Raw genomic sequence first — 72,089 nt, forward strand, 5'->3', positions numbered from 1 at the left:
CCAAAACATCATATCAACACAGATTCAACCCGGGAGTAGCTAGCTGCCTTCCCTTAGGCCACACGTTAGATTTTCAAAAACGTAAAGTAACACCAACTCTTGTCAGTAAAAATTGTTTGGCTTGAAAATTATATTTATTTTTTTATTAAATGTTATTTATGCTAACATTTGATCAGTTTATTATTGTATATTTTTTAATTTTTTATTGAGGTAACGTTGGTTTATAACATTATATAAATTTCAGATGTACATCATATTTTGGTTTCTGCATAGAGTATATCATGTTCTCCACCCAAAGCCTAGTTACCATCCATCACCATACACATGTACCCTGTCACCCGTTTCATGCTCCTCCCTCTCCTCTTCCCCGTTTTTACTGAATTAATAAAAATATTTTAAAATCTCTTCAGTTTTAATTTCTAATAGGGTTAATATCAATAGATGTAACCGACTTTATCAACTCATTTCATTTTCCTGCGACAGAGTAATTTATTCATATCTTCTTTTTCCCTCAACTTTTAAAAAGTACACCTTGAAAAGACCACAAAAATAAAAAATAAAAAGAAATATAGGCCTAGCCCTGGAGTTAATATTTTCAACCCCAGGATAAATTTTATTTTGTATTTAAATTAAACATACAAACTTAATATCAAATGATGTATCTTGAACCAAATTTCTGTATAAGTGAATTTCCCTGGGCTCCTGATATGGTGATCCGCTATTTTGCAACTTGACCACCACACGTGAGCAGGACGGTCCCAGGCCTGTCAAGGCCGGGTCAAAGCAGATGTCACTGCTGTATACTTTCACACCCAGGACGGGCATGGCTAATCAATGATGATTTTCCCCAAAATGAATTTCCATTCCCTGGAAGATTTGTTTTGTTTTTCTTTAGTTGAAATATTTTGTCACAACAACTGTTCTCATCCTGAAGAAATTATTCAAATTCTGTGTTCCATTTCAATTTTTAATAAAGTAAACTGAACAAAAGTTGACCACTGAAGAAACAAAACACATAGTTGTAAGATTAATAGATTCTTCTCATTCCTACTTCCCTCTCCTGGGACCCAAAATCAATCCCCGAACCCCAAAAGACAGACAAACCAACAAATAGCGTCTTTTTCTCTTAAGCTTCTCTCTCGCTCTTTCCCTCTGTCCCTCTCTCTCTCTCTCTCTCTCTCCACCCTCCTCGGTCTCTCTCTCTCTATTTCTCTCTCTCTGTCTATGACTCTGTCTCTCTCTTTCCCTAAACCCCCACCCATCTCCTCTCATTGTAAGAGAGTGTATTTATCTTCAACCAAAATTCCCAGACAACTTTACTCAGTTCTAAGAAACCCAGATATGGAAAACTTTCTCTTTCTTTCAGATGTAGAAAAGCAACTTTTATGAGATTTTCGGCTCCTTGGTACACCATTTCAAATTCTTGGCTTTTGTTCGTGGAAATTATAGGAAATATTTTCCCACATGTTGTAAATTATCATCAAAGATCTCAGTCAAATTTTATTTTTATCTTCATAATCAAACTAGAAAAAAAAAAAAGAAATCCACAACCCCCTGTCAATCATAAAGCATTGCAGGTAAAATATTCCTTGGGGGCCTGGCCCATGCACCATCTAACCATGTTGGAAAAACCAGATCTGTCTTCTAGCCTACGTTTTACTCTCCATAATTTCCTGTCATGAAATTAACACAGCCCTTTCAATCCCCTTGGTGAAAAAATGTGTTTTTCCTGGCTAAGGGTCTGATTTAGAATGGCCGTAGGAAAGCCACCTTTGTCGTAGCCTTTCCTGGTAGGTAAGATTCTCAGTTAGTTCTCTAGCTGCCCTCAATTTTACATATGACAGAAACGTCAGCTCTTGACAGCATTTGCAATGGCCATTTTGTAAACCTTTACCGATAGTCAATTAAACAGCACAATTACTCTTTGCAGGCAGGCGTTTACGTCCTGAGGATGTTTTCTGTATGTTGCTTTGTTCTTTGATAGATTGCTGATTAGGTTTTAGTACATATGTTGTGATTAGTAAGAATGTAACAATATCGTAAACAAAGAAATTGGCATTTATTACAAATTCAGATCCCCAATGTGGGGTCCCTTCAGAGTAGAGAAATCCCTATGTCGGCAGTATGGACCCAGCCTTCCTTTTAAAACGAGGGGCTCTTCTTCTGAAGAGCGTTCCCTGCTGTTTACCCACCCACAGATCTGCCTAGAATATTGACAACCTAGTGCTTCCCGACCAGTGCCAGAAGTGGTCCTTTCATGAACCAGGTTCCCCCAAATGAAGGCCAGATGCTTTACAGGTGACTTGAGAGAATGCCACAATTCCCCGATTCCCATAAATAATAGGAGAGCTGTCAAGAAGAATAAGCAAAGATAGATCATTTTAAAGTCCCTCAAAATTTTTGCTTTTTTAACTCTTCGTCATCTAAAAAGCCTTATTTTCTTTGTACTGAAATAAAAGAAATGGTGGTAATGGATGACAATTTTTGGTAACTTTTTTTGTAGTGGAATAAATATGGCTTTAATCTTGGCATTAAGAATATACTAAGACCCCTTGTGGAGCACTGCTGTGGGGCAGACAGAATGTATTGGGAGGAACATGGGGATCTCTTGGTGCAGTGACCACCCAACTGGGTAAGGCCGCAATCTCTGTTTCCTGGTCTCCCCGACTGGGTCTGTTTCTCTGCAGAACCCTGACCAATACACAACCCTAGCCCCAGAAGCCATTGATCTGCTCTCTCTACACACTTGATTTTTCTCTAAATTTCCTGTAAATGATATCCTATGATCTGTAGTCTTTTGTGTCTGCCTTCTTGTTTCTGAATAGTGTTTTTGTGATTCATCCAGGTTGTTGAATACATCAGTAGTTTGTTCTTTCTTAATTGGTGAATAAAATCCCACAGCATGGCTACACCACCACAATTTGTTTATTCATTTATCTCTTGATGGACATTTAGGTTGTTTCTATTTTGGGCTATTATAAATAACGGAGCTGTGAACATTCAGGCGCAAGTCTTTGTGTGGACATATGCTTTTATTTATCTGGGGATATCTTCATAAGATTGAGTTGCTGGATCATATAGTAAATAGATGCTTATCTTTTTAAGAAACTGCCAAACTCTTTTCCAAAATGGCTGTACCATTTTACATCCCCACCAACAATGTATGACGGTCCTAGTTTCTTCGCCAACACTTGGTAATGTTACACTTTTGGGTTACAGCCGTTCCACGAGTGTGTGGTGGTATCTCATGTGGTTGGTGTTTGTTTTCAATGGATAGATTTGCTAGGTATAGAATTCTTGGCTGACAGATTTTTTTCTTTCAGCATTTATGCTGTCATTTCATTATCTTCTGGCTTCACAGTATTGGTCAAAAAGTCTGCTGCCGTTCTTTCATTTGTGTGCCCATATGTGATGGGCTACTTTTAAGATACTCTCTTTATCACCGGATTTCAGCAATTTGTTTGTTAATATGCCTTAGTAGACATTCTTTGTGTGTCTGTGTATTTGTGTATGTATTGTTTCTTCTGCTTAGGATTTATTGAGTTTCCTGGATCTGCTGATTTAGAGTTTTCGTCAAATTTAGAAATGTATTTGACCACTATTTTCTCAAATATTCTTGTCTCACTCTTTCGGAAATTCCAACTATAAGTGTCTTATACCCCTTGATATTATTCTACAGGTTGCTGAGACTATGAGTTTTTTCCCAGCTATTTTTCTCTGTTGCATCATTTGAGATATATTCTACTGCTATTTCTGTAAATTCACTAATCTGTTTTAGGAAAACATATGGTCAAACTCATTTGTATAGGGTTGGAGAATAGACAAAATTTTGCAGCTAAGTTCAGGACACCATAATAGTATTTAACTACAAAAGGTGTAGCAAAACATGCTCTTGGGCTAGCTGCCTGTTTTTTTTTTTTTTTAATAAAAATTTATTGGAACACAGCCACACTCACTCATTTATGTGTTGTCTATGAATTCTTGTGAGCTACAGTGACAGAGCTGAGGAGCTGCAACAGAGGCCACATGTCCTGCAAAGCCTAAAATAATTGTCAACTGACTCTTTACAGAAAAAGTTGTAAGAACCATGATCCGGGGAATTCTGTAGGGGACATGCTGCAGTAGACAAGGATATGATACTTAGGGCGTTGTCTGCTTTTTCTCACACATAACACCATTCTTTCCCATTTTAATGTAAAATTTACCTTAAAACAGCTTGATGATATTTAATATGATATTTATTGGAATACATAAACTCGCATGTGATTTGTTTCCTTCACTGAATTGCAGTCATGAACAGTCATTGCCTAGTTTGACTCTGGTTCTCTGCTCCTCTATGAAAGAGACAGGCTTAAGTGTCCTTGTGAATTGCAGCTTTTAAGTGTTAAAAAGCCTCAAAATATACACACAATGCCCCACGTGCTTGAAGTTCAAGTGGCAATTTAGCCTCTTGGCTAAGACTGTCACCTTTGCAGGTTTACAGCTGCTGCAGAGTTCACATGCCTGGTAGGAGCTCTCCCTGAGCTGTGGTTGCCTCTACATGTGGCAGCCAGAGGCACAGCCCTCTCGAAGGGAAAGAGTGGAGCCTGGATTCTAGGACTGGCATTTGCCTCGCTTGAGCTGTTCTTAGAATGGGAAGCATTTAAACGCCTGCGTGAAACTTATTAGAAAGAGGTTATTACGTTGGGGACTGCCATTGAGCTCTCTGAAAGTTCCCTGGCAAACTCTTTGCGTAACAGGAAATCTGTTTTCTGCTATGATTTCAAATTGGAGGTGTGAGAGAGGAGTAGGAGACAAAGGAATTCCATAGCACAGAAGCTTATTAAAAGAACTGTTATTTCTCAACTAGAAGAAACACTTCCTTCATGCACATGCATGCATGCAAATGAATAACTAAAACTGACATGCTGCCCATTGTCTTTAGTATATTCTCTGGGAATTCAATCTGTTTTCTGTCGCTTTTCTAACACATAAAATGTCAGAACAGTGTTAAGCTTTATTAATGATGATGATAATAGCTAGCAACTTTTTCTATCTCTTGAAGTAATTTACATGTGTCATAGGAGGTAATCTTCACTGCTTTCCTGGGAGGTACGTGCTATCATTATTCCTATTTACAGACATGGAAATCAAAGCTTGGAGATGTTAAATGGATCCAGTCTATGATAGCATGTGCAGTATACCATTCTGTTGAATGAATATACAACTGTTTTCCTATGTCTGTGCACATATATTGAGAGCGGTAGGAGAGAATGTGTAGAAAAGATGATTTCTATGGAATTCCATAAATTATATCAAATAGATGACTTTATTTATAATGCTGTTTCTCAAATATTTCATTTTTTCTTCTACAGCTTAATTTTTCAAAAAAATCTATCCTAAAAGGCAAAAATGTCATAATCACACTGTACATCCTTGGATTATGTCCATTGTGCCCTTACTCACAACACATGCATTTGTTTATTTAAACTTCCTGGGCTTCCCGTTCAGGGAATAGAGGTATGACAGGTGCTGCGGGAAATCCACCTGATTTCCTTTGCAGAGATAGTGAGCATCGCTTCTCTCTCTTTACATGAGAAGAGTAGCTGTTCCGTTGCCTTGACTGCCACTTTGTGTAGTCTTGACCCAGACCATGTCCGGCCAGTGATGGTTGTCAGTACTCACACACTGAGAAACGGCCTCCCTGGCCTAGTGTGTTGACAGCCACATCAGCCTGCCATCAGCCTGGAACCCAATTTCCGCAGGCTGGGCAAGGCTTTCAGGCTGTATATGATGGGGTGCTGAGACGTGGGCTTCTCTATCCCCTGAAAAGACCACTGGAATCTTACCAACTTCTGGGAAAATGATCCCATTTTTTTCAGATATGTAAGGATGCAATTTCATGCATGACAGTTCAATAAAGCATATTTAATATATTCATTTCTTCAAATTTAAACCAGATACCTGGCTTGAGTGAAATTTCCAATTAATTTCTATCCCTCCAAGCCTCTGACATTTGTAACTGTTCACGTTAACCCAAACCACTCACTCACTCACCTTAGTAAAAGCATATTTTGGGATTTTATGTGCTGGGATTGGACATCAAAGAATTGCTTTTATTATAGAGCTTTTACTAGCCAAGTCTGAATTCAGAACAGACCTTGCTCAGCAGCAAATGGATCTAGTGAGTAGTTATGCTTAGTAATAAAACAGGTGAGCTGTGATCCATAAGATTCTAAATTGAAATCTTCCCCCCACTTGGATCTTCTAGGAAGAATCCCTGAACATTTTGTAAATGAAATTTATCTTTCCTTCCCTCAGATTACTTTCACTTTCATTTTCTCTCTCAGAAGTGACCTTTCTGTAATCACACCAGCGTCAGAACTGCCCAATGAGAGTACCTAGAAGGTCTCAGATTTACAGTCTGTGAGCTGCACTGGAGGACTGTAGCTTTGGATCAGACAGAAATATATCAAATTCAAAGAACATTAAATGGAAAAATAGAACAAAGTCCCTCTTGAACTGTGAAGAAGAAAGTATCCTTTCTCTGCCCCATCCCACGGCCAGACCCTGCCCACTCTAAGGTGACGACCAGCTTTGTCCTGGCGGCATCATCTTAAGAAGTGAGCAACTGTCATTGCTCACATCCACCTGGGATGGAGCATCACTGAGACCCAAGGAGTGAGGTGGAAGACTACCCACAGAAATACAACCTTCAGCTTCATCCTTATTTTTCCAGTACAGATCCCTAAAAACACCTCTGGAAATTAAAAAACCTGATTCCTCTGCTTAGATGGAGAAGGACTGCATATTCTTTCTCCTTCATCTCTTGGGACAGTCTCACAGCTGATGTCATTCTACAGTTGATAACACTCCCCACACCTCACCCTAGAAACAGTAACATTGGGGACATTGATTCTGATTCATCTCCTGTCTATAGGAAGGTAAATTCTAAGAGGAACAGCTACAGTCTTCCTCTAGGACAAAATGAAATATCTGTAAATCAAAGCCAAAGCTTTGAGGTTGTTTTTCCTGAAAATTCCAATAGGGCACTCAGTTGTAAATATTCCTCATGACTGAATAAGAAAGATTGTCCACATGTTCACACAGTTCTACAAATGTCTGTTATTAATCATCATCCTTCAACCGCCATCCCTTGCTAAGCAGCACTGTATGAACGGAAAGTGTGCTCCTGGCTCTCCAAAGGCAACAATGCTTCCAAAGATCTACTTGGGACAATCACTTTTTGTTCTTTTTTTCATACTGCTGTTTATAGTTAACTACGAAACAGACTCAGTAAAATGAGTTTAAATCTGTGCATAAAGGTGAAGGGATTGAGGTGGGGAGAAGAGAAGATTAGAGTCGGAATTAGCCTGTTGTTGTTTTTGACGATGGGAATGTTTTTGATAAAGACATGTTAAGAAGTAATTTTTCTATCCTCAAAGATTTAAAAAAAGAGGAAATTGACTTAAATCAAAACAAAAAGTAAAAGATCTCAGTTTCATGTAAGGGAAAACAACTGGAAAACAGAAACAAAAGTTGGCCCTTGAGGGTGCATGCACACCACGATGTGAGGGGCCTGTGGCCTCAGAGCCTGCTCTGTGGGGCCTTGGAGGCATCTCAAGAGAACAGAGGATGGGCAGCACATGCTGGTGGCCCAGGAAGCCTCAGATGCTCAGTGTTAACATATACAATTTGTCTGAAGTGATGTCAACGTGTTGAAGCAACAGGCTCCTTGGGTGAATCTTGGTAAGGGGCAAAGCAAGATCATGTCACCTCGAGAATGGGAGGAACCTGGGGCCCCTCATCCACTGCACTACCTCCTACATCTGGCAGGTGGAGGGGGAGGCAAGGGAAGCCTTTACTCCAAAGACTTTCCAAAAAGTGAAATGTAGCATTGCATGTGTGCTGTTCAGTCACTCGCCCAATTCCATAGAGGAGACCCAATTCTTGTATCTAATAAGATTTTTCAGGAAATGAACATTACATTTGCCACACTTGAACATGTTGGCTCAGGATAACAGATGAATCTGGGCACATTTACATGGCGGAGGCTCACTCCTATGTGGGAGCAGAAGCCCAAAGAATTGTGGAAACTTTATCTTATATCTGGCTTGTCTCAAGTTCTGTGTCAAAAAATGGAAACCTCGAAAGATCTTAGTGAAATTTCATTCTTATAAGCATTAATTTGAGAGATCCGCTCAAAACCCAGAACTTTCTTAGGATACATTATTTATCCCATTTTATGTACTTTGAAGAGGCAAACTGTACAGCGTCTGAGATGAATGAATGCTTGAAAGTCACATAGTTTAATGTTTCCAAATGTTGCCCAGCTATCTAAATACCTGAGAGCATTTGTTATAAATTAAGAATCCCTGGGCCTATTCGGAAGTCCTGAATCAGGTAGGTTTAACAATTATCCAAGGTAATTGGTAATTATACCAAGATCACTCATGTTTAGGCAGAACTGATGTGGTTCCACTGAGATCTCTGATGTAATCTCCTCCCTGTCCTCGCACCCAAATTGGCCAGCTCCCTGTCCAGTCAGTCGTCACGCTCTCTGTATCAGTGAAAGTACGCATATTTCTGGGCTCTATTCCCTCCAGAATTTCCAGTTCTGCCCTTGAAACAAAGGATATTTTCATTGAACCACTATGTTAATCAAGAGACAGGTACCTCTCACAAAAGATGTTTTCCTAAGCAAGCAGTTCTTCAATCCAGTGTTGGGTTAATGGGTAACGGCCATGGAGACCCCAGTCCTTTTACCCTTAAAAAGATATTTCTACATGAGAATCAAAGGTAACCTGTTGCATGAATTCCTTTGAACAATATGAAACCTAAATTTTTATTTTGAAAATTAAAAACCAGCCGTTGAAACATTCAAATAAAAAAGTAAATTCCGTGCTGTAAAAGACAGCTGTTTCTGAATAGGTCTGAAGACTGACAGCTGCAGGCAACTGCACCAGGTGTCGGTACATGGGGAATCCTGGGGAATCGATGAGGTTAGGAGCTCCCTGTCCACAGAAACAGCCTGTCCCGACCGGGCACCTGGAACAGACCAAGGGCGCTTTATTCTTGAATCTTCTTCCAGGGAAAATGTGCTGAGTTCACTCCATTGATCTACAAAGGCACGTGAGGTCGTTTGTCAAATGTGAAATCTCATATTTACAGAAGTCTAGAGAAATCGTTTCTTACCCAGTGTTTACTTCTGTTTGTCAGATTAAATAAAGTATAAGAAACAATAATCATCGTCACCGCCCCTCATTTCCATCTTTTGTTTCCAGACGTTTGTTCTTTGTCTTCTGAAAAAGTCTGTCTTTAAGAGTTTAGAGTTGGAAGGACACTTGAGGTAGTGATCTCTGAAACGTTCTTGATTAAGGCACCAGAAACAATGTTCCCACACTCTTTACGGGACACCACTGGCTTTCAAGCTCTCTGCTGCACCCTGAGTAACCGAACAGAGTCTGGGACCTTCCAGGGAGAAAAGAGGAAGCTGAGAGCATGGTTTCTTCTACCACACCCCCACATGTCAGATTTACATATTAAATTTCCTGCAAAAGTGCATTTTAAAAATTAATTCCACTGGAGGGAGCCCACCATCCTGCACAACCCACCTTCTCAAATCCAAACTCTTGACATCCTAAATTTTAATCTCCTATGTAAATGCTAGGTCCCCATGGTTAGGACCCCCAATCACAGTGCAGTGTAAAGGGATCTTACCGTAGCGATTATTTATCAGTGCACCCATCTGTACTGAATCATCATGGACTCCTCGGTGTGAATTGAGATACTCTATGGTATGCAATGGCAGGTGTGCTTTTCACAATTGGGACTCTCCCTAAGGTGATCTCTCGTCTCCTGAAAGAACGAATCTAAAAGGTCTGCAGGTATCGTATCCGAGGAAGGAGGGGGAATGGGCCACCAGGCGTGATGTCTGCAGTAACATCTGTGTCGGATGCTCTGACCGGTCAGTCAACAGCGTTCCCTGCAAGGCCGTGCTGGCGGCATCATGCAGCACACTACAGCTGCAGATGCATTTTCTCTCCAGATCGACTATCAACTGGCAGACGCTGAATAGACCAGTTTTATCATTTCCCAGAGAAAGGCTCCTAAGTGGCTTCAATGATTCAGTCTGCCCTTTGTACCTCCTGCATGTGAAGGCAGACAATGTCCTGCTGGCTCAGATATAAATTTGTCCTCAGCTCTAAGGTGACATAAGTTTCTGAAAACTGAAACTGCAAAGATGTCCTTTGTCATCTGAGACCCTGTCTTCTTTCCGCCTGGAGTGCTAGCTGTGAGAGACGTGGGTCTGCCTCGGGTCTGCTTCCTGAGACTAAGCGTGTCTCACCCTCACATGCTTCTTTCCTGGCTCCACGTGGCCTGTGCTTTCTGCTGCTGGACTCATAAGATCATCAAGCTCTGCTTGATTTCACCTTTGTCTTTTAAAAGCATTTAAAAACAAAAAGGTAACAAGGTTCTTGTTTCTAGACTTGGTCTGGGCTGAGTTGAACGTTCTCTGAGGCAATGCTGACCACTTGAACAGCAGGCAGGGGACTCTCCCCTGGAGAAAACAGGGCAGCGCGTCACTGCTCTGCTGAAGGATGAGGGTCCGTGAGTTTCTTAAATACATCCGCCTTGTCCATGGGCCACCTCATTTAGACCTCACTCATCAAACCCCGAAAGCCCTTCAAACCCTGAGTTCTCACCTCTTGCATAGCTCTCTTGACAACATAAACAGATGCTGAGGTGTCCGAGGCCTCAACAATCATGACCTAGATTCTGCACATGCATGTCAGAAAAGAAAGATGGTGTCCTGGCAGACGAGATCCTAAAGGGGAGAGTTATCAGGGCTATGCTCCCTGCAATCTGTAGGATATCAAAAGCAATTGGAATAATGTTTCCTTTTCTAGTTCCACGCCTTATAAAATATCATCTTTAAGAAGTCCTGGATGCCATAGGCCATCAGTCCCACGATGCTCAGTCTCCCATAGTTTACCATCTCAGATGTTAGGATGATTTGGCAAACCCGGCATCCTATGGTGCTTGTCCAGGGACAGTTGTGAGAGGTGTCACCTCCACTGCATGGAGAAAATTGGGGGTCATCTCTGCAGGTGTGGCTGACCAAGGGCGACCTCTGGGTGTTTCAAGCAACAAACATGGAAAGGCCCATCTGAGAAAGGCATGTGGTCCCCCACCATTGCTTAAATGTACTCCATTCATGTCTGGGAGCTCAAGGAAGCCACAGCATCAAAACTTGCCGAGCGGTGTCAGCGGCTGGGAAAACACCGTGGCCGTGATTAGAGTCTCTTCTACGAAATGCTTTCACAGGCACTGTAGCCACAGTGGGCAGCCATGGTTAAGTGGAAAACATGGGCATTTGTGGCTCAGTCAAGCATGGTTGGAACAACTGTGCTCTGAATGTGAATATGTTTTATGATGCCTTCACCAGCTCACTTACACTGTCCTCTTCATGCTTTCCAAATAACGATGTATCATACTAGTCTTTGTCTAAATATATGGATTTACGTGGGTATAAGTAGAGATATTTCAATAAACACATTGAGGAACACTTTCAATATGTATAAAACATCTAAGTCATAAAAGGGTATTTTTTTAGTTTAATCGGCAGTGCATTTTCATAAATAATGGCGAGTCTTTGAACTGACGGCAAGTCAGTGAAACAGAGAGTCATTGAAATCCAGCACTGAAATGGGACCATCTAGTGCGATGGACACCCAGTCTCAGTCACTGGATGTCAGGCTTCGAGGCCCCACGTGGTGCGTCAGGTCCTGCGTCCCAGTTAGCATCTCTCACGGCAGCCTGGAACGACCCACAATCCAAATGAAACTCCCCGTTTGCTGGCACACCTTTGAGCCGGGTGTCATAAGCACCTCCTTCAATGAGATTGCCTCCTTCAACCCTCTTCTGTATAAAATCTCATGATCTCAGGAAGGTTTAAGCACGCCGAGCCTCATTTTCCCACCTATAAATTCACATAGCCATGCTGTCTTCACACTGTGCTTCTGTGGTGGTGTTGACACAAACTCAGGCCGACGTGCAGCAGGGACGCACGGGCTCCCATCTTGCCATCTACACACCAGGCTTCCCCAAGTCTCCTTGGATGGTTCCAGGCTCCCAGAGGCACCGACACGGCACATGGATTTGTGTATTGTTGTTGTTATTTTAATCAAAGTCCAGTCCACCAGAAAGCTGTAGATATTTCTACAGGAATGTCTGGAGTCTGGTTAATTCAGAGGTTCAAGGATTCTGTTTAGCGTTGTTTAATGCTGGTAAAATAAGTAAATATGCACCCAGCACTGACACGCTTTTCTGCAGATGAGTGTCAGCAGCTCAGGGGTCGGATGTGGTCACCTGCGGAGCAGCCGCCCAGCGTGTCCAGCCTTCATCCAACCTTCTCCCTTGATTGGGAGGAAACCCATCCCGTGCTTTCTCAATCCTTCAGACCTTCTCTACAATATGCATCTACGTCCTCTGTCCCAGCACCTCGCGGGTGGAAAGCACATGCTTCTTACAACAGCCGCCTAACTGAGCTCCCTGCTCTCAGCACTGGCTCCATCAATCTCTCCTTGATCCTTCTGACAAACTGGTTTTCTGACCGCCCAGCTAAGGGCTTTCCTGGGGCTCCCCCGACCCTTGAGGGGCTCGCTTTCCTCACCAGCTTCACGCCCTGCTGTCCTGCTGTCTCCCCTCCCCCAGGACGCCCCCACTTCTTCACATTCCCCTATCTCCACCCTCTTCTGTCTTCTCCTAAATTCTTCTCATCTCCCGGTCCTTGTGTGGGTGAGGCTGGCTCTGTGGGCTCCTCCTGCTACCTCCCGGCCTGCAGTGGAGGCCTGCCCTCCCCCCGCCTGGGCCTGCTGCCCGTGCCTCCCGGCAGGTCTGTCTCCCCTGCCAGCCCCTGTGAGGACCTGCGCCTGCGTCAGTTCAGTGTTTTCATCCAGATGCCACACAGCACCCGGCATGTTGTGCGTGCTCCAGAAACACACATTCACTCCCCAAAACCGATGAGATTGCACACTAACGCCCAGCCCCTGCAAGGACAGGCCTTAGCTTCTCCCTGTGCACGTCCTTCCAGGAGGAGGCCTCCTCTCCTCTTCTCTGGGGCCACCTGTTCGCTGAGCCTTGGAGTTCTGACTGCCATATCAGTGCTCACCCCTCTCTTCCTCCTGCCGCCTCCTGTCACACAGCCGGCACACATCTGGTGGGGCCTGGGCGTGACCTGGAAGCCTTTCTTCCCGTACATCAGGGCAGCAGTCACTAAGGCCTCGCCGTGCATCCCTTATTCCATCCTGCCCTTGACCTCTGCGCTCACCATTCCGTGGAGAGTGAGATCTCCGAGGAAGCCCCTAACGTTCTGACCCTATCAGGCCTCTGGGAAACGTGTGGCCCCACAGGGACCCTCCTTGCTCGGCTTCATGGTTCACCGCCCTTTCCTGACTCTGCTCTCCCCTCTCCAGCTCTCTCTTCTCATCTCTGAAACCGGCCCTCCTCTTGATGAGAATTGAGCACCTTCCAGCACTCTCAGGCCGGCCGACTTCTCCTCAGAACACCTGACAGGCCCAACCCCCTCACCCTGCCTGTGTCAGTGGCGACAGTGTCGTGCCCACTCTGGCTGTGCCATGATCATGGACTCTGTTCTTAGGCTGTGTGTGTGTGAGAGACACGCCTTGGCGCATGTGTGTTGAGCACCATCACTGAACTTGTGTCATGTCTAAAATCAAGCTCCCCGTGCGTCTTCCCAGCCCTCAGAGAAGCCCAGCACGCATCTGTCCTCACCGTCCATGGAACACTCTTCTTCCTGGCCGGAAACCACTGCACATCTTCACCTCTCCTCCTCAGGATCTCTGCCTAATTGGTCCCATAAACCTTCCAGTTTGTTCTTGGAAATGACTCTGGGTCTGCTTCTTTCACCTCCAGTGGCCTTTCCACCACTGTGACACCACGACCTTGGTTCAGACTCAACATTCTCACCACTCGTGCCGCACGCTCTGACAGGTGACTTCCTGTCAGCGGTGTTCTCGTCCTGCGACTTCCCGTGGACGGACGTGGATTTCTATGCACTGCAGTCGGCAGAGTCTTCTGACCGAACAGAGTCTGCCACCTGCCCGGGTCACAAGCTCTCGGTGTCAGTCACCACGCGCTCCTCCATGCCTGCCTCCACGGGGCCTCCCCTCTGAACTGCCCTTCCTTCTGTAATCCTGCAATGACTGACTGTCAGATACTCCACGTGAATACACGGGGACGTCACTGGTGTTTCTTTCAACACCCAGCACGAGAGGCTCAATCCTCGATGAATGAAATGTTCCCCACTCCTGTGTCATGGACCCTTAGAGTCTAACATACTCCAGAGGAAGAGTGTGCTCTCAGTCCTCCCCAACACTCTAGTCCTTGTGACATCATGGGAACAGCAGGGTTAAAATGTTTTCCTGGAAAGAAAAGAGCCATATGTAAATAGTTCTTGCCTAAAAGCAGATCTTTCTCCTTGAATGATCACGTTCAACAAATCGGGCAGTAGGAGGCCCTATCGTGTCTTGCAAAAAACATTAAAACATTGTTTTACGGCAGTGAATAAGAATTCATTTAACTGGTTCTTGAGATTTCAAATAAAGGTCTAATTAACATCGAGAATTTCATTTTACTTTACACTAAAATGAGCAATCATTGGTTTTTAGGGTTTTTTTTTTGAATTTGACACAGATTTACTCTCACCATGTCTGAGTATATTGAAGAGGTGTTGGGGAGAAAGAGTAAGGATAATGGGCACATGCCTGATCTTTATTCCACTGAACAGGCATCCCCAGGCATCAGCTGCTTGTGAGGCAGCAGGGGGTGTGTTAAATCTGAGGCTGCATGTGTCTGTTCACAGGGCCCTCGCTGCACTGGGATGAAGTACATGAAACGGACTCTAGGAGAAGAGGAAACGTCTTGGACTTTTATAAACCTTAGAACACGTCTGTTTTGCTCCAAGGCATCTGAACATCTGGGCAGCCATTTCTCAATGGATTAGTCTGGACAATGTCTTTCAAACACCCTGAGTGGCAGAGTTCTGCCTGAGGGGCAGACGGCAGCTGAAGGGCAGGTGCTCCACACACCCGTCACTCGAGCTAGGGGTATGTGAGAAAATGCATCCCCTTTCATGTGTGGATAAATAGTTCCATTCCTTTGATTTCTTTTGTACTCTCTGGGGCCTACGGCATTGTGATAGCGTGAACATTCAACTCTCGCTGACCAAGTCTCAAGATGATGTGCTCACTCCTGATCGTCATTTCGCCAAGCTCCACTCTGTTGCTAATGATCTCAGAGAGTTTTCTGAAGATGAACTGCATTTTCCTTCAGTGTAAGATTATGCAGTATAAATACAAAGACACAGACCATGCAGCATCAGAGTCTGCAAAAGTGTATGTGAAATGTGCTGGTTGAGATATTGAAAGTGCAGCTGAGAGATGAGAAACAGGAAAAGACACAGCTGTGGAGTGTGGGTGTCCATGTGGGTCAAGTATGTGAGTAAGAGAGTTGAGGTGGAAGACAACAGGGACTGATGTGGAATTAGTCACTATGGAAACTCATGACCTGTCTTAAGAGGCAGCCTCTACTTGCTTCCAGCCAGTTGGTCATTGTCACTATGGGACAAGAGTGTAAAATCTTCTGATTTCTAATAGGAGCATGAAATGTGTATTTTACATAAAAGACCTGATTTCCAAAACCTTATTTAGACAAAACAACCTATGATTCACCAAAGATGGCCCCCAGTGTGCCAGTTTGCAATTTCTTGTCTAGAGCACTTGTTTTTAAACATTTTTCAAAGGCAGAGTCTACTTTTCAAATGGAGTCATGTGTGAAACTCTAAAATAAAAACTGACAGAAATACTTTTCCATTGCTATAAAATTATTTTGTTTGTTTAACTTTCTCATATTTATTTGCTATAATTTAGAAAATGGTGGCTCTGTTTTGATAGACATTTAAAAGTTGAAATTCTGGAGAATAGATTGCTGTGGCTGTTTTACATAGCCTCAGGATCCAAGTTATTGCTATATTTTGTTTTGGTGACACTATAACAAAAAGTTCTGATTTACACAGAATCAGAAATATAGTTGCAAATAGTGATTTTTAAAGCATGCCTTACAATCCTGGGATACGTCCAAATTAAACTAGATCTGGGGCTTTAAAGAGGGGTCATAGGAAATCCTCACTTCCAAGATAAATTGCATAGCAAAACGTAACCACTTCTTCTCTCCTTACCACAAAAATAAAAGTCAGCCAAGTAGAACCCAAAACTCACCATAAGCACCAAAACTATCTATATCCCAACCCTGTCATGACTCATGGTTTACGGCAGAAAGAACATGCATCTAGCTAACACAACTCTCTCTGGAAGTGAATAAGTCACCGTTACTGGGTATTCCCACTGAGCTACCTTCCTGGAGAAGATGTGCACAGACCTGGGTTCTTAGTAAATGAAGCTGCAGAGGTCTGATCTTCATAGTGAATGACATATTCACAGGTATACAGGGATGAAAGGAAATTTTCATTTAGGTTGTGAACAAAACTGAGGTCATTTGCTCAGAAGCAAAATAACGTGCTAGCATATCACGAGGAGCTGGTTTTTTAAAAAAAAGGAAAAGAAAATGAAGATTTGGGCAGAGGGCGTGTCTGGATACTCAACAGTGATTCCACTAAGCCTCACTACTTCTCAGCTGGAGACGACTGTCAGTTACCGACCGCAATGGGAGTGTGAAGAGCGTATTGTTTGAGGGAGTTTGGCTCGTGATAGTCATGAAGAAGTGTCAAAAATCTCTATGCTTTTATGTATTTGGCCCATGACACAGATTTGAAAATAAAAAAAAATAAAATAGGCTAACCATTTTCATTTGTAGTCACATGTCGCTGTTTAAAGAAATGGCTACATGCTCTTCTTTAATCCAACAGAATGAGACCCATCAACAGTCCATTATTCCAGAGGAAAACCAAAGAATAAACTACCATCCATGTCGATATGGATCCAGTCTTGGGATATGACCCTGAAGAAGACAGTCAAGATTGGGCTGGATTTAGCCATACCCTGTGGAAAGTGTGGGGAGTGGTTGAGAGCATTATGAGTGACCCATCCAAAGGGAGGAAAGTAGGTGCTCCACAGGGGCATGGTTTTTTAATTTGCATTTGGGTCCCACAGCCAGCAGGATGGCTTTCCTGCTGGGTGGACTCCTAGCTCTTCTCACCTATTGGGAGGACACTTGGGAAGAGTCAGCGGTAGAGCTGACATTGGCTGGTGATGGTCAATTGCCTCCTTGACGACCAGATGCTAGAATCAGCCAAGCGTTTTTTGAGGCCCCTTTTTCAAATCATGATAGAGACTGCTTTGTTCTGGGCAGGGGCAAATGTTTCCAGTCAGATTGAAGTCGTTTCAGGTTTATTTCAACTGCAAAGAGTATAGTTGGGGAAAGCTGACAAAGACGCCCCTGCACACCGGCCAACGTCAATACTTGATATGATACAATGTTTGAAAGAAAGAGGAAACTCGTCCTCTTAGGGTCTCCTGGTGAGGCTTCCTCGGAGGCAACAGTAAATTGATGGAGATGTTCTAGCCCTGCCCCTTCTGCTGTCTCCACCCAAATTCTCAAGGCTCCTCCTGCACAGCGCAGGCCCCTAACAAGGAAATGAGGTTGGGATTCCTGGGACTCTCGTGGTCAAGGCCGATGGCTATGTGGGACTGCTCACCCGAGACATCCACTCACTCTGTCCCTGTCAGTCTGGGTACCAGGTTTGCCTGTTGGTAAGAGCAGATCCTGGAAGCTGCTGGTCTCGCTTCCTCTCTTGTCCCAACAGCCATACCTGACACATGGTTACAATGGCGAGACAGAGCGAGAGAGAGGTGGTAAACCTAATCGTTATTCTGCGGGCTATGGATCCAGCAAACGTCTGGTGAAACGAGAAGAACTGAGGGACAAATAACAGTTTGTGACATAATGGTATCTTTTATTTGAATTCATATTGTAGTTTTTTATTTCCGTAAATATAGAAGTTTCTTCCTAAACTTTTTTCTTTTCTGTTTTTTCCCTATAACATTATTCGTCATTTAATCAGTAAACAACATAAACTTCTACATTCTTTACAAGGAAGAGATTATCTGGGTCACGACTTTGCGATGAGCCTGGCTTCCACTTTATTCCCTAGTTCTAGTATCTGAAATCTTCCATCTCTGTGACCACATTTTCTATTTTTTCGTCTCCTGCCTCGGTAACCTATTTAATCTCTGGTGCCCTGAGAACGATGATCAGCTGTGCTCTCATCAGCACAGAGGTTCCTTTTGTTAACATGTTGTTAAACTTACTACTTCTGTTTGCCAGCATGTTATAGCCTCATAAGGATGTTTCCACCATAGTCCTTCTGCCTTTCTACTCTTCCTCTTTTCCTTTCTTTCTCTTTCTGTCTCTTCGTTCAACATTTTTCTCCTTTCTTTTCTGCATTTTCTCTCTACTCTTTCTCATACTCTCTTAAAACTCTCTTCTACATTCTCTTCCTCAATTCATTCCATTTTTTTCTCCTTCCCTGTAATTTTAAGACAACATTGTAGTTAAAGTGTGAAGAACTTCATTTAGGGGCCAGTCCCCTGGCTTAGCGGTTAAGTTTCCGTGCTCCGCTACTGGCCGCCTGGGTTCGGATCCTAGGCGTGCACCAACGCACCGCTTGTCCGGCCATGGTGAGGCAGCGTCCCACATACAGCAACTAGAGGGATATGCAACTATGACATATAACTATCTACTGGGGCTTTGGGGAGAAAAGGTGGGGGAAAAAAAGGAGGAGGATTGGCAATAGATGTTATCTCAGGGCCAGTCTTGCTCAGCAAATAGAGGAGGATTGGCGTGGATGTTAGCTCAGGGCTGATCTTCCTCACACACACACACACAAAAGAACTTCATTTATAACAGCCTGCCTGACGTCTCCCAGGAGCTCTCACATCATCTATCAATCAACTGCCTGTGGATACAGATGTTCAGGCAACCAACTTTCCCTCTCCAATCTTCGACCCTTCCTTCCTCATGTTGGGCCCTCGGAGATCACAGCAGCTGGTATTAATGCCTCAGGGAAGAATACTTCCATTATGATCAGTCTAGCAACTCTACTCACAAAGGGACATTTAAGGATATTGTTAGACATAGCATGACCTACCTAGAAAACCTCTGTGTCACTTCATATCACTGTTGAATCAGTGACAAGGTCATGCTTTCAGAGTTTCCAGTTTCCATCTTGAATTCTTTTTCAATTAGAGGAACAAAACTAGCCCATTGCTATTTTCCTAGCCTCCCATATATGCTACATACTTCCTCAAACATTACTGATAATAGTTGTGAAATCATATTTTTAATTTCAATAAGTATTCTCAAACATGATTAGTGGCTCTGCAGATTTAACTCTCTTTAAACAACTATTTATGGCATATCTCTCCATTTATTTAGGTCTGTTTCAATTTCTCTCAACAAAGATTTTTAGTCTTCAGTTTATAAAACTGCATATTTTTTTGCTAGATTTTTACTAGGTACTTGAATTATATAGTGCCATGGTAATGTTTTGTTACAGTATATAGAAATGCAATTAATTTCTGCAAATTGGCCTTGTATTCTGCAACTTTGCTAAGTTCACTTACTAGTTCAATGTTTCTGTAGGATCCCGTGGGTTTAGGATGTATACCACACCATTAAATGTGATATTTTCTGTACAATATTTTCTAAATGCACTTTTTGAGATAGAGGAAATTCACTTCTATTTCTTGTTTGCTGAGGGTTTTTACTATGAATGGACATTAAATTTTGTCAAATGCTTTGTCTTCGTCTATTAAGATGATCATATGATGTTTTTCCTCAATTATGGGAAAATGTGGCAATTAACATTGCTTGCTTTCCAAATTTTAAACCAACTTAGCCATGTTGTTAATATATTGTTGAATTTGATTTGATAACTTGGTCAAGAATTTTTGCATCTATGTTCGTGAAGAATATTGGTCTTTTTTCTTTAGCTATCTTTCTTAGCTTTTGATATCAGGGATATGCTGGCTTCATAAAACAAATTGCATCCTGTTCTCTCCTCCTCTATTTTTCAAAAGAGTTTATGTTAAAATGGTGTTATTTCCCTCGTATATGTTTGACAGATTTCACTTAGTGAAGTCATCCAAACCTGGAGTTATATTCATGGAAAGGTTTTTGATTAAACATACAATATCTTTAGTAGATATGGCCTAATTAAATTGTATGCTTTTATGTCAATCTTGAAAACGCAGGTCTTTCAAGAAATGTATTCCTTTCCCTTAAGTTGTCAAATTTATGCTAACAAGTTCTTCACAATATCCCATTATTAACCTTTTATTTTCTGTAGTAATGCCTCCTCTTCTGTTACTGATATTAGTAGTTTGCAATTTCTCTTTTGTCTTGGCCAGTTTTACTAGGAGTTTATTAATTTTTCATACTTTTTGATTTTCCTATTATTTATACATTTTCTATTCTATTGAGTTATTCTCTTTATTTTATAATTTGCTTTCTTTTAAATATTCTGAATTTAATTTGTTCTTTTTTTTCCTAGCTTCTTAAGTTGAAGCAAAAATCAATGATATTACAACTTTCTTTTTCCCTAATATAATTATTTAAACCTATAAATTTCCCTCTATGTACTGCATTTGGTACATCCCACAAATTTCAATATCCTATGTTTTCATTACATTTTAATTAAAAATATATTCTAATATCTATTTTATTTTCTTCCTTGCCCATTTTTATTCTGAATAATTTTGTTTAATTTCTAAATATTTGAGAAATTTTGAGATATCTTATTTTTATTATTTCCTAATTTAATTCTGTTGTAGACAATTTTTTTTCTTAATTGTTTCAGTCTTTCAAATTTACTGAGATTTATTTTATGGTTAAAAATATAATTTATCCTTGTAAATTTTCATGTGCACCTGGAAGAAATATATTTTCTGCATTCGAGTCTAGTGTTCTAGAAATATAAGTAGTTTAAGTTGGTTCATGCTGTTGTTCCAACCTTTTATATATTTTCTAATATTTGAATTTATTTAAAATAGTGTTCATTTCCTGATATAAATTGGACTTAAGTCTCATACTATGTAATTTTCTTTATTTTTTCAGTAAATTATTGTTATGTATGATAAAAAAATAGAAGCATACTATAAGTTGAACAGATGCCTTCTCTATATTATTTATCATTTATTACCACAATAGTAATATTTAAAGGACTTCACTTCTGCAAATGTCATATTTCTTATCTGCCTCATCATTTTCACATTTTCTACTTGATCAGTGCATAAACACGCTTTACTGTCCCCCATTTTAAAGAAAGCAAACAAACAAACAAAAAAACTTCCCAACCCTTGTCCCCTCCAACAAGAACCCGAATTTTCTTCTCTCCTTCTCAGCACTCTTCCTTCAAGGAAAGGACTAAACTTGCCATGTCCCATTCTCATCTTCCATTCTCCTTTCAATTCATTCCAATTTACTTTCTTTCCAATAACCCACTAAAGAGCCATTATGAAGGCCATGTATTTTTTTTTTCATCTTTTTAATACAACTTTTAATAATCTGATTGATTGTGAAATGCAGTGTTCAATTCTACAAATAGTAGAAGAAATAGCAAGATACATGAGACTGTTATACATAAAAAGTTTTCTTACAAAACATATGCAAACAGCTTTGAAAAAAAGACTGAAGGCATCATCCTTGATAATTTTCTTCTATATTAAAAAAATCTCATAACTAATGTTATTTTTAATTTTTCTTTTAAAAAATTAGATTTAGGTACAATTTGCTGATGTCTTTTCTATATACTTCTTTTACATGAACTTTTACTAGTATTTGATAATTTTGACCACTTGAAACATCTCTTCCTCTATGTTTTCAATATGCCACACTCTCCTAGTTTTTAACCTTCTCTTCTTAACTTCTAAATTTTTAGAATATAAAGTCTTGTCCTAGTTCCTTTTCGTTTTTACTAATTGATCCCAACTATTTCCATGGCTCTATATATCATCTCTATGCTTATAATTTTGGATTTGTATCTCCAGCCTGGCCTTTTCTCCTGAGCTTTAAAATGGAGTATCCAACTGCCTATTCCAAGAGTCCGTGTGTATCATAAGGGACAGCTCAACTTTAGCTAGGCCCAAACCAAAAATGTGATTCAACCTTTCTTAACACCTCATTCTTAAATCTACTCACTGTTCTTTCAAGCTTTCCTCACCTCAGTTACTTGGGACAAAAATTTGGAGCTCAATTTATTCCTTTTTTTCCTCATTTTCCTGCCGTCTGGTAGCCATACTGTCTTTCAAAATTACCAGTCTGATCATGTTACTCTCTGCTGAAAATTTTTTAGTGATTTCCCATTTCATGTGAGGTATAAACCATGTGTACCCTGGTCTCTAATGCTCTATGTGATGTGCTCTCCTTCTGCTCAGATTTCACCCCCTCCTCTCTTCCTCTTTATTCTCCAGGCTCCAGATGCACAGCCGTTCTTTATGTCCCCCAAATACTCTAAATGCAATCTCATCTCAGCACATTTGCAGGAGTTAATCTCTCTTCTTGGGATGATCTGCCTTCAGATCTTCTTAGAGCTGCCTCTTCATTGTTCGATTGTTTACACCAAAGTTACCTTCTCAGAGTCCCAGACTCACCCCATACCCCACCCTGGCTCTCTTCCACATCCCCTTTATTTATTTCCTTCATGGTACCTGAGTACCTGGCTTTACTGTCCATCTTCTTCCACTACAGTAAGTTGTTTCCTACTGATCACTCAGTTTAGATGTGTCTCTGACACTTAGAAAATTCTCAGATGATATTTTATCAATAGAACTTCCGCCTTCACAAAATGGAGAGAAATGAGCATGGCTTTTAGGGTTAGATAGTCTACCCGGAGCTTGACCTTAACTTACTGTGACCTGAGTGAGTGACAGAACCTCTAAGGCTAAGATTCTTCGTCTAATATAAGAATAATAGCATCTACTCAATATGGTCATTCTGAGGTTTAATGAAATAAAATGTGTGTTTCACTAGCAGGTAGTAATTATCCAAAAAAGTTAGCCAGAGAAACTATTTTTGTTGTTCTTAGTAGTATTTACAACACTAGGTTCAATATGGACTTTACTCTTTGTTTTATAAATTCATTTGACTAACACATAAGAGAGTATCTACTAATTTATCAAACATTATTTGGGGACCAAGATGTATGAAGATAAAGGATCTCACAGTCTTCTAAGTAAGACATGGGTAATATGAGTCATATATAAATATTCTACTAATACACACTCTATGATACACATTTGTGCATATATTATATATCTAGCCATATATAGACTATTTAATAGATTACACATACAAAATGTAACTGCAATACTAAATGGCAAGTCCTGTATAAGCACAATAGTAGCACAAGGCGAAAGTGATGTATTTCACTTAATGTCTTCCAGTAGCATAACAAGTGTACTTTTGTCATTGTTTTAGTCATCTCCCTTTTTTTAAGGAATGTATTTAGAATCTGAGCTCGTCAAAAAGATTCTGTAAAAGTGACATCAGCGTCATGGCGGAGCTAGCTTTCCCGTAAACTCTTCCCCTGATAAGATACAACAAAAGGAACAGTCACAGACCAACAACGGAATGCTAGACAGTGAAAAGCAGGATCGGGAAGATCCACACTGCCGCACATCTGAGAGTGGAACGTGCTGGGCCCCTGGAGGAAGTGGGGAGAGGTAAGGAGAACTTTTCTCCCTCCCCATCAGACCAGCGATCCTGGTCTGCTCGGCTCCCAGAGAGGGGGGAGGGGCGGCCCTCTGCAGGGAAACCATAGCTCTTTGGGCTCTCTCAGCCAGTGGCAAACTCCCACACAGAGGACTCAGAATTGCTACAGGGTACCATCAATATCTGAGCACCCCAGAGAGCGGATAACGAGGGGCAAATGAGAAGCCCCCCACGCCAGGGGCCCAGCGGGCAAAAGAGAGAGCACCCCCCTTCCCGCAAACCGGACCCTGCAGCTCAGCCGACCAAACCAGACCAAGTGACCTGTGGATCGAGGATGGCAGTGAACAGCCGGGGCAGAGGACAGGGGCCTCAGATTAAACAGCCCTTTACCCCCACACAGTGGCGGCGGGTGGAAATTACAACCAGAGATTTCCAGGATGAGGAAAAACAAAGCCAACGCAGGAACCGCAATGCAAAGATACATGAAATCCCCAGACCAGAAGGAAAATGACAAGCACCCAGAAACCAATCCTGAAGACAGAGAAATCCATAACCTAAATGACAGAGATTTCAAAATAGCTATCATAAAAACACTCAACAAAATACGAGACAACACAGACAAACAATTCAATGAGATTAGGAGTTTCTTCACAAAAGAGATTGAAATCATAAACAAAAACCAATCAGTGCTGATGGAGATGAAGAACACAATGGAGGAGATAAAGGAGAATCTGGAGTCTTTAAAGAACAGAGCTGACAATATGGAGGAAAGAATTAGCATTTTAGAGGATAGCAATACAGATATGCTCCAGATAGAAGAGGAGAGAGAACTAAGACTAAAAAGAAATGAAGAAAGTCTCCGAGAAATATCTGACTCTATTAGGAAATGTAACATAAGAATTATAGGTATTCCTGAGGGAGAAGAGAGGGAAAGAGGAAGAGAGAGCCTATTCAAGGAAATAATAGCTGAGAATTTCCCAAATCTGGGGAAGGAGCAGGAAATACCAGTAAGCGAAGCCAACAGGTCACCTAAACATGTCAACAGGCAAAGGCCCACACTATAACACCTAGTGGTAAGGCTAGCCAGAGTCAATGACAAAGAAACAATATTAAGGGCAGCTAGAGAAAAACAAAAAATAACGTACAAAGGAACTCCCATCAGGGTCTCAGCGGATTTCTCAACAGAAATTTTACAGGCTAGGAGAGACGGGAATGATATAGTCAAAATACTGAAAGACAAAAACTTTCAGCCAAGAATACTCTATCCAGCAAAAATATCCTTCAAATATGATGAAGAAGTAGTAACTTTCCCAGATAAACATAAACAAAAGCTAAGGTAGTTCATGGCCATGAGACCCCCACTACAAGAAATACTCAAGAAGGCCCTCCGGCCTGAAAAAAAGAAGAGAAAGGGAATACAAAGCTTGGAGCAAGGAGAAAAATAGGTAGATAAACTCAGAAAAATAGTAGATCTTTACCAGAATAGGTTAGCAACCACTTAAATACCAAAATCAATGATCAAAGGAAGTTATTCAACAAAAATAAATTTAACCTCATCACTGAAAATACATAGCCACAACACAAGATAGAATAAGGTATAACAAGAACGACTTAGAAGGGGAAGAGGAAAGTGATTGAATTGACTTAGTATAAGGAAATAGAAGGCCATCAGATAATGGACTATCTCATACACAACATTTTTTACACAAACCTCAAGGTAACCACTAAACAATAATCAAAACAAAATCACATATGATAATCAAAGAGAAAACTAGAAGAGACATGAGACAGAACAACCAAACTGAATTGGCAGTCCAAAACAAATGGGACAAGAAACAAAGGAAATGCAAAAGAACCAGAAAATAAGTGACAAAACAGTAACATTAAGCTCTCATATATCAATAATTACCATAATGTAAAGGATTGAACTCTCCAATCAAAAGATACAGAGTGGCAGGATGGATTAAAAAGCAGGACCCAACAATATGCTGCCTCCAGGAAACACATCTCAGCTCTAAAGACAAGCACAGGCTCAGAGTGAAAGAATGGAAGACAATACTCCAAGCTAATGGCAAACAAAAGAAAGCAGGTGTTGCCATACTCATATCAGACAAAGTAGACTTCAAGATAAAACAGGTGAAGAAAGACAAACAGGGAAATATATAATGATAAAAGGGACACCCCACCAAGAAGACATATCACTTTTAAATATATATGCACCCAACATAGGAGCACCAATGTACATAAAGCAACTATTAACAAACCTAAAAGGAGACATTAATAACAACACAATAATAGTAGGGGATCTTAATACCCCACTTACATCAATGGATAGATCATCCAGACAAAAAGTCAATAAAGAAATAGTAGAATTAAATGAAAAACTGGACAAGATGGACCTAGTAGACATACAGAGCACTCCATCCAAGAACAGCTGACTACACATTCTTCTCAAGCGCACATCGAACATTCTCAAGGATAGACCATATGTTGGGAAACAAAGCAAGCCTCAATTAATTTAAGAAGATTGAAATCATAACAAACATCTTTTCAGACCATAATGCTATGAAACTGGAAATGAACCATGAAAAAAAAAACTGGGAAAGTGACAAAAATGTGGAGATTAAACAACATGCTACTGAACAACTAATGGATCATTGATGAAATTAAAGGAGAAATCAAAAACTATCTGGAAACAAACGAAAATGAAAATATGCCATACCAAACCATATGGGATGCAGCAAAAGCAGTCCTGAGAGGGAAACTCATAGCGATACAAGCCCACCTTAACAAACAAGAAAAAGCCCAAATAAGCAACCTTAAATTACACCTAACAGAACTAGAAAAAGAAGCCCAAAGTCAGCAGAATGAGAGAAATACTAAAAATCAGAGCAGAAATAAAGGAAATTGAGACCAAAAAACAGTAGAAAGGATTAATGAAACAAAGAGTTGGTTCTTTGAGAAGATAAACAAAATCGACAAACCCTTAGCCAGGCTTACTGAGAAAAAAGGAGAAAAGGCTCAAGTAAATAAAATTAGAAATGAAAGAGGAGAAATTACAACGGATACCACGGAAATACAGAGGATTATAAGAGAATACTATGAGAAATTATATGCCAACAAATTGGAAAATCTAGAAGAAATGGATAAATTCTTAGACTTATACAATCTCCCAAAACTGAACCAAGAAGAAATGGAGAATCTGAATAGACCAATCACAAGTAAAGAGATTGAAATAGTAATCAAAAACCTCCCAAAAAATAAAAGTCCAGGACCAGATGGCTTCTCCGGTGAAGTTTACCAAACATTCAAGGAAAATTTAATACCCATCCTTCTCAAACTATTCCAAAAAATAGAGGAAGGTGGAACACTTCCTAAATCATTCTATGAGGCCAACATCACCCTGATACCAAAGCCAGACAAAGACAATACAAAGAAAGAAAATTACAGGCCAATATCGCTGATGAACATAGATGCAAAAATCCTCAACAAAATATTGGCAAACCGAATACAGCAATACATTAAAAAGATCATGCACCATGATCAAGTGGGATTTATACCAGGGACGCAGGGATGGTTCAACATCCACAAATCAATCAACGTGATACATCACATCAACAAAACAAAGAATAAAAACCACATGGTCATCTAATAGACGCAGAGAAGGCATTTGACAAGACACAACATCCATTTGTGATAAAAACTCTCAACAAAATGGGAATAGAAGGAAAGTACCTCAACATAATAAAGGCTATTTATGACAAACCCACAGCCAACATCATGGTCAACGGGGAAAGACTGAAAGTCATTCCTCGGAGAACAAGAACGAGGCAGGGCTGCCAACTCTCACCACTCCTGTTCAACATAGTACTGGAGGTTTTGGCCAGAGCAATTAGGCAAGAAAAAGGAATTCAAACAGGTAATGAAGAAGTGAAATTATTCACTATTTGCAGATGACATGATTTTATATATAGAAAACCCTAAAGAATCCATTGGAAAACTATTAGAAATAATCAACAACTACAGCAAAGTTGCAGGGTACAAAAATCAATCTACAAAAATCAGTTGCATTTCTGTATGCTAATAATGAACCAACAGAAAGAGAGCTCAAAAAGATAATACCATTTACAATTGCATCAAAAAGAATAAAATACTTAGGAATAAATCTTACCAAGGAGATGAATGACCTATACAATGAGAACTACAAGACATTATTGAAAGAAATCGATGATGACATAAAGAAACGGAAAGATATCTCATGCATGTGGATTAGAAGAATAAACATAATTAAAATATCTGTATTACCTAAAGCAATCTACAGATTCAATGCAATCCCAATCAGAATCCCAATGAGATTCTTCACAGAAATAGAAAAAAGAATACTAAAATTTATATGGGGCAACAAAAGACCCCGAATAGCTAAAGAAATCCTAAGAAAAAAGAACAAAGCAGGAGGCATCACAATCCCTGACTTCAAAACATACTACAGAGCAATAGTAATCAAAACAGCATGGTGCTGGTACAAAAACAGACACACAGATCAATGGAACAGAATTGAAAGCCCAGAAATAAAACCACACATATATGGACAGCTAATTTTTGACAAAGGAGCTAAGAACATACAATGGAGAAAGGAAAGTCTCTTCAATAAAAGGTGTTGGGAAAACTGGACAGCCACATGCAAAAGAATGAAAGTGGACCATCTGCTATCGCCATTCAAAAAATTAACTCAAAATGGATCAACGACCTGAAGGTGAGACCCGAAACTATAAAACTCATAGAAGAAAATATAGGCAACACACTATTTGACATTGGTCCTAAAGGAATCTTTTCGGATGACATGCCTACCCAGACTAGGGAAACTAAGGAAAAAATAAACAAGCGGGACTTTATCAGATTAAAGAGCTTCTACAAGACAAACGAAACCAGAATCAAGATGAACAGACAACCCACCAGCTGGGAGAGAATATTTGCAAAACATACATCTGACAAGGGGTTGATCTCCATAATATATAAAGAACTCACACAACTGAACAACAAAAAGGCAAACAACACGATCAAAGAACAGGCAGAGGAAATGAACAGACACTTCTCCAAAGAAGATATACATATGGTCAATAGGCACATGAAAAGATGTTCAACATCATTAATCATCAGGGAAATGCAAATCAAAACAACCCTAAGATATCACCTCACGCCCGTTAGAATGGCTATAATCACCAAGACAAAAAACAACAAATGTTGGAGAGGATGTGGAGCAACAGGAACCCTCATACACAGCTGGTCGGAATGCAAACTGGTGCAGCCTCTATGGAAAACGGTATGCATATTCTTCAAAGAATTAAAAATAGAGATGCCCTATGACCCAGCCATCCCATTACTGGGAATCTATTCAACAAACCTGAAATCAACAATTCAAAGAGGCTTATGCACCCCTATGTTCATTGCAGCATTATTCACCATAGCCAAGAAGTGGAAGCAACCTAAGTGTCCCTCGACTGATGACTGGATCAAGAAGATGTGGTATACTACTCAGCCATAAAAAAAGACAAAATCGTCCCATTTGCAACAACATGGATGGGCCTGGAGAGTATTATGTTAAGTGAAGTAAGCCAGAAGGAGAAAGACAAACACCGTATGATCTCACTCATATGTGGAATATAAACCAACACATGGACAGAGAAAACTGTATTGTGGTTACCAGGGGCTATGGGGGTGGGGGGTGGGCACAAGGGGTGAAGGACAAACAAAAATGTACAACTCATTTCACAGTGTTAAAAACCATTAAAAAAAAAATTCTGGAAAGCATACATGGCAAACCAAAACCTGTATAAGCCCTTCCTTCTGCATCCTCAGAAAGAAACCCGATTATATAAAATTACAAAGATGTGGCTAAATTAGTCAGATGTCTACTGTAGTAATCAATTTATTAATTTTGATGTACATACTAATTTAAAATAACACCTCATGAAAAATAATATATTTATTATTTAGAGATACCTTTTTTTACTCTTCCATTTCACAAAGTAAGTTTATTCAAACTTGTCACAGGTATTCTTCGAAATCAGTAACACTGTAATCATCAGAGCCACTTTCTTCCAGAGCATATTATCTTCTAAGTTGTTGGATCTGAAGCAATTGTTAAAAGCATGTAAGATGCCATCACTGGAAAATTTATGCCAAGTTGCAAGTACTATTTCCATAACATATAAGTAGCTTGTTTTTATTTTCCTTTTTTCTTTGTACTATATTTTCTTGAAATTCATAATATAACTCTTTCTAAATAGTTTTTTAGAGTGTTCTTTAAATGCATATGTACAACTGTATCCAATATTTGAGACCATAATCCCAGGAATAATTACTAAGTCTATGTTAAGATTCTTTGCATTTTTAAAAACTGATTTCATCAGTGACCTCTCTAAGCTTCCAAAATTAGCATCAGTTGACATCATTTCAGGTAAATATGTCTCTCTCAGACACTAGTTTGTCATCAAAATAATTAAGGAACGCTGTAATAAAAATGGCTAATATTCATTGGGTGCTCACTAAATGCTAGACACTGTTCCATAGCCTTACATGCACTAACTCATCTAGTTCTCTCAGTGACCATATGGGGTGCTATTTTTCTCTTTATTTTTATGGATGAGAAAACTGAAGAATGGAGAGGTAAAGTAACTCACTAAGCTCGCACTGCTGGTCCAGACTGCAGCCAGATTCGGCAGGAGAAGCCAAGCTCTGAGTCTTACTCTGAACTACCATCCAACACATCCCCCCGGGTCATGAGGGCACAACACGAAATAGTGTAGAAGGATGCAAACCAAATTACCTGATGGATAACTTAGGGAGGAAACACATTCATCCCCTTATCTTCAAGTGTATATTGTAACTGATCTCATTGATGTAAAACTTCTTCCAGGTCTGTCCATAGGCACATCTGTAAACTTTGACCGTCTACCCTGGTGGCTCTACTGTCCCTCGCAGGCCCCCAGTTCTCTAGGTGTCTACCTTCCTTTGCACATCAGGTCCATACTTCTCTCTGAGAAGGGTTTCCTTCTTGACAGTTCTGCAACGGACTGAACGTTTGTGTCCCACCAAAATTCATATGTTGAATCCTAACTTCCAATGTGCTGGTGTTAGAAAGTGATTAGGCCATGACAGTGGAGCCCTTGTGAATGGGACTAGTGCCCTTCTAGAAAGAGGTCAGAGATACTAGCTTGCTCTCTTTCAGCCACGTGAAGACACAGCAAGAAGATGTTCATCTGCAACATGGAAGTGGGCTCTCACCAGGACCAGACCACGCTGGCACCCTGATGTCCGACTTCCAGCCTGCAGAACTGTGAGAAATAAATGTCTGTTGTTTATAGGCCACCCAGTCTGTGGTATTGTGTCATAGCAGCCCAAACAGACTAGGACGAGTCCCTAGTTCAAATTCTAAATGATGGGAAATAAATGCCCAGTTCTTGTGTCCTTTGCATACTGCTGGTGTTGGAAGCTGGACGGCCTTGAAGGGGCTTCCTTTCTGGTGAGAACCTCAGGGTGATAGTCGAGTCCCCTAGCTAGAAGGGAGACGGGTGGAGCAGTTTCCTTTGGAGGAGGAAGTGGGGGAGCAGGCACCAGCTGTCACACCCAGTACCTTGCCCACTTGCCAGAACCAAGTAAAGCGAGGAAAAGTCCATGTGAAAGTAGTCACACTGCCAAGATGAGGTGTTACAAAAATCTCAAAAGCCAAAAGTGCTTTCAAGGTTTTCTTTGTGCCATTTTAAGGATTGCTCTGAACGACAGATAGCACTCTGCAGGGCATGCTGGTGAATTGCTCTCTTTTTGCTTGTATACATAGTTCTCAAACCACTGTCTGTGGACTACTTTTGGACTGCGTGTGTCCGAATACATAGACAGCTCCTTAAAAATTCAGATCCTGGGAATTTACCATGAGCAATTTTGCTTCAGCAAGTATAGACTTGGGCCTAAGAGTCTAGATTTTTAAAACCTCCTCTGGGGTAATTCTGACAAGCAATCAGGTTTAGAACCACTGATATGGTGCCAGATATAAGTATACATTATTTCTGTTCAGAACAATGAGTCTAATTCCATTCTCTTTTTCTTCTTGTTCTCTCAACTGCACTGCACTCTCTTTATTGGTAGAACTTGCTTCATACAACAGAGAACCTAACACAGTTGCTCAGCCTACTTCTCATGCTCAACTTTAGCTTTGTGGAACAAAAGCCTCGAGAGGGCTGTATTCAAAACACTCGGGAGAAACGCAAAAACCCAGTCTATGCGCTGGCTTCGCAGAAGACAGAGGGCTCGGCGCACCTTAAACCTCACCTTAAACTTTTTTGATCTTTCATCTTGTTTCAACCTCAAACTAACTCACATGAACTCAGGATTGCATCTCACAATCCATGCTTCTAATTCTAAAACTTAACCAAAAGGAATGAAACACTGGGTTTTCAGATAAAAAAAAAAAACAGCTTATGACAGGAAGGTGGCCCGGGAAGGTTAGCAAAACTTTAAAGGAACCACCACAGCATTGCTTAAATAAATAAATAGCATTGGCTTTTATGAAAAGAGAGAAAAAGAAATGTTTAACACTTAACAGCTTTTCTCCACCGCAAGGAGAACTCCTACAAGTGATATATGACAACCCTTCTGGAACTCTTTAAACCTCTCCAGCCTCAGTTTAAACTTGAAATATTTCTTTTCCAGTGTATACACGTTGACTTTTGAACCCTTGGGCCCAGCTGACTAATCTGAGCTTCAGAGAATGAAGCAGAAAAGGGGAACCTGAGACTGCCAGGCCTTCAGTGGGGGAGGATTATGGAGGAACCGAGAGGGTTGTGATGGCTACACAGAGTCAAGGGGAGGGATGTTCCAAAGTTTCCTAAGAAGGGAAACCTTGCACTGAAGTGGGAATTCGATTTTACATGATGGCAATGTCTGTGCTGGTTTCACCAATTCTGGTGTCCCTGAGGGATGAACTGGTGTGACACCACAGGACAGAAGTTTCAGTCACTTTCAGGACTTAAGGAAGGTGAAACCTTTCAGCTTAGGCCCCTGTGAGCCAGTCAGGGCCCAAATCTAGAAAGGCTCGGAGCCTGAATCCATCCAATGTGGTTGCGTTCTGTTCCAGCCAAGCTCCTCTGGACCCCAGCTGGGAAAAGGGGACCTCAGATCTAGTCAGATCTAGTCATCGCAGCTTCCATAGGTCGCCATGAGGCAGGTAATAGCCCAGGCGCCGTCACTGGACCTCATAGTTGCCCTCCTTCTTTCGCTGGCAGACAGTGACTTGTGAGGTGAGGAGAGTGCATCAGAATGGTCCAGTCAGTTGCCCAGTATGGGAGACTCCAGGGGAAGGAGATGCCAAAGCCACAGAGACCCGATGCCTCCTGTGTCTCCTTCTTCCTTTTGTCCATTTAATTTTCACCCTCAGTCCTTCTTTTCCTTCCCTTTTCCCTCTTTTGGCTCTCTCTCCCTCTCTTTCCCCTACATGTTCTAGCTTAATTGAGGTATTAATGACATACTGTAAACTGAATACATTTAAAGTGAACAATTTGATACATTTTGATTATAACTTATTCAACCAACACCACAATCAAGAAAAGAAATGCCCATCCTCCCCAAATTTCCTCATGCTCATTTTAATTCCTCCTTCCCTGCCGTTTGCAAACATATTCTCAGTCCCAGGCAACCAGTGATCCGGTATATGTCCCTATAGATTTTCCTGTATTTTCCAAGAACTTTTATAAATGGGATCATATACTATGTACTCATTTTTTACTGGCTTCTTTCACTCAGCATTATTATTCTGAGATTTATGCTTGTCATTGCATGTACTATGAATTCATTCCTATCCCCAACCCTTCCATGGCAGCACTGTGCACACACCCGAGCGCTTCCCAGGTTGGCGTGAGAGCCAATAGTACTGCTGCATCCCCAAAAGTAGGAATGCGCCTTGGTGCAACTCTGGGAGGTGTTGGCAGCAGCCCTGGACCCGCACATGAATGCTTTCCTGGATGGCTGGAAAGCCCACCATGCCACTGGAGTCCCAATGATCGGCCAATGCTCAGACCCGTGAAGAAGCCCCACCCACCAAGCACAGAGGCTGCCATGAGCATGAGAAAAGGCAGCAGCAGATACGCGCACATGCAGATGCTTTCCCAGATGCACACACACCCATAGTAGTGCTGCGCTCTCACAAGTGGGTACGTGCCTCCGTGTGGCGGGAGCTCTGAGCCCAGTGTGAATGCTTTCTCAGCGGGTGGGAACACCCACTGTACCCACACAACTTCCAGCATATGGGGGGGATCAGAAACACAGCTCATGCTTCCCCCACAGCAGTAGCAGGTGGAATCTGTGAGCTGATACTACCACAAATACAGAGGCAAAAGATTAGTTCATCAAACAACATAAGAAACTACAGTAAAAATTCAGAGCAGAAGGAAATGACAAGTCTCCAGAAACCAACCTTGAAGTCACAGAAATTTACAATCTAAATGACAGAGAATTCAAAATAACTGTCATAAAGAAACTCACCAAGTTTCAGGAATATTCAGACAGTTCGATGAACTCAGAAATAAAATTAATGAGGAAAAGGAATACTTCATCAAAGAGACTAAAACTATTAAAAAAAAACAGTAATTCTGGATATGAAGAACATAATTAGTGAGATAAAAAAGAATCTAGAATCCTTAAAAATAGATCTGATATTATGGATGAAAGAATTAGTGATTTAGAGGACAGAAATATAGAAATGCTTGCAGTGGACGAGGAGAGAGAAGTCAGATTTTTAAAAAATGAAGGAATTCTTGGAGAAATATATGACTCAATTATAAAAGCAACATAAGAATTATACTTATTCTGGAGGGAGAAAAGAGGGAGAAAGGAGCAGAGAGCTTGTTCAAAGAAATAATAGCTGAGAACTTCCCAAACCTGGGGAAGAACCAGACTTACAAATACATGAAGCCAACAGAATGCCTAATTACATCAATGCTAAAAGACCTTCTCCAAGGCATATAATAGTAAAATCGGCAAAAGCCAATGACAAAGAAAAAATATGAAGGGAAGCAAGACAGAAGAAAATAACCTACAAAGGAACCCCTATCAGGCTTTCAGCATATTTCTTGGCAGAAACTTTACAGGCAAGGAAAGAATGGAATGATATATTAAAAATACTGAAAGACAAAAACTTTCAGTCTAGAATACTCTATCCAGTGAAACGATCCTTATGATACAATGGAGAAATAAAAGTTTTCCCAGATAAACAAAGTCTGAGGGAGTTCATTGCCACTAGATCTCCCCTACAAGCAATGATGAAGAATGCCCTCATACCTGAAACAAAAAGAAGGCAAATGTCTACAAAGCTTTGAGCAAAGAGATAAATAGACAGACAAAATCAGAAAGGTACAGCTCTGTTTCACAACAGGGTAGCAAATACTTAATTATAACTTAAAAGAAGAAGGGAAGGAAAGCATCAAAAGTAACTATAAACACTTCAGCTTAGTCACAAATGCACAACACAAAAATGAATAACTTGTGACAACAATAACTCAGAAAGAGAAGAGGAAGGGGATGGAACCTGCTTAGATTAATGGAGATAAGAGGTTATCAGAAGATGGACTATCTCATCTATGAGATCTTCATACAAACCTCACAGTAACCACCAAACAAAAAATCAGAGCAGAGCCATAGATCATAAAAAAAGAGAAAACCTCCACAGAAAACCCCCAAAATGAAATGGTAGTCAGAAACAGAAGGGAAGAGAAACAATGGAAATATAGATTAGGTGGGATTAAGTCCTCATGTATCAATAATCAGTCTAAATGTAAATCGACTGAATTCTCCAAACAGACACAGAGTGGTGGGGTGGATTAGAAAAGAAGACCCAACAATATGCTGCCACCAGGAAACACAAATCAGCTCTAAAAACAAACAGGCTCAGAATGAAGGGATGGGAGACAATACTCCAAGCAAATGGCCAACAATATGCTGCCACCAGGAAACACAAATCAGCTCTAAAAACAAACAGGCTCAGAATGAAGGGATGGGAGACAATACTCCAAGCAAATGGCAAATAAAAGAAAGTATGTGTTGCCATACTTATATCAGACAAAGCCGACTTCAAGATAAAAAAGACTATGAGATACAAAGAGGGGGGATATATAATGATAAAGGGGACTTTCCACCAAGAGGACATAACACTTATAAAGATATATGCACCTAACACAGCAGCACAAAAGAATATAAAGCAACTATTAATAGACCTAAAGGGAGAAATTAACAGCAACACAATAATAGCAGGGGACCTGAACAATCCACTTACATCCATGGATAAATCATGCAGAGAAAGACAACAAGTAAATAGTGGAATTAAATGAAACATATGATCAGATGAACTTAATCGATATATATAAAGCATACCCTCCCCAAACAGCAGAATACACATTCTTCTTAAGTGCACATGGAACATTCTCAAAGATAGACCATACGTTGTGAAACAAGGCAAGCCTGAATAAATTTAAGATGGAAATCATATCAAGCTTCTTTTCTGACCACAATGCTATGACACTAGAAATCAACTACAAGAACAAAGATGGGGAAGTCACAAATATGTGGAGACTAAAGAACACACGATTGAAGAACCATTGGATCAATGAACAAATCAAAGGAGAAATCAAAAAATACCTGAAGACAAATGAAAATGAAAAGACAACAAAACAACTCTTATGGGATGCAGCAAAAGCAGTTCTAAGAAGGAAATTCATAGCGATACAAGCGCACCTCAACAAACAAGAAAAATACCAAATAAGTAACCTTAAACTACACCTAATAGAACCAGAAAATGAAGAACAAATGAAGCCCAAAGTCACCAGAATGAGGGAAATAATAAAAATTAGAGCAGAAATAAATGAAATAGCGACTAAAAAAACAGTAGAAAGGATCAATGAAACAAAGAGCTGGTTCTTTGAGAAGATTGAAACAAAATTGACAGACCCTTAGCCAGACTCACTAAGAAAAAAAGAGAGAAGGCTCAAAGACATAAAATTAGAAATGAAAGAGGAGAAATTACAACAGATACCACAGAAATCAAAAGGACAATCAGAGAATACACTGAACAACTTACATGCCACCAATTTCAATAACCTAAAAGAAATAGATAAATTCTTAGATTCATACAACCTCCCAAAACTGAATCAAGAAGAAATAGAGAAAATGAACAGACCAATCACAAGTAAAGAGATCAAAATGGTCATCAAAAACCTCCCAAAAAACAAAAGTCCAGGACCAGATGGCTTCTCTGGAGAATTCTACCAAATATTCAAACAAGATTTAATACCTATGCTTCTCAAACTATTCCAAACAGTTGAAGAAGATGGAACACTTCCTAATTCATTCTATGAGGCCAACATCACCCTGACAGCAAAAGCAGATAAGGACAGCACAAAGAAGGAATATTACAGGCCAAAATCACTGATGAACACAGATGCAAAAATCCTCAACTAAATATCAACAAATCGAACACAGCAATATATTAAAGGGATCATATACCATGATCAAGTGGAAATTATACCAGGGATGCCGGGATGGTTCAACATCCACAAATCAATCAATGTGATACACCACATTAAGAAAATGAGGAATAAAAGTCACATGATCCTCTCCACAGATGCAGAGAAAGGATTTGACAAGATCCAACATCCATTTATGATAAAAACTCTCAATAAAATGGGTATAGAAGGAACGTACCTCAACACAGTAAAGACCATATATTACAAACCCACAGCCAACATCATACTTAATGGTGAAAAAATTAAAGCCATTCCTCTGAGAACAGGAAGAAGACAAAGGTGCCCACTCTCGCCACTCGCATTCAACATAGTACTGGAGGTTTTGGCCAGAGCAATTAGGCTGGAAAAAGAAATAAAAGGAATCCAAATTGGAAAGGAAGAAATGAAACTCATGCTGTTTGCAGATGACATAATTGTAAATATAGAAAACCCTAAAGAATCCATCAGAAAACTATTAGAAATAATCAACAACTACAGCAAAGTTGCAGCGTACAAAATCAACTCACCCCAGTCAGTTGCAATTCTATACTCTAATAATGAACTAACAGATAGAGAACTCAAGAATACAGTCCCATTTACAACTGCAACAAAAGGAAAAAAGTGTCTAGGGATAAATTTAACCAAAGAGGTTAAAGACCTATACAGTGAAAACTATAAGACATTATTAAAAGAAATCAATGATGACCTGAAGTAATGGGAAGATATTCCATGCACATGGATTGGAAGAATAAACACAGTTAAAATGTCCATATTACCTAAAGTAATCTACAGATTCAATGCAATCCCAATCAGAATCCCAGTGACATTCTTCATAGAAATAGAACACAGAATCCTAAAATATGTATGGAATAACAAAAGATCTCGAATAGCCAAAGCAATCCTGAGAAGAAAGAACAAAGCTGGAGGCATCACAATCCTAACTTGAAAATATATTACATAGCTATAGTAATCAAAATGGCATGGTACTGGCACACAAGCAGACTCATAGATCAATGGAACAGAACTGAAAGCCCAGAAAGACAACCACACATCTGTGGTCAGTTAATCTCTGCCAAAGGAGCCAAGATCATACAATGGAGAAAGGAAAGTCTCTTCAATAAATGCTGTTGGGAAAACTGGACAGCCACATGCAAAAGAATAAAAGTAGATCATTATCTTCATCCATACACCAAAATTAAAACGAACTGGATAAAAGACTTGAATCTAACACTTGAAACATAAAACTCCTAGAAGAAAATATACGCAGTACAGGCTTTGACATCGGTCTTAGCAGCAGCTTTTCCAATACCATGTCTACTCTGGCAAGGGAAAGAAAAGAAAAAATATACAAATGGGACTACATGAGACTAAAAGACTTCTGCAAGGCAAAGGAAACGATGAACAAAACGAAAAGATAGGGCCGGCCCAGTGGCTTAGTGATTAAGCGCGCGCGCTCTGCTACTGGCGGCCCAGGTTCGGTTCCCGGACGCGCATAGATGCACCTCTTGTCCAGCCATGCTGAGGCTGCGTCCCACATACAGCAACTAGAAGGATCTGCAACTATGATATACAACCACCAACTGGGACTTTGGGGAAAAGAAAAAGGAGGAGGATTGGCAATAGATGTTAGCTCAGAGCCGGTCTTCCTCAGAAAAAAAGAGGAGGATTAGCACAGATGTTAGCTCAGGGCTGATCTTCCTCACAAAAAAAAAAAAATGAAAAGACAACCCACCAACTGGGAGAAAATATTTGCAAATCATATAGCTGACAAGGGGTTAATCTCCAAAATATATAAACAACTCAAACAACCCAACAACAAAAAAACAGATAATCCAATCTAAAAATGGGCAGAGGATATGAACAGACATTTTTCCAAAGAAGATATACAGAAGGCCAGACACATGAAAAGATGTATAACATCACTAATTATTAGGGATATTCAAATCAAATCTACAATGAGAGATCACCTTACACCTGTCAGAATGGCTATAATTCCCAAGACAAAAAATAACAAATGTTGGAGAGGATAAGGAGAAAAGGGCACCCTCACACACTGCTGGTGGGGATGCAAACTGGTGCAGCCACCAGGGAAAACAGTATGGAGATTTCTCAAAAAATTAAAAATAGAAATACCATACCTTTCAGCTATCCGACTACTGGGTATTTATCCAGAGAAATTGAAATCAACAATTCAAAGAGATTTATGCACCCCTGTGTTCACTGCGGCATTATTCACAACAGCCAAGACATGGAAGCAACCCAAATGCCCTGCTACAGATGAATGGATAAAGAAGATGTGCTATGTATTATATACAATGGAGTACTACTAAGCCAGAAACAAAAGACAAGATCATTCTGTTTGCAACAACCTGGATGGACCTTGAGGGTATGATGTTAAATGAAATAAGCCAGACAAAGACAAATATGCATGATTTCACTCATATGTAGTAGATAAACATACACAGGGATAAAGAGAACAGATTAGTGGTTACCAGAGGGGATGGGGGCTGGGGGTTGAGTGAAAGAGTTAAAGGGGCACATATGCATGGTGATGGATAAAATTTAGACTACTTGTGGTGAGCACGATGCAGTCTATACAAAAATTCACAAATAATAATGAACACCCGAAATTACACAATGTTAACACGCTTTAGAATTTCAATAAAATAATGAAAAAAAAATAATTCATTCTTTTTTATGGTTGAATAGTATTCTACTGTGGGGATAGACCACACTTTGTGTATCCGTTCACCCGTAGATGGACATTTGGGTTGTTTTCCGTTTTTGTCTGCTATAAATTGGTTGTTATCAACATGTGTGTACAAGTCTGTGTATAGACATACGGGTTTATTTCCCTTGGATGGATTCCTAGGGGAGGAATGGCTGGGTAGACGTATGTAATAACTAAAGACACATCCAAGCTATTTTTCACCAGCACTCGATGAGAGTTTCAGTGAATTGACATCTTCAACAACACTTGCTATAGTCAGTCTTTTTAATTTTAGCCATTCTCAAGTATGGTGGAATCTCAGGATGACTGTCACTTACATTTCCCCAATGACTCATGTTGTGAAGGAGAAGGCAAGCCACACACAGACTGGGAGAAAACATCTGCAAAACATATCCCTAGAAAAGGACGTGTATTTATAATATATAAAGAGCTCTTACAACCCAATAGTAAGAAGACAAGCAACACGTCATGCCTTACCAGGAGACAGCAGATGAGGCCTGTGATGAGCACCAGGATTCCCGCCAAGCAGATGAGGATGAGAGCCCAGACGGGGTGGTCTGCGGAGACAAGTGCTGGGATGAGCCACCTCCTGTCATTGCCCCAGGGCTCCTGCTGACCCCACTGTGCCTCAACCATCCTTGACAAGGGTTGGCCAACTTTCCTCATCATCCAAGACCCTGTGCGCATGGTTCTCTTCGATGAGGCACAGCATCAAGATACTCGCCCCCTACCGTGGGCTGGGGCTTCCTGCAGGTTTACCAGGCTTCTCAGTCAAGGTGTCATCTCTGTTGGGAGAATATTCTGGAAGTGAATGAAATGGAGAATGCATGTGAGTGTGTTTCACTCTTTTTAATAAAACTTTTTAGACACAGAAAAATAAAGGGAGAGTCTCATAAACATCCATCATCTAATTTAACCATGTATATTCCATTCAATTAAAACAATATTTCATCAATGTATAAATTATTAACACTTGCCACCCTTGATTCATCCCATGTTTTCAATGAAATATTAAAGTCAAGTAGACATCATCATGTTTCACACCATTTTAGTTTCCATCTCTAAAAAGTGAGCACACTTTGCTACAAAATCCAAGACCATTATCACAGAACAAAAGTTTAATAAATTAAACCAAATTCATACCTCTGGGCACAGAGGACTGAATTTGAGATGGACTTTCTTAGGACGGCTTGGGGGAGAATGTGTCATCACAGTTGGCAAGCCTATGGGATCTCTCTAAATTTGTAAATTCCCACTCAAAAGTGTTCTTCCTTGCCTAGAAACACATTCATCCCCTTCTCCTTTATCTATTTGCTTAATATTCATTTTCTAGGATTAACCTACAATGTAATATCCTGCAGGAAGTCTTCTCTGATTTCCACCTGCAAGTATGAGTTTGTTCACATCAAATAATTGATAATTTTCAATTCTCTATTCTTGTTATTGCCAGCTACAACATAAACTCCAGGAGGGTAGGAAACGCAGCACCCAATGGGCATGGGGGGAAGGGTGCAGGTCCCCCTACTTGTACCTCTACCCAGACAACCTCTTAGAGGAGTGCTGTCTGATATGGAGCAGCAACAAGTCTCTTTTTGAATTAAAATTAATTTTAGTTAAACAAAATAAAAATTCTAACCTCAGTAACATTAAAAATCAGTAACAATAAAGACCAGTCACAATACCATCCTTCAAGCACTCAACAGCCACATGCGGCTATGCACTGGACAGCACAGATAGAGCATTCCACCACTGCAGAAAGTTCTAGCGCATTGGTGCTCATCTAGAGCGGGACTTGGCAAAGTATAGCCTGTGGACCAGGAACCACAACCACCCCCAAACCTGTAAGTCTGCTTCACACACAGCTGGAGGCCCTCACTGACCATCTGGCCCAGTGGCTCTCAGTGCAGAGATAAGGAAACAAAAGTCCAGAGAGGGGAGGTGACTAGCTTGAGGTCACAGAGCTGTCTCGGAGAAGGTGAGGGCCTCCCATACTACACTGGTGTCCTTTTCTCTCTCTCAACGGTGGCTAAAGACTGGGGGACTATGCCACCTCCTGCCAGCCTGAGAAAGTTCAATGCTCTCTCAGCCCTAGGCCTCCAGAGTCCCCAGAATGGCCTCACTTCCTTTCCCAATGACCAGGGAGCCTTACCATCCCCAAGGACACTCTTCCTGTCCAGGGTCAAGTTCTGCAGCTGGGTACCATTCTGGGTCAGCCACAGGAATTCCTCATAGATGGCAACTCTGTCCAGTCTCTGTGCCAAGGCGGCAAGGTACACAGTGAGTCCACTCCAGTGTGGTTACTGTGGGGGACAGACCTGGAAGGACCCAAAGGATGATCAAGGGTGTCTGGAATTCTACCCTGATTCTAGATTCCCTGCTTCTGGGTCCTGTCCAAGAGAACTTTCTGCAATAATGTAAACATTTGTCTGCATTACCAAATACACTCATTATTAGCCCCATGTTGTTATCGAGCACTTAAAATGTGGCTAGTGTGTGTGAGTGAGGAACTGAATTTCTCATGTAATTTCATTTCAAGTAATTAATTTATAAATAAATAACTACAGGGAGAACATTTTTCAAACTTTGGAGTAAGGACTTCTGCAAATGCATAAAAACAATGAGAACACTGGTAAAAATGGTCGAAATCATCTTTTCAGAAGTCTAGAAATTAATCAAAGGCTTGTAAGAATCTGAGGAGGGTTTAGTGAAGACACACAGTGGAATCTTGATAAAGGGAGGAAACTTTGTGGCACTATAACTTGCACTATTCCCATCCTGCTCTCACAACATCCTCCATAACTGTGAAAACCGTCAGTCTCAGAACCATGGTGGCTGAGACAACCCGCAGCACAGCAGCCATAATGGGTGTGGAGCTCTGAAAAGACCCCTCCCCACCCAACTGCAACTAGCTGACCTGCCTGGCAGCTCCCCGAAAACGCCCCATGTTCAGGGCTTGTCGTTACTAGACTCAGAGCTTGCCCAAGGTGGAAAGTCTGTCCACAAGGCACTAGCTAAAAACAATAAGCGCTAATTGTTTTCTATTGTAGTTGCCTGAGGGAGTGACACCAGGAGAGGCAGGCAAGTGGTGAGCCGACAACTTAGAAGAAAAATTGGGGGAATGAGATCTCCACAGGGGGCTTTGAAAAGCTCCAGTGTATTTGTAGGCATCTGGAAGGCCACAAGGGCTCAGGGATGTGGCACGCCCAGAAAAGACTTGAAAACGTCTGAATCTCTCACCTCTAGTTGGAGCGGTGGCTTAATATCTGAAAACTAATTATGTAATACACCATATTAATAGAATAACGGCCAATACCACATAATCTCGACCATATACATAGAAAAGAATTTCACAAAATACAACGCCCTTCATGTCTAAAAAAGAAAACACTCAACAAATTAGGAATATAAAAAACTTTCCCAACCTATAAATAGCTTCAATGAAAAACCCACAGCTAACACCATATTCAATGCTGAAAGACTAAAAATTTCCCCCTAAGACCAGGGACAAGACCATGATGTCTTCCCTCATCTGATATGTTAATCACAGGTACTAGAGTTTCTAATGAGGGCAATTAGGCAAGAAAAAGGAATAAAAGAAACCCAGATTGGAACAGAAGAGGTAAAACTATTTGTTTTGCAGAGGAGAAGATATTGTATATAGAAAAACCTAAAAAATACAGCCCCCACACACACACAATATGTGAATCGTATCCCACCAGGTGTATAAAAAATTTCAATTGCCCCATGTGGTTAGCGGCTCCACTAGTGGAGAGCACAGTTAGACTGCTGATATTTGTTGAAAGTCTCCAGAAGAGGAGGAGGAGGAGGATGCTGGAGGTTGGTGGCCCCAAATGTTAATGCTTTTCTCAACTCCCGAAAAACCTATGGAAGGAGATGGTAAGATTAGCTGATAGGGATGTGGGGGAGAATGGGCACCATGTCAGTGACTTCCAGATCAAGGATGTGTCACGGGAGCTCAGAGCCATCAGTCACCAGCTCAGCCAATGCTTCCAATCTCCTCAACCTACATCAAGTCGGTGACCAGGCAGGAGTGGAATATGTCTCATAGCTGGCTGCCTCTGTAGAGCTTGGTGACCTAGAACAAACGGGAGGGAGAGTGGGAGAGATGGAGGTCTCCTGGGGATGCGGGGCCCCACTGGAGCCAGTGAAAGATCACAGACCTTGGGGCAAGGGAGACCTGACTTCAAATCCTGGCTCTGCCCCTAACTCATTGTGTGACCTTAGACACAATACTCCCCTTTCTGAGCTTCAGTTTACCCACGTGAGAAATGGGGAAGGCAGCTAGGATATCACCTCTGGAAACTGAGAGAACCCAGACACGCAGGGAATGTGAAGGATTGAAACAACCATGTAACAGATGTAAGTCAGGCAGAGGAATGAGGGTGCCTTCAGGGCAAGGAGAGACGGGACAGGGGAGACCCCACCTGGTCCTGGGTGACTCTCAGCAGGGCGGTATACTCCGATGATGTGGGCTCCGGGTTGCTGTGGTTCCAGCTGATGCTGCGGAAATGCAGCTGGTATTCTCTCCGCATGCATAAACTCCAGGGTGCAGAGCCTGGAGCCACCGAGAGGAAGAGCAGACAGGTGGAGACTCTCAGCTCCCAGCACAGAGGCATGGTGGCCCACGGGGTCACGGTGGTGGGTGCAGACAGCGTCCACACAGGTGGCTCCCCCATCCTTCACAGGCCTGGGGAGAGAGGTACATGGGGAATCTAGAGAGAGGTCCTGAAACCTCTGGGCTGGGGGTCCAGAACAGGAAGGAGGAAATGGGAGGACAGGGGGGAGACTGAGAGAGGGGTGGTAACAAAAGTGGTCATTAGGGGCAAATACTCAGGGGAGGGTCTCACCTGAGGGAGACCAGTCTGCAACTCAAGGAGAAGAGGCCCAGGCTGCTCTTCTTGAACAAGGATCCAGCTGGGGAGGAAGGAGGAGGAGGAGGAGCAGGAGGGACAGGGATTGGGGGAGGGGCTGGGTGGGATTTAACCCAACAGGAGCTGCTGGGACCAGGGTCTCACCAGGCTCTGCAGGGCCCTCTCAGTGGAGTGGAACGTGGCTGAGCCATTGCTCCTGTCTGATGAATACTGGAGGGTGGAGATGGGGAAGGTGACTGTGAGGGTCTTCAGGTTGTGCCCCAAAGCTGCAAGACGAGAGGGAGAGCGATGGCCATCACTGAGAGCTGGCCTGAGACCACACCAGAGTCCTGCACTCATTATCATCTGTCGTCTTCTCTCCCAGGGGCACCACCACCCACCCGTGTGGTCACCCAAGTCAGAACCAGCACATCTGCTCAGCTCCTCCTCCCTCCCAGTAACACCCATTCACCTTGAACACTGGTCCTCACATACACTCCCTCTCCATCCCTGTCCCAGCTCAGGGGACTTAACTTCCTTCACCCGGACCAACACCCCAGCAGGCTCACTGGATGCTCTGTCTAAAGGATGTTCTACATGACTACTAGAAGAATCTTTCTGAAATTAATACCTCACTAGGGCCACCACTGTTCTAGTACCACCCATGGCTCCCTATGGCCTTCAGTGTTTAGTTCAACCTTCTTGACCTGGCACTCAAGGCTCTACTCAATCTGGCTCCTGCTGACCTTTCAGTCTCATTTTATCCATGTACCGCGGGTTAAACTTCATGCTTCACGCAACCCAAATTCGTTTCAATTCTCCCCATACAGCATGTTGTTTCTGGCCGGAGCCTTTGATCATGGAATCTTCTGGGCCAGAAAAACTCTTCATCCTCTACCTGCCTGGGTCCCTCCTGCTCATTCTTAAAGACTCTATTCAGGTGCAACTTTCTCTAGCAAGCTCTTCCTCTGCAAATTATGCCACTGCCTCTTCCCGAAACCTCCCACACAGTGTTATATTGGTGTGTTAATTTCACGAGGCTAGGGGCTCTCTGAGGGCTGGCCTCAGACTGAATCATTGGTATAATCTTTGTGATCAGCACCATTTCCTCAAAACCAGAATCTCACACTGTGGCTGCCCAGCTCCTGGATCACAACTGGCTGGTGGAGGTGTGGGGCTGGAGAGCTTCTCTTGGGAAGGAAAAGGGGCCCCCAGACACCTGTGGTGGCTTCTGGTGGCACAGTTGATGATCAAGTATGCAGGGACGTGGTGGCCGGCTCGGGAGCTGTGGCGAGGGCTGTCTCAGGGAGGGACAGAGTGGGAGGAGCCCCCAGGCTCACCCGGGCTCCAGCAGTGGCTGTGCCAGGACCACCATTCACAGGTGAAGCATACATGAGAGTGAGGGGAGGGGTGACTGTGTGAGTAGAGGGATGAGCAAGCCTGTGGATGAGAGGAGCCCAAGAGAGAGAGATATGTGAACAAGAGAGACTGAACAGAGGAGAGACACATGGACGGGCAGAACACTGGACAGACATACGGGATACCTGGAAAAGGAGGACCAAGGGCGAGGCTTTAGGAGAATTAAAGTGAAAACCACGTGGGGTCAGAATGTGGTGGAGAACACGTCTGTCACTAAGGCTTTCTCACCCTGGGCTGGAACTCTCCACCAGAACACGGGAGAGAGAGAAGGGATGAGTTAGGGCCCTTCCAGGTCCTTCTCTCACCAAGGACAGTGGATGCAGGAGAACCACTGCTCCCCAACCCCAAATGGGGATGGAACCCAGGAGATGAGGGCCAGGAATACTCACTGGTAGTAGTCAGGGCCACAGCTCCATAGGTGTCAGCTGTGGAGAGAAGGTGAGAGGAGCTGAGCAAGAGTTGGGGTGAACATAAAGGATTAAGGGAGAGGGAGGATGTAGGGAGCTTTGTGGGAAAAGCTTAGGGAAAAGCAGAGGGGAAGAGTGGAGGGGTGTTCAGGGGGGATGAAACGAGATGGAAGGTGGCTGGCCCCAGTCATCACCCCAGAAGACTGCACCCCGACCAGAAGGAGACAGAGATGGATCACAGCTCACTTTAGAGCAATGGAGGCAACACAGAACTATGATAGGGACAGAGAGCACGGCTGTAGCCCAGCCCCTCAACACTGACATAGAGGTTGTCCCCATCCAGGATGAAGGAGCCCAGGTGGGGGACGCCCTGGCTCTCATGGCTCAGCTCCCAGTAGAGTTGCTCTCTGTCCAGCCCAGGACCTGCGGGGGTCAGAGTGGAAGGTACAGACAATGTCCACCCCACTGGCTGCCCACCCTTCTCAAGCCTGAGGGAGGAAGAACATGGGGACGTGGAATACTGAGCAGGGGTCCTTCTGAGGGTGGAAAGCGAGAGAGTGGAGGGGGAGGAGCCTGAGGGAGAGGCTGAAGGGGCTGCTCTGATGCCTGGAGGGGCTCTCCTCGGTGTCTCCCGTCTGCGACAACCCCCTCACAAGTAAGGCCTGACTTCCTTTAAGATGTGGAGGGAGGCCTGTGAGTGGCTAAGTGGGGTGAACACACAGACCTGGGTGAGGGGGCGCCTGCAGGTCTGCACGGACAGCAGCGAGGAGCACAGTCAGTGCCCTGTGCCATCTGACACATCCAGGCAAGAAAGTACCGTTACCTTCTCGCGGTTCTACACTCCAAGGTCTTTTCTTTCTACTTCTTTCCTACTCCACAGCCATCATCCAGGCCTAGGGAACAATCACCTTATTCGTAACCTTCTTCCCAACACCTCCTATCTGCCTCTTAAGTCTACATTCTTAACCATGAAGTCCATTTTAACCCACATGCTTAGACCAAACGCCAATCACATCACCCATCTGCTCGCACCTCTCCAGTGTCTTCCCACTGGTCTTAGAACAGAGTCCAAAGTCACGTCTGACCTGGTCCAGCCTGTTCCCCTCGCTGGTCTGGCTCACACCCCTCCCCCTGTGTTGACTCGGCTCAGCCATCCCTCTTCTCAGTTCATGGACACACCAGGCTCTCTGCTTCAGGGGTGTCCTCCTGCGGGTCCCTCTGCCTGAAACGCTCTCTTGAACACACTCCCACACCCTCACTCCAGTCTAACCCTCCAACCACCTAAATCCAGTCCCAACTCTAGCTCTCAAGCTAAATATCAGTCCTTCTCAAGAGGGCTTCCCTGCCCCCTCAGGTTTAGTCCCCTTGTGCCAAACTCCCAAATCACTCTCATCATGAACTGTCTAAAATCCAAATTCCCTAACAGAATATAAATCCCATGGAGGTGGGACAAGGTCTGTTTGGTTCTCCAGGTCCCCACGCATCTGGCCCAGGGCCTGGCTCATCAGATGAGGAACCATCCTGGTTTGAACGCTAAATGTCCTGTGTCCTGGAAAACCCCTCTGTTCTGAATAAATGAGGATGGTGGGTCACCATAAATTGTGCACTCAAAGAATATCTATTGCATGACAAGCACACATTCCCTCAAGAACGTCCCAGGAATGCTAGAATGAAAAAGGCACACAGACATACACACACAATTAGGAGAGGCCAACAATTATATATAAAATTACTTAACAAGATTGTCTTCAACGTGAATCACCAGACTGTTATTTCAGAAAGGATTCAAGAAGCAAAGTTAATTCCCTTTAGAATGTGAGGTGGAGAGGACAATCTTTTTGGAGACTAGTGCCCTACCCTTCTATCTAAAAGGTGTTACTTAATATTCCTCCAAATGATTTGAAATCTCATAAACAACAATATGCTGAAAATAAATCCGGCTGCTGGTCAATTTAACTTTCCATTTCTGTTACTAACATAAAGAAGTTCAAATCATATTTTTCTCCAGGCGTCTGTAAGATTTTGAATCTTTGTGGAGCATTTATAGGTCTTTAGAAGTCAAATTGAATAGGCCTGAGGAATGTTGCTGAGCATCCCTGCTAATATTTAATGAGATGTCTTGTAATACTACATATACACGTAAAACATTTATATATTTATATTTATAGATGAAATCCTGACTTTTGAGAATTCGGAATGCAGGTAAGTCTATATTTCTTTACTGTTACACATATTTACACTTATTTACATATATTTGTTTAATGTGTTTTTCTTTGCAAATAACTGTATTTTCTGAATTATTTACACACAGAGCCTCACACACCTTACCATCTTTCCCTTGAATATAATCCATCAAACATAAATAATTTTTCTCATGATACCCTCACTCTCAGTGAGTCCTTGTGCTGACAACCTGAGCCCAGGAAAGCCCACTGGCAGGTCTTCTGCACAGCGGAGGCTGCTGGAACCTGTTGTTACCAGGTCCACAGGGTACTCACCTGGTCACACAGAAATCCACGGATCAGCGAGCACAGGTGGACCCTGAGCCTGGTTCCAACTCAAACTTGAGCTCCACAGACACTTTTCTTTTCTAACGGAAAAAAAAAGCAAAGATTGCTTTTGAGGCCTTTTACAGGGAGTAATACAGGTGATGGAAAGAAAGCCCACCCCACTTACTTTTCTTTTTCGTATTTACTGATTTAACTGTAACTGTTGGCTGAGACTGGATTTTCCCGATTCCTCTCCAGCCACCTGCTCCCCAAGATGGGAGAAGCAGCTCCGTGCTGTGTGCACTTGACTCGCTCAACTCACTTTGGTGACTCCGGACCCTTTAAACAAGCTTGTCATTTATGACCCCTGTAAGTGGCTCGCTGACTGGTAAACAATTCCCACACTTCATTCAGGGCTCGGGAGATTTTCAGGCCCTGGAGCAGGTTTCCCAACCTCGGCACCACTGACATCTGGGGCCGGATGATTCTCTGTCGGGCCGTCCTGGGCCCTGGAGGACGCTGAGCAGCATCCCTGCCTCCCCCTCTAGATGCCAGGAGCGCCCCCATTAGTAACAACCCAAACACCGCCTCCAGACGCGGATAAGCCCCCTGGGGACAAAATCACACGGAGGACGGTGACGGGGACTCTGAGGAGGGGCCGGCGGCGCCCGGAGCCGGGAGGAACAGCAGCCTCGGGCGCCCTGAGCGAACAGCCCGGGGGAAACGGGGCTCCGGGGGGACGGGGGGACGCCGGGCCGTGACGGGGCTGCCCGCGGCCCAGGCCCCTCCCTGGACCGCGACCAGAGCCGGGACCGCCCGCTGCTCACCGCGCCTCGCCCCTTCGGCCGAAGGTCCACGGGAATGCGGTCCGCGCCGAGAAGACTGGACACACCGCGCAGACCTCCCGCTCCATCCACGGCGCCGCCCGCGCTTCCGCTTCCGGTCTCGGGCGGGCGTTCGGGGAGGACGGACGTTTGGGGGCTCCGGGTTGAGGCGGCGGGCGGGGCGGGGCCGCGCACCCCAGCCTCGGGGGAGGTCTCCAGTGTCTAGAGTGAGTGCGAAGCTGGGACGCGGGCTGGGTCAGCACCAGGGACAGGGACGAAATCTAGGGGCGGGAACCAGTTCTAGGGGCGGGCTGTGGGCGGGCACAAGGGTGTGAGTGACACCAGGCCCGGGGGCGGGGGGGACAAGGGTGCGGGCGGGGCAATGAGCCGGGACCAGGCTGCGGGCGGAACCAGGCCAGGAGGTTGTCCGCGGAGACCAGTTCCAGGGGCGGGAAGAGGCGGGGGTGGGGCTGGAATAAGTCTGGCCGACTTCACAGTGGGAGGAAATCAGCTCCAGCGGCGGGGCTGGAGGCGATGCTTTCCTTGCACCCTTAGACTGTACAGGTAGCTGGATGTTGAATAGCTTTTCTTCATTCCTTTCCCTAAACCTGGAGTCATTCTATCTCTGGCCTTTTTATAAATTCTTTCACTATTTTTTTGTAAAAAGTGATATTTATGACAACATTCATCAAGTAAATAACAAATGGAATGAAACCTATTTCCTTCTCCATCTTTATAATGCCAACAATTGTGCTTTTATTTTTTCTGGCGCAAAGAATCATCGTAGTAAATTACTCTGGTCTTTTTTATGGGATATAATAAATATTTTTTAAAAGGCACTTTTAGATTTTTTTCTTTTTAATTTATAGCCAGATGCATTCTAAGAACAAACATAATTTGTAAACATGCTCTCTCCTCCAGCCCATTATTATTTTTGTAATATGTTATTTCATGAATTATCTTACTGGACAGAACATTTAGCAATGTAGAGATAACTTTGGTAATAAATATATATGAATTGTTTGCTGTTTTGTTTGGTAAGACTGGAATATTGTACTTTAAATATGATGGGATTTTTTTTCATTATTTACCTATTCCATCATCATCCATGATCAGTCTTTTATCATCTCATTCCAGTCATATTAGTCATATTCTGAATGTCTGAATATGCCACATAAAAACATTTTAAAAACACTTTATTGAGGTATGACTGACATAAAAAAAGCTGTACATATTTAATGTATACAACTTAATGTGTTTGGAGATAATATACACCCGTGAAACCATCACTACTCAAGTCCTTAACATATTCATCACCCCCAAATGTTTCCTCCTGTCCTCTTTATTTTTTTTATTTAACTTCCTTTTTTAAAATACTTTTTTTCTTTTGAGGTAGGAATACTTAACATAAATCTACCCTCCTAGTAAATTTTTAAGTCTACAATACAGTATTGTGAACTATCGGCCCATGTTGGATGGTAGGTCTCCAGAACTTATTAATCTTACATAACTTTTGTTGCTCAAACATCTATTGCCAAGAGGCCCTCTTCATCTTTAACTGAAAAATCCCCCCATATTTTTAAAAGCTCAACTCAAACATAAGCTTTCCATGAAGAATTATCTGATTTATCCAAGTAACACTATCTACTCTTGTTGACTCTGCTAACCTCTAACTACCTTTATTTTGGCACTTTTCAAATTGCCCTGTTATTCTTTTTTCACATGTACCTCACTATGATTTCTTGGAAAGCAGGGCCTTTATCTTATCAAGTTTGCATGCTCAGTTCATTGTTTATGTCTTCTACTAGAGTAATAATAATATAATATATCCATTCATTTATTGAATCTTTAGTTCCGGTTTTTGCACACCTACTATGTGTAAGGCATAGTGCTCGTCACCTTGGGTGTAAAGATATGAATAGGAGGCATGTGCTAAAGACACCCACACTTACTTCCATTGTAATTCCATGTGTGTTATTCTGTGATCAAGATGAGTATATGGTGCTATGGAATCTCTAAGTGTTTGCCTAACACAACATGTGGTTTAAGGGTTGTATTCCCTTGAGAAGAGCTGCTTCAGCAGAACCTAACAATGTGAGTATAAGGAAGCCAGATCAAGTTAACTCCTAACATGGAAACGATGTATTGATTTCCTAAATGAATGTATTGAATGAGTGAATGAAATAATAGAAAATAATGAAGAAATGTGATGCTATTGGTTACTCTCAGATCCTTTACATTTTATTTGGAGACAAAGAAGAGGTGAGAGAAAGTGATTGTGTAATTTTGTCAGTTCATACCTGTCTGATTACATATTTCTCTCTCGGGGCACAATACACAGACAAAGCAGCAGGTAGCTCTCTCTTCCTGAGGGATGTTCCTGAATCCTGGCTGACAGAACGTCCTACACCCAGAGTGGGGAGTTTGAAAGAAGAGAATTATTGATGATACTGAACAATACTATATAATTGGATAATATTTTTTATTTAATAATATTGAATAATTGATAATATTGTTTAAATTATCTCAAAACTTATCTTAGAGATCACCTATAAGATTTGACATGATTGATGCACCCAGGGAAAGCAAAATAAAATCAAGGTCAATCTGCAGAAAAGAGTTCCCAACACGAAAATACGTACTGATTTAAAAAATTTTCCATCTCAATGACTAGGACACTTGTTTGTTTTATGGAATGGGGCATCTGGCAATAACAATTGTGACTCTGAATATGGTATTCCAGGATTACTTTTTTGAACTATAAGCAGATTTTACCTTAATATAAAATAATATTTTAATTCATACAATGCATTTATATGAGAATTGTTTGATTAGTACAAATTGTAATTATTGAATTTATTTAGTAATGTATTTAATGTCAGGTAGATTATACACCAAAGACACAGGGACAGGCTTGAATGATATAATATAGCATCTTGAGGGATGGTTTACAAGACTGAGTTCTAAAGGGAAATCTGAAGAAGAGGAAGAATGCAGTTCCTGGGGAGCCAAAAGAATCTTTTTTTCTGATGGTGAATTTTTCTACAAGAATGTATAAAGTTGGGATGAAGAGATGGAAATATAAGGAAAATTAATAAAATATTAAAATATTTAAAAAAACCCTCAATGTCAATTCTTTTGATTCTCGTTAAAGAGAATAAAATTTGTTTTCTGGAAGAAAAGCATATGGCCAAAGACAATTTGAATTGTATCTTTAAATCATCAAAAGTCTAGGTCATCAGCATCTGTTATATCTTCAGGGCACAATGCATGCAGAGCAATAAATTTGCAAGCACATGAGATTCACACTTTTTCAGCTTAAATGGGAATTCAATCAATTTTTTATCAGCTCATCCTATTAAATTGGTAGCCTCACTGTCCTGCTGTAATGCATAAAGCATTTCAAAATTCAGGAATATCTCCTTAATTGCAAGTGTCCTTTCAATATCTCTTGGACAGTAAGAAAAGTTATATCAACAAATGAGGATTTTGTTATGAGTTAAATGATTTCACCATTATTTTCATATATGCTCTCTATCTTGTGATGTAGATGATTAATCCAAGATCGACTTGTCTGCAACCTTTTTGAATCCCATGGCCCAGTCTATCAGCTCCTCATGTATGATGAAACCTTGACCACATGGTTCCTGGGGAACAAACTCCCTTACTTTCACCTGAAGTCCAAGACCTTTAGGAAAATCATATAGTTCAGAATTACATGCTGTGACACAGAGTTTCTTTTCTCATCCAGTGACACGTGAGCTCCAGTGCTTTTTTTAAATTGGGTGTTTCTTAGGAATGGGTGGAGCTAAAAGGGAGACATAATTGGGAGATGAAATGAGCATGGAAATTGAAGGCAGAAAACCCAGATTCGAACTGGTGGGGATACTGAGTTGCCCAGCAATTAGATTTTTTCCCCTCTATATTATTCATCCTCTGAATAAGTTCAATTTGGGGAGTGTTTACTATTCTGCACGCTTAAGCAAGCAGGCATTCTTGTCTGCCCTCAGAGAGCACATGGTGATGTTTAAACCATTCCTGAAGATTCCACGTCCAGGGAGTGCTGTGGGGCTAAACCTGAGCTGTACCTTGAGCAAGGAGGTTTGCTTTAAGGGTGCTAGGGAGTTTCCTCGAGCTCAAGAAGAGACAAAGAAAGACAGCCTGCTTCTTCCTACCTTTGAACAAAATATTTTATTAAATGAGAGAGAAGAGATGAAAGCTCCTAGTACAGAATCTTCACGCATTAATTGATATAATTTCTATATAAATGTACAACTGATATTTGTATAATACATAACTATATATATGGTTGTATATATACATAAACAAATATATATTCACAACAAATGTGTGTATTTAGATCTGACATGACATTCACTTCCTCGTACCTGAAAGCAAGAGTTTCATGACATATTATTCATAGGTTTTGGATTTATAAAAGTCTAGGTTCATGTACAAATTCATCTAAGTAGAATTGATAAGGACTTGGGGAATTAAAATATATTTCATAGTATTGGGGTTCTGATCTGTAAAAAGGGGATCAAACTCCTTGCTTCCAAAAGTCATTTTAAATTTCAATGGGGAAATATTTATTTAGCTATCAGTAGCCTTTCTAGAAAAATGCAGGAAGTTTAAATAAATTGTCCTTTCCCAAGAAGCATTTAAGATATCAAGGGATAGGGCCAGAACTAGATTTTGGAAATCCCTGAATTTTTTAATTCCCTGGGATGAATTGTCATTGTTTTCTCTTGAGCACTTACCTCTCACAGTGAAAGTTTTTAATCAATTATTTCCAGTTAAAAGAGTTGACACTGTTGCTAATTAGACCCTACAATCACTAGAGGTTTACTTGCAACCTGTAAGAAAGAACAGTAATTCATTATGCACAAGTCACTGCTGATCTGTGACAATGTGACAATCACAATTCGATACCCAAATAAAATAACTCTCAGATCCTAAAAGAACAATAATGAGAATCCTATTTAAGGGAGAATTTTACCTGCTAAGGGAGAAACATGAGCTGGCCTGCATCCATTATGGACCCCTGTTCTGCTTTTATAAGAAGTATTTCATGGAGGGCTCAGGCCACCACATCCACAGCATCATAGATGTAGTAGCCGGATCCAGACATAGTCGTGTCTAATTTTTCCTTTGGCAGAGACTCCAGGGAGGCATTGAATGGACACTCCAAAATTTTCCACATTCAGTTCCTGCAAATGAGCAGTTGAAAAGTTCAAGCCATCATTTGGTAAAGAAAAAGTCTTCTTGGTATTTAGAGGGGCTAACTGTCCATAGAGAGTGTTTAAAATCCAGATATCTCAAAGTTCTGGTGTGCAAAGGAAAGACTCCCATAGTAGGTATGGAAAAAGGGGTGAAGTGGAATAAAAGAAGCATCCCACTGTGATGTAGTGATCCCCACCTTCTGAGTGGTTAAATAATGGTTTCCTGCAGTGCTCACATTTATTAATCTACTTGTGTCACCATAAATGATAAACACATTGGCTGATGAGTCTGTGCTTCTGGCTATGCATGTCCAATCTTTTGAAGTGTACGTCCTCTTGCTCACAGGTATCTTAGTCACAGGCAGGCACCATTCCTAGTCATCTCTCTTCTAAGTTCCCAGAGGAATTGCTCACCTTTTGTATCAACTGATACTAAGATTCCTACCTAGGTCCAGCCAAAACGTGTCAACAATGAGACCATTCTGAAGACTAGAGATGTGTCCTTGTGAGCTATCTGATAGAGAGAGGAAAACTAGTCCTTACCTTTCAGTACAGGATCAAAATCTCCATAGGTTGTCTGAATCAAAAGAGAAAAAGTGTTCCATGTTGAGTTCTCTGGAAGAAAAATAAACAGAATTTCAACAAAATTCATATGATCAGCTAGCTAAACTTACATTCTTGGTGCTAACACTGTGAGTACGAAGCAATATTATCTGATGGTAGAAGTGATTGAGGGGAAGCTTGGCTTTGAAGCCAGACTGCCTGGGTTCAAATCCTGACTCTACTGTGACTAGCTTAGCGCACTTGAGAAGGTTAAATAACCTCTATCCATCTTAGTTTCTATATCTCTAAAAAGTCCTATAATAACGTTACCTATTCATTGTCTTATATTAGGATTAAGTTTGTGACTATTTGTAAAGCATTTGAAGAGTGTAAAGTGGTTTTAAGTACATGTTTACATATAAAATTTTATTAACTATTCGATAAGTAACTAGGGTATGATTATTTCAGAATATCTAGCTTCCACTCCTTTGAGAGAATTTGGGCAACCACTCTTCCAGAAGCTCCTGTGGTCTGCTTTAGACAGTGACGCTAGCCTCTGGCTACTTCATCCCTCTCTCAGATTCACACACCAAAATAATGAATCCACCATTTCAAGAACTATCTGTGGTAGGTTTTTTCCTATTAGAGAGACATGCAAAACCACTTTCTTCTTTTCCACATGAGTGGCCACAGAATTCCACCAAGGAGGAAAACTTCAGTCCCTCCAGATCCATCCCTCCACCACGCTCATACCTGTGGTATTTTGTAGAGCTCAAACAGTGTCCCAATATGGGCAGAGAATGCTGGTGTGGTTCCTGCAGTGACAGCCACATTCTTGTTCTGTGCCTGGCAGGTGTAATTAGGGATCATCTGACCCCATCCCGATAACCACCTCAGGGTGCTCACCAAGGTGCTGACATCACTGTGGAAGGAACTGTAGACATGGAAACCCAGAGACAGGGTGGGGAGCAGCTGGGGGCTCCTCTTGATCTCCTCGATGGCAAAAACAAAGACCAGGACATAACGATAGTTTTTGAAGTTCAACCTGTACCAAGGCCATAGTATTAAAAATAAAGATCAAGTCATGCACTTCAGGCATAACTCATGTGGGAAAAAAAAAAGAGTAAAGGGTGGCATTTTGACTTAAGCAACTTGTTCATTCCAGAGCAATGGCTGTCTCTTCATGACTTTGGAATCTGGAGCACACGCACAAGATGTTCCCAAAGCCTTGGAAGATCAAGCCCTGCAACTCTGGACTCAAAAGAGATAGATCAATATCCTAAAATGAATTAGTGGAAAGAAGAGGCACAAAGGATGCTTAAGGGGAAAGAACCCATTTGCATGTTTGTTTACAAGTCAAACACTATTTCATACAGTGGCACCAACATGAGGTTGCTCATGGGCATGTGCAGGTATAGTGAGATGAAGCAAAAGTTTATAATCCATTAAAGAAACTAGGTAGGACAGGGAAGTGCATAAGAAAAACTTGAAGGAAGGGCAAGTCGAGGACAGAATGGTATCATCAAAACTTTTGCAATATACCTTTCTAAAACTGCCTGCCTCACAGACTTAGGAAACACATACTACCAGAAGCAGGGAAATTGCACCATAATAAATAAGGAGATAGTCTTAGGGAGAAAATAAAGAGGAAGAAGCAATTTATGACTCTATGTTTTTCTAAAAGAGTAAAAACAATTCAGAGTCCGAGGAGCAGTGTAAACTTGCAGCTTTTCATCTATTTCTTTACAGATTAGAAAACCATCATAAGCAGTGAGCTTTACAGCTTATCTTTGGGTTGATTCCTCTCTTACACATCTAACTTCAGTCCAATGTTAATTTTCAAACAATTTAATTGACAAGGTACAACATGCAATTCCAGAAGATTGCACAGCAGAACATAGGCTTTTGGTGCTCTAACATTAAAATATTATTTTCATTGGTGAATACAGCTTTAAAAACCAAAATGTTGGGATGCTGTAATTCTGAGTCACACAGAAACACTCAGATTGGATTACAAATAAGACTTGTATTCATTTCCTATTGCTACTCTGAGAAACTACCACAGATTTAGAGGCCTAAAATAACACAAAATTTATTATCTTATACTTTGGGAGGAGAGAAATCTAAAATGAGTCTCACTGGCTAAAATAAAGGTGTCAGCAGGAATGCATTCCTTCTGGAGGCTCTAGAGAAGAGTCCATTTCCTTGCATTTTCTAGCTTCTAGAGGCTGCTCACATTCCTAGGTAACAGCCTCATATCACTTCAATCTCTGTTTCCATTGTCATAACTCCTTCTCTGACTCTGACTCTTGACTTATTCTTTCACTTGTAAGGACCCTTGTGATTATATTGGACACATCCAGATAATTCAGGATTATCTCCTCATCTCAAGATCCTTGACTTCTTCACACTTGCAAAGTCTCCTTTCTATGTGAGGTAACATATTCATAGATTCGAAGGATTAGGAATTGGTCACCTTTGGGGGCACGTTCCACCTACCACAGGACCCAACTACATGCTTTCCAATACTTGAAGCAAAACACAGAAGAGGTTAAAATAGGTAGAAATGATATTCCATTTAAATATGAACCAAAAGAAAGCATGGGTATCCTTGTTAATATCTGATAAAATCCGAGTTCAAAGCAAAAAGCATGTGAAATATCAAAGGAGCTGAACATATGTCATATGTGACATATGTGGTGACCATATGTGGTGAAAGGAAGAGAAGATTGAGTACTAACAGTCATTATATCTATCCCCCAAAGTGAAAAAAAGCTATTATTTATAGACCCATGTGCATAAGTGCATATATGAACAACCAGATTTGGAGATTTAACATATCCTCTTAGAAATGGTCAAATTAAAGACAAAAAAAATATGCAAAGTTATGGAAAACTTAAGCTTAACAGATATTTACATATAAATGTAAATAAGGCTGGTATATTATGAACCCCAAAGAATATACATACATTGGATCATACACTGGGCCATCAAGTAAGCCTTTGAACATTGAAATTATACACAATGCATTCTCTGACCACAGTATCATTAGGCTAGCAATTAATAAAAAGATCTAGAAAATTCCATTTTATATATATATATATGTATGTATATGTTAAACACTTGATCTTTGATCCAGTACTAGGGATCAAATGTACAACACGACTATAGTTAACACCGCTGTATGATACATATGAATGTTAAGATACTAAGTCCTGAGTTCTCATCAAGAGGAAAAAATATTCTTTTCTTTTTTTGCTTTTTCTGTTTTATTATATTTATATGAGATGATAGATGCTAACTAAATTTATTGTGGTAATCATTGTACCAAATATATAAGTCAAACCATTATGCAGTACACCTTAAATTTATACAGTGATGAACGTCAATAATATCTCAATAAAACTGGAACAAAAACACATCTTTTTCAGAGAATACACCAAATTATTTTAGACCATAAAGGATACTGAGTAAATGCATTTTGAAGAAAAATAAATATCATCTCAATAAGTAGTTCGTTTTTGAATAATCTATACATTATGATGAGACTTTCTCTTAGTACTAACTTCTAGCCAAGGTATGGTTTGCCCAAAGATTCCCTCCCCTCCCACAATATGGGTCAGGAGCAGGGTGGCTTGTGGATCACTGCAGTAGGATCTTGGTGTTTTTTCCCTACAATTTGCATCCTTTAGGCTTTCAGAAAATAATCACTAATGGAGATTATTCCAAGGCAGGGGAAAATAAAAGATGCTTATTTCTGTCTTCTGTTTGGAAGGAAAATATTCCAGAAGGGAAAAAGAAAGGAAGCCACAAATAATTATTGAAGGAAAAGAAAGGAGCTGATGATTCATAGTTTACGGGAGAATCTCAACACAGTTTTTATATTCAACTTTCATAACTGTCAGAGGGATTCACACACACACAGGAACTTACACGCAAAATGTGACATCTTTGCTTGGACAAGTCACAAAGAAATTTCCATTGCATTTCTGAATCCTGGGTCAACGTATAGAAGGGGGAAAACCCACTGACCACTAAGTTCCCTTCCTTGTAGACACTGGGCCTTATGTAATCAAAGCCGCTCGAATAACTCATCAGGCACATGGAATGTGGAAATTTCCCAAGGAGGGGCAGAAGAAGCAGAAAGAACATCTCAGCTGACTTAACAGTTTGAGGCAAGGCCTCTAGTCAGTGGTGATTGAGGGAGCAGAGATGGAAAGAGACCTGCAGTGTAGCCTTCTGCAGGGAAATTTTACTCCTGTGCATGGTACACGTGTCTAAAAGTGCTCTGCCATTCAACACCATGGAAAGAAGATTTGTTATTAATCAGAACTAGGGCATTTTCAAGAGCAATATATACTGGCTCAGATTTTCCCTCAATGTCACTGTGGTTCAGAGTTGCTTCCGGTACCCTCTTTCTGTCACTCCCCCAGTCCAGGCCTAAGTGCTCACTGCTCTCAGTAAGGAGCTCTGGGGTCCTCCCTGCCCTGGGGCTCTGCACCTGGGCATGCTGTGCCCTGGTAAAGACAAAGGTGAAAAATACATTTGGGCAACATCTTCCACTGAAGGTGCCAGAGATTTCATCAGGGATGGGGGTCAGCAAGGCTCTGGGAACTACCCCATCCTGAGATTGGATTTTTTCTTTCCTAGGCAAACATTCTGTTTCTTGCAATTGACTGAGTGGTGTTGCATCCATCAAAACACAACATCAGAAAGGGCTGGTATTGCAATCGGCAAAAACAGCCCAGCATGATTCCTGTGATACCCAAGGATGAGGTCATTGACCATGCCTTGGGTAAGCCTCAATGGTACTTTACAGCCTATATCGCCAACCTCACCCTTAGGTCTATTTGACCAATGTCTGAAGAACTGGTCTCATGCACAGTTCAGGAAATGGATATCCATTATCCAGTTCATATCAGTTTCCCATGAAATGAAGTCTAAATTCACATATATTTACACCTAACCTCTTCCTTAGACCTATGTCCTGTGCTAGGACTCCAGCACTTAGTTACTACATATTCCAGTACATTCCATTTAAAGTCTGTCTCTCCTAAACCCAAAGTCTCTCTCAACAACTCTTTTGCCATTTCTCTGCTAATCTTCAAGGCAAACATTTGCAAGTGTTGTTAGTATTCAAATATTCCTCTTCCTCAATTCCCATTCTTTTCAACCCACTTCAATCAGGTCTGTCCAAGTACGTCACTCAATCTGTTCTCGTCAAGAACATCAGCAGCTTCTACGAGGCCCAATCCAGTGGTCATTCTTTACTCTTTTTTTACTTCAGCACGCAGCATCATTTGACCCGGCTGACTGCTCTATCCTTAGGACACTACTTTCTCATGAACTCAAGCTAATTTTGTTTTTGAATATAGTATTACATTCAGATTATTTTCTCGAACTTATCTTGTGATAGAGGTGTACTGAAGTCTTCTACTACGGTTATAGAGAAACAGATTCTTATTTGTTATTCTGTCATTTTTTCGTTATATATTTGGGTGTAATGTAAATAAGTACATACAGGATTAGGTCTTTTCTTGTGAATTGTTCCTTTTCATGAAGGGGTCTTATTTTTTCATAGCGAAGTATTTCACTACATTAATAAATGATCAAACATTTCTTCTGATAGACCAGGCACTTTTCTAAACGCCTTATGAATATTAACTTACAGAGTACTAAATATAAACTTAAGAAGTGTGCAGTAGTATCATTCCCACTTCAGATGTGAGAAAACTGGCATGTTACTTGCCTGAGCTCTTTGGCTAGAAAATGGTAGAGCCTGAATTTGAGCCCAGACAGTAGACACTCTTAACCACCAGCATATTCCTTGAGTACATTCTATATGCCAAGCACTTTTGGAGACACTGGTGTCTGTAGCAATGAATGAAACTCCACTTTTGCTATTGAAGCACTTAGGTTCTAATACGGGAAGGACAGACTATAGAAAAATCAAGAAAACATGTTATTATAAGTGTCATGTAGAAAATGTAGAAAGCATTTTAAGACAGTTGAGAGGGATTGAGATCTTGCTAATTTACATAGAATAGAAAGGGATAAACTCTTAGTTAAGGAGCACTTGAACAGATAGCATAACAAGTTGGGACAGTGAGTCATACGAATTTGTGTGACTAAAGCAATATACTCATGCAAAGGTCTGGAAGACAGAGGCTAGTGTGACTGGAGTAGATCAAGTTGGGGACACTGAGGGAGTGGTAGAAGGTGATGTGGTCAGAGACTTGGTCGGTCCTGATGTTGTTGGGTGTTATGGTTCACTATTAGGTCTTTTCCTTATGCTATCAATGAGTTGGCATATCAGTTGGAGTCTCAGCAGGAAACAGAGGACACACTGAGACTAGGATGATTCAAGTAGAGTTTTCATAAAGGGGCTTCTCGGAGTTGTGGACAGCATGTAAGAACACCACAAAAGGTGGTTGGTACCCAGTGAGATGGTAAGTGCAGGGCTCTACTAACATCCCTAAGTCTGAAGGAGTAAGGATAGTGAAAAATTATCGAATTCTAGAAACAAGAGATGAGGGAAATGCATTCCAGGAGCTGAAAGGAGGTCAGGGGTAGCATCCAGCCCCAGGTTCTCCTGCAAGAAATTGCCAGGACTGACTAGAAATTGCCAGAGTGACTAGATGTCACTCTCTTTCATCCTTCTGATTTCATATCTAGGCTCCCCATTGACCAAACCCAGCCAAAAGCCATAAGGCAAGAAAGCCCGCTGACGTAGTTCATCTTCACTAATCTTCCTGGGTGAAGCAAGATAGAGAAGGTGGATCTACTGGGGCAAATGGAAGATATTCTGAACTGTGCAGCCCTTTTTTGCCTGAGAATGTACTCTTGTCAATCACCTGGGTGGAAAGTTCATATCCCTGCCCAGGAATCCCATCAGCTACTGTCCTGTCCTAGGTGCAATCCAAGCATTGATACTCCCATGTGTAGTCAAAAATAGTTGCCATTGCAGGTGTTCTTCATGTAAGATGGGTTATGAGGTTCTTGGGAAGAATTGCAAACAATAATTAACCAACAGATCCTGGTTCCCAGAGGTGGACACTTCTACCAGGAGACAAAGTCAGAGTCCCATTGAACTTTACTACTGCTTATGAGGCAAACAGAATGAAAGAAGTCACTATGGCCTCTGGCACAAGTAACTCATCCAGAGGACAAGGGGCTTCTGTTATACAGTGAGGGCAAAGAAGACATTTGGCCTTCAAGTAATCCATTGGGCTGTCTTTTGATATTCTTTCCCCAATAATTAAGTGTAGCAGCTGTATCCTGTGAAGGGTGTGGTGATCAGGTGTTCAGATGATTCAGGGATGAGGAACTGGATCCTCTCTCCAGGTAGGCCACCCAGACCACCAGAAGTGCTTGTCAAGGGTGAGGGGAATCTAAATGGGACAGTAGGAGAATTGGGATTGTAAGTATCAATTGTAGCATGAATAAAAGGTGCAGTCAAGAGCTGTCTGTAATTTGTCCCACTGATCTTCCTGTTCTAAGTTTCCCCAGTCAAGAAGACCAACCAGAATCCTAGTGCACTGACTGTAAGAAGCAAGTGCATCTGAGTGGCATAAGTGGTGGACCATAATGGAGACAGTGGTATATTTTCTAGGTTCTTATTTCAGGACTAAGTCACTCGCTCTTGTAGCTGCAGAAATTCTTCTAAGGGCTCATACTGCCAACCTCTCTGGGAATTTCCTTGGGCCAAAGGAAAGTGCCACACCTAAGATTGTGACCACTCCCAATAGCAGCCCACTTCCAATCACCGGTTCATGGGGGGAGGGAGGCGGATACAAAGGCCCAATTCCTTTGCCTCAATTTGAGAGACCCCAGAAGGGCCACCTCAGCTCCAGTGCTCCCATTGGGATCAACTGTGGTCTCCGTTTCTAACTTATCACAGTTCAATGTCTTCTGCCTAATCTCAGTTCTCTTCTTTAGAGATGGTTACCTCAAGCAAGTAACAAACTTTTTATGCCAAAGTTTCTTCATCTGTATAATGAGAACAATGAGATTGACTACTTCACAGACTTGCATTAAGGATTCAATCAGCTAATATATGTAAAACATTTATGAGACTCCCAGTATATAGGAAACATTATATGTTTCATCTTTTATTGTGAATTAATTAAAATCCATTACAGGATTATAGTGAGCAAAATGAGCCACACACAAAAAAGAGTAAATATTGTATGATTCTATTTGTATGAATTCCAAGAACAGTCAAAAAATAGTCTGTGGTAGGAAAAATAATCAGAACAGTGGTTGCATCTAACCTCAGATTGTGGAGAAGGGGTGAGGCAGGAGCAAGGATTGACTGAGAAGGGACATGGAGGAACTTTATGGGATGAGGAGAACGTTCTGTATCTTGAAAGGAGTATAGGTTACATAGGTGTATGCATTTGTCAAAATGCATTCAGTTCTACACCTAAGATCTATGCATTGTGCTATGTGTAACATATGCCTCCATTAAAATCAGATTCATTTTCCTAAGTGAAAGAAGCCAGAGATGAAAAGCCATTTATTGTAGATTCCATTGTACTCCATTTGGGGAAAGGCAAAACTGTAAGGAAGGACAAAAAATCAATGGTTTCCGGGGCAAAGAGTAAGAGAGGGGGATGACTACAAAGGGACAGCACAAAGGAATTTGGGAGTGATGGAATTGTCCTATCAAGACTGTTCATGTGTGTATCATGTTAGATCATGACTGTGTTGATGGATACACAACTCTATGCATTTGCCAAGACCCACAGAACAGTACATCCCAGAGTGGATATTACTGTAGGTTAAAAAAATTAATCCACCAGGTAGTGAAGGGAACATAAAATGGAAAACAAGCTATAACAAATGAATCTAAACGTATTGCAAATGAATAACATAGCCACAATGAAGGCTATGAAAAGGAAACCAAAATTATTTTGGAAACCTATGTTTTACCAGATCCTGTAAGCTTGGATCAAAAGAACTGATCAGAAATCCTGTAGTCTAGTTCATAAAAAATGTTTCTCAGAAGGGTATCGGTTAGCAATTCTGAAACTAATTTATGCATACACTAGACATGAACAACTAAGTAAATATATTGTAGATGATGAGAGCCAGTGTATCACAGTCAAAGAAAAATGTTATAAACAGGGAAAGAGAGAAGGCTGGCTCTTATTCCAATCCAACTGAGGCGTTGGATTGGAATAAGAGCTACCATTATCAATTCATGCTTTTCACGGATGGATGGGTAGATAGATAGATAGATACATAGATAGATAGTAGATAGATAGATAGATACATAGATAGATAGAGAGATAGATAGTTAATGTGTGTATGTAGAGGACAGTATAGATTCATATCTTTTCAAGGCCTGACTGCTCAGAAGGCCTAGAAGAACGACACACCAGTAATAATGAGAATACCTATCAACCACCCAGAAATTGGTTACTAAGATACTATGCTAAAGAAAAAGGAAGGAACCAGGGCTCTCTTGAGGAATACTGGATTCCAGGGCTACGGTAGAGGAAATACAACCTGACCATGAAATATCTCTGAAGGATATTCTAGTGTAAAATAAAGATTCACAAAAGGAAACCCCCAAAATCTGACTAAAAATCCCCCTTCAGGTCCTTGAATAACACCTAACTTGTGCACGTGCAGGGAACGAATCTAGGAGACTTAGAAGAGAAAAGCCACTGAAAACTGAATATTGTGCAGAAATTTCGGAGATCACACATGCCAGGAGTGGGAGGTTGGCTTTTGGATTCATCTGGAGTGGAACGACCTTGATAAAAGAAAAACAAGTCCTAGCTTTCAATTATGACCCTAGAAATGTCACAGCCTGAGAGTCAGTGCCACACACTAAGAGTAAGGATTACATCTTGGGAGTCAGTGTAAAACTGAAATATATATGTCCTTTTAGGGTCTAAAACCTAGCCTTCAGAGGCTCAGGGTGATCCATTCGTACTACAAACCTAATCTTTAGAGGAAGGCAACATGATTAAGACCTTACGAGGTATTGTTCACAAGATCCAGCACACAATAAAAGATTAATAGACATGCGGAGCAGCAGGAAAATGCTCTCAATTATGAATATATAAATCAGTAGAAGCAGACCCAGAGACAATCCAGATACCGGAATTAGCAGACAAGGACTTCAAAATAACTATGAATAAAAGGAAAGAAACCTGGACAATTGTAGAAAATGAAAGACAAACTAGAAATCTTTAGAGCAACCAAAGAAAAAGGACACGTTTCTTTCAAAAGAGCAATAGTAATTCTGGAAACTTTTCAAAAGAAACTTTGGAAGCAGAAGACATGAATGACATCTGACAGATAAGGGTTGAATGGGAGGGGAGAAAAAGCTGCCAATTTAAATTTCTCTGACTTAAGAAAAATATTCTTCAAAAATGCAGACAAATTAAAGATATTTTTCAAATGGGGTTTAAAAAAACAAGCTAGAACAATTAAACAGCAGCAGAACTGAAATTCAAGAAACTCTATAAAGAGAATTTTCAGGGTGAAGGAAAAGAATTCCACACAAAGACACATAATGTTAGGAATGATCATCAGCAGGAAAGAAAATGTATGTAAATATAATGAATATTGACTGAATAAAATAACCCTGTATACTTTTACAACTTTTATGTAAGTTTAAACATTTTCAAAATATAATACTTTTAAAAACATGTTGAACTGATACCCGAAAAATAGCGATGATGGAAGCACCTCCAAGAAAATCTTCACTCCACCCCGCAAGACTAGAGATTATGGAGCCCCAGCAAATGGTGCTCACAATCTGCATCCAACAGCAGATGTGACAGAAGCCCTAGAGAGACATCACCAGTTCCTTCCAAAACTAGAGGCAACCAGACCTCAGATAACAACTGTCATCCACAAACACAAATGCTGGGGTCTGAGCATCAAGACCTCCATTGCCCCAGAACTAGAAATTATGGGACTCCAGCAAGCACCCCCTAGTCACTTCCAATTCTAGAAATGACAGCAGTCCCATAAGTAACACCCTTAGCTGCTCCTCAACACTAGACAATGGGAAGGCCCAGCCCAGTGACCCACCCAGTCTATGCCAACAATACAGACAAGGGCAGACCCAGAAAGTGAGACTTCCGATCTCCCCCAACACTAGAAAAAAGGAGCTCTATAAAGACCCCTCCAGAGCCCCCTGACTAAAGACACATGGAATCTCACGCAATTAACCCAATCCTCTCCCTGAATTAGAGACAATGGCCCTCCATGAAGTGACCCCTTCCTGTCACCCCAACACTTGAAAGGTGGGATCCCCGTACAAGCAGTGGTCCTCCAGTCTCCAAGCACCAGATACAACAGGAAACTCAGTCTCATGCCTCCTAGTTATCCCCAAAATAATGAGGGCTCCATCAAATGACGGAAGCTTCAGCAAGTGCTCCCCCATATTCCTGCAAGATTAGAGATGTTGGAAACCCCAAAAACCAACTTACAACCCCCTCTACACCAAGAAGAAAGGAGCCCCAACCAATAGCACACCATTTTCACCCAACACAAAGCCCAGCTCGCCTCTTGACTACTTGGACTAGATATGAGTATACCCAGCAATGAGTAACCCAGTCTCCCCCCCAGAAAAGCAATGACCAGAGTCTCACTAGGCAACACACCAGGTTCTCCAGTGTAAGTGTCAAACAGATCCTCAGAAAACTCCCTCTCTTCCCATTATCAAAAGATAAGAGTCTATAGAAGCATCAGCAAGCAGTACTCAACACAAATGAGAGGAGACCACAATGCAAGTCCCTCAAGTCCCTCCCAACAGGAGACGACTGCCCCTGTGGGGAATCCTCCCTAATCCCAAACACAAGGAACATTCTGAGCCCCAGCTGGCAACTCGTCAGCTTCCTCTTGCTGTGTAGATGTCTCTGTCCCCAACTGTAGTGGATAGATAGAGCCCCGTTCAACCTAAAATCCCCTGCCCTGGGGAATGTTGAGGACCCAGTCTCAGAATAAGGAACACAGCAGTTGTCCTGACAAGCCACCAACAACCCCCAAGCTCCCCTTCTACAGAAGGTGACAGGAGCCCAGGACGCAAACTTCCCCTCAACATTTCCTGCTCCACCAAACCCCTCTTATCTGTTGCACATCCTGCTGACCTTCAGAATAACCTCTACTGCTAAAAGAGTCACTAGGAGCCAAGAAAGGCTGGAGCTGGGGGAGAGGCTGAGAAGGATAGAGAGGGGAGAGGAGTAAGAGTAAAGGGAAAGATGAGACCTTCCATGTTGTCCCAAACACAGCCATGAATTCCAGAGGCCCCAAACAGCTCCAATCAAACCAGGTTCTCAGGGGTGAGCAGGAGCAGAAGAAAAGGAATTCTGGGCTTATGAGGAGAGGCGGCCTGGAGGAAAGGGGGGTGTGTAGGCTAGCAGCCAAGATAGCCACCAATGGTACCTTCCACCTGTGTTTATGCCCTGTGCAGCCCCCTCCTACATTCGATTAGCTGTGAATTGTCATGAACCCAAGTGGTCAATACAGTGCTGCAGAAATGACAGTGTCTGACACCTGAGGCTACATCATAAACCACACTGAAGCTGCCTCCTTGGTCTCTTAGATTGCTCCCTCTCTAGGGGAAGCCATCCACCATGCCATGAGGATGCTCCAGTAGCCCTGTGGAGAGGTCCACGTGGAGAGGAACCAACTTGTCAGCACCAAGTGCTCACCATTCAGTGAGCCACCTGGGAAGATCTTCCAGCCTCAGTCAAATTTTGAACTTTAATGACTACGTATGCTAACATGTTTAGGAGTGAAGTCTACTGTTGTTTGCATCGTACTTCAAAATGCATTAAACGGAGATGGATTCTTGGGTGATAAACGGATGGAGGTGGCAAAGTAAACATAGTAAATTGTAACTGATGGAATCTAGGTGGTGGACTGTCTTCATTAGGGCTGCCGTAGTAAAGTACCACAGACGGAGTGGCTTAAACAGCAGAAATTTACTTTCTCATAATTCTGGAGGCTGGAAGTCCAAGATCAAGGTGCCTGCAGGATTGGTTTCCCCTGAGTCCTCTCTCCTTGGCTTCCAGATGACCATCGTCTAGCTGCCTCTTCACGTTGTCATCCCTCTGTGCATGCGTGCCCCTGGCGTCTCTTGGTCTGTGTGTCCTAATCTCATCTTATAAGGACACTGATCAAATTGGATTAGGGTCCACCCTAATGGCCCTATTTTATCTCAGTTACTTTCTTTTAAGTCACAAACTCCAAATAAAGTTACAATAAGAGGTACTAGGGATTTGGGCTTCAACACGTGACTGTTGAGGGGACAGAATTCTGTCCATAACGTGACTGTTCACTGCAAAACTCTTTCAAATTATCTCCCTGCCTGAACATTTTTCCTAATAAAGTGGGTGCAGGTGGTGTGCTAAGGCAGGAAAGAAAAAACGAATTGTTAACAAAAAAATCATGTTGGAACCCCCAGTTGTTCTGTGGAATAGGGATTATCATAGATTTAAAGGTACAGATTAAAGCTATGAAAGTCCTATAAAAAACCAAAGGATAAGTATTTTATATATAATCTCAGAGAAGAGATGGTCTTTTAAAACTATAACAAAACAAGAACCGAAATTAACACGTTTGATTTCCTTTCAAAAAATCTGCATGGCAGCAACAACTAGAGGCAAAGACAAAAACAGGAAAAGAGGAGGATGTTGGCAACTCATCACAAAAAGCTAATTTTTTAATATTAAGGAACTCTTACCAACCAAAAAAGACAAAGAATCCGTTGGAGAAATTGGACAAATGGCGAAGAACAGTTCACAGAAAATACAGAATGCTCTCAGTATAAGAGATGATTCTCAACTTCGCCCACCAAAGGAAAGATAAGTAAAACACCAAAATTCTTGTTTTTATTTATCAGATTAGGAACACTTACTGTTTGTTTAATATGTTGATCTATTAGGATGTAGAGAAAGTGACACTCCGACAGCACAGTGAAGAGGGGGTGAACTTGAACAACCAGCGAAGCCCAAGACTTGGCGGGGAGAGACGGAAAGAGCCGAACTGTGGCAGTGAAATCGGAGAAAGCCGAAACCAGACGGAGAGAGACGAACCCGAACCACTGAGCCGAGGAGCGGCGGGGACAGGCGGAGGGAGCTGAACAGGCGGAGAGAGACGAAGATAAACGGAAAGAGCCGAAGATGTGACGACACAGCGGAGGCCAGGCGGAAGGGCCCGACGCCTGGTTAGAGGAGCCGAGCCCAGCCGAAAAGCGGCGAGAGGCGGCGGAGAGAGCCGAGCCCCGGGGCCGCGGGGAAGGGCTGAAAGGTCGTGGGCGGTGAAGCGAGAACAGGCGGTTGGCGCCTCAGAAGGAAGCGGAGGCGAGGACGGCGACGATGAAGGGGACCGCGCTGCATGGGGCCCTGGATGTAAAGTCCGGAGCCTTCCACGAGCCCGAGTCGCCCCGAGCGCCCCCCCGGAGGGTCGTGGACCCGGTCCCCGCTGCCCTCCTCCCCGATCCCCAGGCCCCGCCGCTGCCCACGGCGCGGGGCGCTCTGGCCGGACAGCGGCGTGTCCTCCGCCCACGACGAGGACGCGCGTGTCCCCGCGGCTGCATCCTCCGGACGTGATGGCCGCGTGGAGTCTGGCGCCGGTGTCCGCGCGGGGACTGACCCCGGGGGTGCAGCCTCTGACCCGCGCTGAGCCCGCGGACCCAGCCCGTGGGGAAGCCACTGGGGGGCAGTGACCACGCGGGCTGACCGGGGGTCTGGGAAGAGGCCCCCATCCTAGACCGAGGCTGGAATGCGAACTGTGGGCCCCTCCTGACCGTCTCCGCACTTCCAACACCAGCGCCAGGCTCTCACTCAGGGCTCTTGATTGTGTGAAACAGGATTGTTAGAGGGATTGCTCACGGAGCCTCTGGGAGGACCTGGACCGGCTGGAGCCCCGCTGAGGCCGCTTCTATTACCTGTTGTCCAAATCCATCGTCATCAGAGCGTAGGTCCCTCTCCTGGGTCAGAGTCTGCGTGGGTGCGTCTGATCCACAGAACTGTGCCCTGGCTACAGTGGGGAGGCGGGAAATGGACGTGTCTGGCATTTTTCTGCTGTTAAATCTGGAAGCTGGTGTTATCTCCCCCCAGGATCATAAAGTGAGGGAAGCCCTCAAACATAGGATAGGGGTTCAGTGGCTGAGAAACCAAGAAGGATGACAAATTCTACTAGGAGGCCCTACTTTAAGTTTTTTAAGAGGAACCCCTGGAGACCACTTATGTCAGCAACCTTGGGAATTTCCGATCTAATTATTTATGAAGGAGAAATGGCGGGGAAAGCCATTGCCCTCTTCAGCAAAGCAACAGAGACGCCACAGGAGAATGAACCAGGGTGGAACATCCCATACAACATCTCCAAGAAAGAGTCCTTCATTCGTGAAAAATCACATTGATCTCCCTCCACCGCCCAGCCCCGCCAAAATGTCGTGTCAGTTGATGTAAGAGATTAATGATCTGTAAACTTTCTTGCCCCTCTCCAAATCTCTGAGGGGCCTCACATCTCATGTATTTGATAGGATTTTGTTAACCTCTCCAAATCTCTGAGGGGTCTCACATCTCATGTATTTGATAGGATTTTGTTAACCATTACCGCAGGGTAGGGATGGGGAGGCTGGGACCCCAATGAACAACCTTTTATTGAGAAGCCAGTGCTCTGCAGCCAGACAAGCTGGGGCTCTAATTCCAGCTCTGTAACCACGTCAAGTTGCTCGCCTACAAAAAGGGAGGGCAGACTCTACCTCATAGGGTCATGGTGAGAATTAACTGAGATTATATATGCAAAGCATATGGCACAGCTCCCACTGAGTGTTTCCTTTTATTCTTGTTAGTTAGGTATTATCTGGAGAATAAAGGAGCAGTGGCTTGGAGGACTGGTGAGGACATGAAGGAAAAGAGTTGAATCAAGAAGAAATATTTACCAGATGCCTACTGTGTGCCAGGCACCGTTCTAGGCTCTAGAAATGTCGCAGTGAATGAAATACACATAAGCCTCTGCCCTTGTGGGAACTGTAAATGTGTAACCAAGTGGTAAATCCATCTGTTCACTCCTGGAAGCCCAGGCGTAAATCCACAATTAATTACCAAAGCCACAAGGAAAAGAGGAACAGGGAACCGCACGTACACAAATGCATACACACAAACAACCACAAAGCCTGGCGTAGGTCTGACAACTTGTCTTGGATTTTCTTAACAAGAACCTAAACCAATTGCCATCCTTCCTTCATTGAGCGCTCACTGTACACCAGGCATACGGGGGCATCAAGACATTGCGTAATTGGCAGAGGCGCTCAGCAAACCTTGTTTTCAAC

At 42.0% G+C, this 72,089-nt stretch overlaps 1 long non-coding RNA gene across 1 annotated transcript; it reads right to left on the reverse strand.

Moving 5' to 3' along the window:
• Nucleotides 1–12,684: 12,684 nt before the first annotated feature.
• LOC131401872 (uncharacterized) lies at nt 12,685–42,273 on the reverse strand. The gene is made up of 3 exons (XR_009218069.1): nt 42,155–42,273; nt 40,483–40,806; nt 12,685–14,426 (listed from the first exon to the last, which is right to left on the reverse strand). It is a non-coding gene; the product is annotated as an uncharacterized LOC131401872 (long non-coding RNA).
• Between the last annotated feature and the right edge of the window lie 29,816 nt (nt 42,274–72,089).

The sequence above is a fragment of the Diceros bicornis genome (genome assembly GCF_020826845.1).
Source record: "Diceros bicornis minor isolate mBicDic1 chromosome 21 unlocalized genomic scaffold, mDicBic1.mat.cur SUPER_21_unloc_1, whole genome shotgun sequence".
Classification (NCBI taxonomy): Eukaryota; Metazoa; Chordata; class Mammalia; order Perissodactyla; family Rhinocerotidae; genus Diceros; species Diceros bicornis.